We start from the raw sequence: 72,089 nt of genomic DNA, 5'->3' as shown, positions 1-72,089 counted from the left end.
CGAGTGAGAACATGTGGTGTTTGGTTTTTTGTCCTTGCAATAGTTTACTGAGAATGATGATTTCCAATTTCATCCATGTTCCTACAAAAGACGTGAACTCATCATTTTTTATGGCTGCGTAGTATTCCATGGTATATATGTGCCACATTTTCTTAACCCAGTCTATCATTGTTGGACATTTGGGTTGGTTCCAAGTCTTTGCTATTGTGAATAGAGCCACAATAAACATATGTGTGCATGTGTCTTTATAGCAGCATGATTTATAGTCCTTTGTGTATATACCCAGTAATGGGATGGCTGGGTCAAATGGTATTTCTAGTTCTAGATCCCTGAGGAATTGCCACACTGTCTTCCACAATGGTTGAACTAGTTTACAGTCCCACCAACAGTGTAAAAGTGTTCCTATTTCTCCACATCCTCTCCAGCATCTATTGTTTCCAGACTTTTTAATGATTGCCATTCTAACTGGTGTGAGATGGTGGCTCATTGTGGTTTTGATTTGCATTTCTCTGATGGCCAGTGATAGTGAGCATTTTTTCATGTGTTGTTTGGCTGCATAAATGTCTTCTTTTGAGAAGTGTCTGTTCATGTCCTTCGCCCACTTTTGGATGGGGTTGTTTGTTTTTTTCTTGTCAATTTGAGTTCATTGTAGATTCTGGATATTAGCCCTTTGTCAGATGAGTAGGTTGCGAAAATTTCCTTCCATTTTGTAGGTTGCCTGTTCACTCTGATAGTAGTTTCTTTTGCTGTGCAGAAGCTCTTTAGTTTTAATTAGATCCCATTTGTCAATTCTGGCTCTTGTTGCCATTGCTTTTGGTGTTTTAGACATGAAGTCCTTGCCCATGCCTATGTCCTGAATGGTAATGCCTAGGTTTTCTTCTAGGGTTTTTATGGTTTTAGGTCTAACGTTTAAGTCTTTAATCCATCTTGAATTAATTTTTGTATAAGGTGTAAGGAAGGGATCCAGTTTCAGCTTTCTACATATGGCTAGCCAGTTTTCATCTGGCAATGTTTATCACCAGCACCTAGATATCTAATGTGACAAGGTATATAATTCTATTGTTCTTGTCCTGGATACTTTGTGGAAAATAGAACCGGAAATTTTAACCTAAATACTAGATCTGTACTCCTAACTTTTTCAAACTTAATGCCATATGAAAGAAAATAGCTTCCAACAGAGTAAGCTCAGAGAACCAGAATCTAGTGTTAGCACTTTATAATTCACTATTTGTTCTTCTCCTGTCAAGAGGAATTCAACCAATCACTAAACGAGTTTTATGAAATAGTTCACCAAGTATAACCTGAGAAAAAGTTCCTACACTTCACTTGTCAAATGCCTCATTCCTAGAGTGACTTTGGGATCTTTAAGAGAAATTTATTTATAGCTCACAGATGCTCAATATTGCTTAGAATATGGACATACATATGCTAGACTTGTTATATATAAAGATCTTATAATTAAATGTCATATGTGGCAATTTCAATGTTGGCTCCCCACCATGGGTGTTAAATATAGCTCTATTTGAAAACCAGGTTTCTCAACTTCAAGAATCAATTTAAAAAATCAAGTGGTCAGGAAACCACTTCAAGGTATCACAGCCTATATAGATGCTACTTTATCTTAATATTATATTATTTATAACAATCACTAATCTAATGTGCAACTAAATCATCACCAAGGCAGCAACTTCTCAAAGGGAAAATAAAATTCTACTTTCTGAAGAGCTGTGCAATATCTGAAAATAGAATTTGAAAGATGAAGAAAATAAAAGAGTAAAAGGTTATTTATAAGAAAGACCAACAAGGCAGTATAGTAAAGTGCAGTTTATTTGAAAAGTATTAGGAGCTCATCTAGACACTAATCAAAAGCCAGGTAAGCAAATGCCTTGCTTCAAGGCAGAAAAGCTGATTTAGAATTAAAGATTCATGGCAAGTAAAGGTAATGGTAAAAAATGATGAACTGTAACATTAAAAAAGGAGGGAGGAAAAACATTTTCTTTTTAAAAGTTACCATATTTTCAAAAAGAAAGTAAATGGGGAAATATAAATGTGAGATATGTTTAGAAGGTGCAAATCAAAATCTTAGATTATATAGACAGGTATTCCTAAAACACAAAGAAATTTATAATTTTAGGGATAGATCGACTATATTTTTAAAATGTTTTATTTTTTGTTGTTATGGATACATACTAGTTTTACATATTTATGGGGTACATGTGATATTTTGGTGCAAGCATACAATGTATAATGATCAAACCAGGGTAATTAGATTTTCCTTAACCTCAAACATTTATCATTTCTTTGTGTTAGGAACATTCCAATTCCACTCTTTTACTTATTTTGAAATATACTGTAAATTATTGTGAACCATAGTAGCCATATTGTGCTACTGAACACTAGCTCTTCCTTCTAACTGTATTTTTGTACCCATTAACCAACTTCTTTTCATCTCTCCCTCCCCACTACCCTTTCAAGCCTCTGTAATCATCATTCTACTCTCTATCTTCATTAGTCCAATATTTTTTAGCTCCCACATGTAGGTGAGAACATGTGATATTTGCCTTTCTGTGCCAGGCTTATTTCACTCAACATAATCTCCAGTTCCAACCATGCTGTTGCAAGTGACAGGATTTTTACTTTTTTTATGGCTAAACTATCCCATCGTGCATATGCATGACATTTTCTTTATCCCTTCATTCACTGATGGACACCTGGGTTGATTCCATATTTTGGCTATAGTGAATATTGCTTTAATAAACATGGGAGTGCAGATATCTCTTCAATAAATTGATTTTTTTAATGTATATCAGCAGTGGGATTGCTGGATCATATGGAAGTTCTAGTTTTAGTTTTTTTGAGGAACTTCCATACTGTTTTTTATAGTGTCTGCACTAATTTACATTCCTGCCAACAGTGTACAAGGGTTCCCTTTTCTCTATATCCTTGCAAGCCTCCTTTATTTCCTGACTTTTTGATAAAAGCCATTTTAAAGGGTGTGAGATGATATCACAATGTAGTCTCAATTTGCAGTTTCCTGATGATTCGTGATATTGAATTTTTTAATATGCTTGGTCATTTTTATATCTTCTTTGGAGAAATGTCTATTCAGATCTTTTGTTCATTTTTAATTCGCATTATTTTTTATTGTTATTGAGTTGTTTGAGCTCTTTATATATGCTGGTTATTAATTCCTTGTCATCACATGGGTAGTTTGCAAATATTTTCTCCCATTCTGTGAGTTGTCTCTTTATTGTGTTGTTTCCTTTGCTGTGCAGAAGCTTTTTTTGCTTGAAGTGATCCCATTTGTCCTTTTTTACTTTGGTTGCCTAGATCTTACTCGAGAAATCTTTAGCAGTCTTAAGAAATCTTTGCCCAGACCAATATCCTGGGGTGTTTCCCCAATGTTTTCTTATAGTAGTTTCATATTTTCAAGTCTTAGATTTAAGTCTTTAATCCATTTTAATATGACTTTTTATATGGTGAGAGATAGGGGTCTAATTTCATTCTTCTGTATATGGATCTCCAGTTTTCTCAGCACCATTTATTGAAGAGACCATCCTTTCCCCAATATATGTCCTTGGCACCTTTGATAAAAATGAGTTGACTGCAAATATGTGGATTTATTTCTGGGTTTTCTGTTCTGTCTCATTGGTCTATGTGTCTGTTTTTATGCCAGTACCATGCTGTCTTAGTTACTATTGTTCTATAGTATAGTTTGAAGTCAGATAATATGATTCCTTTGGTTTTGTTCTTTTTGCTCAAGATAGCTTTGGTTATTTTGGGTCTTTTGTGGTTCCATGTAAATGTTAGCATTATTGTTTTCTATTTCTGTGAAAAATATCATTGGTATTTTGATAGGAGTTCTATTGAATCAGTAGATTGCTTTGGATAGTATGGGAATTTTAACAATATAGATTCATCTAATCCATGAACACTGAATAACTTTCCATTTTTTGTGTGTCCTCTTTCTTTTAAATTCTTTCATCAGTGTTTCCTGGTGTTCATTATAGAGATCTTTCATTTTTTCAATTAAGTTTATTTCTAAGTATTTTATTTGTAGCTGTTGTAAGTGGGATTATATTCTTGGTTTCTTTTTCAGACTGTTGGCTGTTTTAATATATAAATGCTACTGATTTTTGTATGTTTATTTTGTATCCTAAAACTTTTATTTTGTATCCTAAAACTTTACAGAATTTGTCAGTTCTAATAGTTTTTGGTGGAGTCTTTAGGTTTTCCCACATTTAAGATCATATCATTTGCAAACAAGGAAAATTTGATTTCTTCTTTCCAATTTTGGTGTCCTTTATTTCCTTCTCTTGTTTAGTTGCTCTGGCTAGAACTTATAGAACTATGTTGAATAAAGATGGTGAAAGTGAGCAGCATCCTTGTCTTATTTCAAATCTTAGAGAAAAGGCTTTCCATTTTTTTCTGTTCAATGTACTAGGTGCGGGTTGGTCATATATGGTTATATTGACTTTAGATACAGTCTGTTCCAATCTCTTTATTTTATAGATAAAGGCAACAAATCTTCGAGAGAGTAACTCACTCCCTGAAGCCCTAGAACTAAAATATAATAAAACCAAGTCTAGAACCCAGATGAATCTATAATATTGTGTTATTCCTGTCATACTTTTCCACATAGAATATTTGTAATTATCCTTTTTGAGAAATATTGGGCATTTTACCTTCTTTGATAACTAGGTAAACCCTTCATTTTGGCATGACTAAGTAGAATATTTTTGTTTTTTGGCTTCTAATATTGTTTGGAACTAGGTTGATTAGATGTCTTTCATTTTCAAAAGGCTGTAAGCTTATTAAGTTCCATTTGATGTTATTTATCTTTGATTTTGCCAGAGTCCAATATCATATCTTACACATAGTAAGTGGGCAAGATGTTTGAGGTATATTATGCATTTGTTCACTTAGTGATTGGTTGAATTTCCTCTTAGCAGGAGAAAAACAAACACTGAATTATGAAGTGCTACCACTAGATTCTGGTTCCCTGAGTTTACTCTCTCTGAAACTATTTGCTTCATGTGGCATTTACTTTTGAAAATTGGAGTAGAGATCTAGGATTAGATAACGATGTCTAAATTGCTACATCTGTAATTATTTAAACTAATTTATGTATCAGATTCAGTTCATAAACCATTCCAGATCTGCTCAATCTGTTTTCTTCCTCAGCGCTAGCAGCTTCTTCACTGGAGACATGGGGCCACTGTCCTTATTGTCTTATCTCCTCTCACTGCTGGCACTCAGCCCTTTCCAAGTGAAAGACGGGCATCGGCAGGAAGTCTAACCACGCTGGACTCACTGGCTTATTATTTTTTAACCACTTCTGAGCCCTGATGAATTGCCCCAACATGGGGAATAAAAATGGGATTCTGCAATATGTGTCCAAAGATACCAGATAATACCAACTGCAAATGTCTTTGAAGGATAAGACTACTGCCTCTCAGAGTAAAATATGAAGATCAGAGGGAACTGACAGATATGCTTTCCTTCCTTCTCTGTGAGGGACTGTTCCAAAAAACAAGTTTCATATAAACTGATGGGAAGAAGCCATATATGCTTGAGGACGCAACTGCATTTTCTTGTGATACTCTGGCCAGCTTAGGAATTCAGCACCTTGTATTTGCTTTCTGTTCTCTACCTCAGCATGTATGTTTTTCACAGACTCTGTTTCCCAGGGAACATAGTCTGAAAGAATTTCAATATGTAGTAGTTATTGGTTCTTATCAGTTGAGCTTCATGAATTTTTTTTTTTTTTTTTTTTTGAGATGGAGTCTTGCTCTGTCACCCAGGCTGGAGTGGAGCTTCCTTAAATTTATAAAGAGATTAGTGACAAGTCATAATTCAGAGACCCTTTTGTATTTCCTTATAAGATATAAACTGAATTTTATATTTAAAGTTTGCTTAAAATAAAGGTAAACATACTCTTAACAAGTTTTTTTTTGTGTTCAATTTGGGCCTCAGTTTCTTTTTATAGGTAAGCATTTTTTATAATTCATAATTGAATTATGAAGTTTATCTCAGATGTCTCTAGATAATTAAAATGAGTAATTCATGACATCACTATTTTAATCCTCTTGAAAATTTTAAAACGTTGCTTGAAGCATGAATGACAAGGCCTATTGAAATAGGTTATCTCTTGTGAATCATACTGTTTTTGTTTTCAACACATAACCCCTCAGTTTATAACTTATTCATATGAGGATCTTGCAAAACAGCTAATAGCTCTGCTAAGGGAGATGAGAGTGGGGTTATCTTATTACATCTTGTACAATCTCTAACACCTTCCATTTGTTTGATGCTTTTCACATTATGTAAAATACCCTTTTACTTCAGCTTCAGTGCTTACCTTCTAACCAGAATACTTCTAGTTCACTCCCCTGCAGAAATTCTTGAGCAGCCACTGGCAAAAAGCTTAACCTCTAAGTCCCATTTATCTAATTTGAACAATGAGAAGTGTATTTTATTTACAAGGGGGCTATGAGAGTTAGAGATAAAGATGTTTTGTACATTGTACAGCATAGAGATGTTTATACTATTATTTTACAGGGTTCTTGATTCCTCTAAGTTTTTTATTTTACCCTTCCACTGTCATCTCATTTACTCTCAAGGCTTCAATTACCTATTATATGCTAGAGAGTTCCAAATATATCTCTAAGACATCTCCACTTAACAATCCACAGAAATCTCAAAGAGTTTATCAAAGCTAAATTAAGTATACTTTTATCTATCCTGCCCTTTCTGTCCTTTATCTTTCTACATTTTGCTCAAGTCAAAAACATGGGTTTCAACCTTGTCTCATCTCTCCCTTGCCAGCTACGTATAATCAATCAACAAGTTCTGTAACTGCACATCATAAATAGTTCTCAAATCTGTCCCATTTATCTTCATCCCTGTGGCATCTATTATATTTCATGCCATGGTGCATCAACCCAAATATTGTAACATGCTTCCAAATTTTCCCCACAGGAATTAAACTGATCCTCTTAAACACAGGTATGTATCACCTCCTTGCAGAAAACTATGTTGCAATTAATGGAAAAATCTTACATAGTGCTTAACATATGCTAGGTGCTGTTCTAAGCTCCTTAAATATCATAATTCATTTAGCCCTCATGATAACTTATGGAAATTTCCTCCCCATCTTCTTCCTTCTTCCTCCTCCTCTTCTTCCCACTGAGCAAACTAAAGCACATGTGCTAAATAATTTGTCCAAGGACACAGAGCAAGAAAAGTGAACAAAATTAGGATTCCACATCAAACTTGGAATCTATACTTGCACTGTCCAAAACAGTAATCACTTAACACATGTGGCTATTGAGGATGTGTGTGTGTGTGTATAAATTTTGTCATTAGCCACTTGCGCACACACACACACATACACACACACACACACACACACATATATATAATGGCTTATGGCAATAATTTTTTTATATTAGGCCATATATTTAGCTACATGTCATACTATTTAATCTATTCTTACTAAGTATGTCAAAATGAGTTTTTACTCTTTCACTGTATATATTGCTGTCTATTACTAAAGTTCAGCACTTTCAAAAAGGTTATATTACGAACTCCTGTCAAAGATAATTTCATGATTTGTGTTCAGTATCTCAGACAAATCTCATAATAATCCTGATAAAATGGCACTTTCATTTCCATAGGTGAGGAACCTGAGGGAAGAAAACACAACTTCCCAAAGTTAACAGAACAAATGTTGAAGTAAAGATTCAAAACTATGATTTCAAAGTTTGTACTTCCTTTTGCTCTACGTGCTATACATCGTTCTTAACTTTATTTGAGAAAACTTTGGTTTCTATTCTATATTTTAATATATTAAAAAACTCGAGCCAGGTGTGGTGGCTCACACCTGTAATCCCAGCACTTTGGGAGGCCGAGGCGGGTGGATCATTTGAGATCAGGAGTTTGAGACTAGTTTGGCCAACATGGTGAAACCCCGGCTCTACTAAAAATACAAAAATTTGCCTAATGGTAGTGAGGGTGTGCCTGTAATCCCAGCTACTTAGAAGGCTGAGGCAGCAGAACCGCTTGAGCCTGGGAGGCAGAGGTTGTGGTGAGCAGAGATCGTGTCAATGCACTCCAGCTTGAGCAACAGAGTGAGACCCTGTTTCAAAAAAATAAATAAATAAATAAATAACTCTGTATTACGCTTTTAACAAGTAGTTATTTATAATTCTGCTTTCTAGTACAATAAATTTAAAGCTGGGTGCTTGCATTACTCTAAGTTACTTCATTACTATTATAACTTTAGAGCTTTTTGATTTTTTAACAAATAATAAATACTTTGTAGTTATTGGCAATAAAATATACTATTCAAAAAAGAGTAAAAAAAAGTATCATTCTCCATTGGTCTATAAAAGAAAATATTATTTATATCTGTGCTATGATTTCCACTAGTCAATATGAGAGCCACCATCAACATGTAGCTCTTGATCATTTGAAATGTGGCTAGTTCAAACTGGTGTTCTCTGTAAGTCCAAAATACATCCACATTGTAAAGTCTTAGTATGATAAAAGTATATTAACTATATGATAAATTGTGTTTATACTGATAACATGTTAAAATGATAATAATTTGAATACATGAGTTAAGTAAAATATATTATAAAAAATATTTTCAGTTGTTTGTTTTTACCATTTTTAATGTGGCTACTAGAAAACTTTAAATCACAAACGTGGGTGACATTTTTGGCTTGCATTCGCCTTCTATGGATAGTGCTAACTAAAGTCAGAAAGCTAAACTGATACATCAATATTTATCAGCAGCCATTTTTAGAGGATAAAGGGAAACTGGAAATCATTTTAGTCTAATTCCTCATTTAATACCTTAATTAAAAGCCAATTCCCCCCAAATTAGCTTTACCTAGGATGCCATTGATAATTAACAGAAGAATCATTTTAATGAAACTCAAAGCAATCTCTTTGGTGGAAAATATCTGTCTTCTGGTTATTTGTCATCTCTCAGACTACTGCATCTGTATTGTGTTTATATACCTGTAAGACTAGAAGCCAATAAACTATATTTCTCAGATTCCATTGCCAAATGATTTCTTATTATCTAATAATCAATGGGAAGGACTTGAGGGTGAAGAGAGTTTGAGGAAAAGGAAAACACTCTACTTCTTCTCTTTGCTATAGTACTGTCACACAGTAATGGTAAGGATGTATGACCATCAGTGATTATGGCCCTTGGCCCTTTGGCTGTTCTAACACTTACAGTGGCAGTGGCTGCAGCTGTACCACAGCTGGTTTGGGTTTCTGGATCCTAACCTAGAGATGTTAGTAGACTTCTGACAGCTGGATGTAACCATATGCAAGGCTTTTGGAAACCCAGTATCTGCTGAATATTACCATCAAATAAGTAATCATAACTTTAACATTATGGGATGGGGATGGCCATTTCTGACTTAAATTGCAAAATTATAAAGTAAAATATCAGCCTCAAGGATTTAACCTTTCAGCTCAAGGCATAGAAAATAGTTTCTAATCTCTATAAGTCTAATCTTTATAGACACAGGGTTAATATGGTTGGAAAATCAGACACCAAAGTTAATTTTGTAAGTTTGGGAATTGAAACATTTATGCAGTATAGATTCTTGCTAGGTTGTCTTTGATGAAAATTAATACTTTGCCTGGGAAATAGTAGAACTCTTAGAGTATAAATGTAAATATTTGTGGGGATTCTGGTGAATCTGAGCATCTTGGAAAGCTAAATATCCATATGACTTTTTTTGCCAGCAAAAACAATCTTCTCTTTTCTGATAATAGTTTTTCTTGACTGAAAATGCTGTGTATTTGTCATCTTTTGGTACACAATAAATAATCCCCAAATTAGTAATCAAAACTACTATGATTTCTTATTTTTCATAGCTCATTGGGATGGGATTCTAGGGAGTTCTGCTGGTCTTGACAGTGATCACTTAGGCAACTACAAGCATTTGATGATTGACTGGAAGCTAGGGGGCCCAAGTTGGCCTCACTGACATGTCTGGCAGTTGATGGTGAATGCCATTTGGGGAAATGAGGTACTTCCATGTGTCTCTTATCCTAAATGGGGTTAGCATGACGGTTTTAGTATTCCAAGAGAGGGAAAGCATAAGTCACAAGGCTTCTTAAGGCCTAGACTGTGAAATTAAAACAAGGCCAATGCTGCTGCATTATAGTTATTAAAAAGAGACACAATGCCAGTCCAGTTTTAAGGAGGGCATCTGATATTCTTTTGATACTGAAACTAATAGGCAAAAAAAGGACTACTATACTGACTACTGTGATTAATAAACACCATACAGGAAAAACTGGTCGCAAGTGGATATGGGGAATTCATGAGATTCCTTTGGGCAACTCTTCACTATCATGTTCAGAATGGTAGACTAAACAATCCAAAAAAGCAGGACCAGTGTTGGAGGAAGAAAATTATATATAATTACTGAGGAGGCCTTATGACAAGTTACAGAAGTAAGGATTTTGACAGCTCTGCATAATTGTTTTCTTTATTTTTTAATTTATTTTATTATTATACTTTAGGTTTTATGGTACATGTGCGCAATGTGCAGGTTAGTTACATATGTATACATGTGCCATGCTGGTGTGCTGCACCCACTAACTCGTCATCTAGCATTAGGTATATCTCCCAGTGCTATCCCTCCCCCCTCCCCCCACCCCACAACAGTCCCCGAAGTGTGATGTTCCCCTTCCTGTGTCCATGTGTTCTCACTGTTCAATTCCCACCTATGAGTGAGAATATGCGGTGTTTGGTTTTTTGTTCTTGCGATAGTTTACTGAGAATGATGATTTCCAATTTCATCCATGTCCCTACAAAGGACATGAACTCATCATTTTTTATGGCTGCATAGTATTCCATGGTGTATATGTGCTACATTTTCTTAATCCAGTCTATCATTGTTGGACATTTGGGTTGGTTCCAAGTCTTTGCTATTGTCAATAATGCCGCAATAAACATACGTGTGCATGTGTCTTTATAGCAGCATGATTTATAGTCCTTTGGGTATATGCCCAGTAATGGGATGGCTGGGTCAAATGGAATTTCTAGTTCTAGATCCCTGAGGAATCGCCACACTGACTTCCGCAAGGGTTGAACTAGTTTACAGTCCCACCAACAGTGTAAAAGTGTTCCTATTTCTCCACATCCTCTCCAGCATCTGTTGTCTCCTGACTTTTTAATGATTGCCATTCTAACTGGTGTGAGATGGTATCTCATTGTGGTTTTGATTTGCATTTCTCTGATGGCCAGTGATGGTGAGCATTTTTTCATGTGTTGTTTGGCTGCATAAATGTCTTCTTTTGAGAAGTGTCTGTTCATGTCCTTCACCCACTTTTGGATGGGGTTGTTTGTTTTTTTCTTGTCCATTTGTTGGAGTTCATTGTAGATTCTGGATATTAGCCCTTTGTCAGATGAGTAGGTTGCGAAAATTTCCTTCCATTTTGTAGGTTGCCTGTTCACTCTGATAGTAGTTTCTTTTGCTGTGCAGAAGCTCTTTAGTTTTAATTAGATCCCATTTGTCAATTCTGGCTCTTGTTGCCATTGCTTTTGGTGTTTTAGACATGAAGTCCTTGCCCATGCCTATGTCCTGAATGGTAATGCCTAGGTTTTCTTCTAGGGTTTTTATGGTTTTAGGTCTAACGTTTAAGTCTTTAATCCATCTTGAATTGATTTTTGTATAAGGTATAAGGAAGGGATCCAGTTTCAGCTTTCTCCATATGGCTAGCCAGTTTTCCCAGCACCATTTATTAAATAGGGAATCCTTTCCCCATTTCTTGTTTTTGTTAGGTTTGTCAAAGATCAGATAGTTGTAAATATGTGGCATTATTTCTGACAGCTCTGTTCTGTTCCATTGATCTATATCTCTGTTTTGGTACCAGTACCATGCTGTTTTGGTTACTGTAGCCTTGTAGTACAGTTTGAAGTCAGGTAGCGTGATGCTTCCAGCTTTGTTCTTTTGGCTTAGGATTGACTTGGTGATGCGGGCTCTTTTTTGGTTCCATATGAACTTTAAAGTAGTTTTTTCCAATTCTGTGAAGAAAGTCATTGGTAGCTTGATGGGGATGGCATTGAATCTGTAAATTACCTTGGGCAGTATGGCCATTTTCACGATATTGATTCTTCCTACCCATGAGCATGGAATGTTCTTCCATTTGTTTGTATCCTCTTTTATTTCACTAAGCAGTGGTTTGTAGTTCTCCTTGAAGAGGTCCTTCACATCCCTTGTAAGTTGGATTCCTAGGTATTTTATTCTCTTTGAAGCAACTGTGAATGGGAGTTCACTTATGATTTGGCTCTCTGTTTGTCTGTTATTGGTGTATAAGAATGCTTGTGATTTTTGTACATTGATTTTGTATCCTGAGACTTTGCTGAAGTTGCTTATCAGCTTAAGGAGATTTTGGGCTGAGACAATGGGGTTTTCTAGATATACAATCATGTCATCTGCAAACAGGGACAATTTGACTTCCTCTTTTCCTAATTGAATACACTTTATTTCCTTCTCCTGCCTAATTGCCCTGGCCAGAACTTCCAACACTATGTTGAATAGGAGTGGTGAGAGAGGGCATCCCTGTCTTGTGCCACTTTTCAAAGGGAATGCTTCCAGTTTTTTCCCATTCAGTATGATATTGGCTGTGGGTTTGTCATAGATAGCTCTTATTATTTTGAGATACATCCCATCAATACCTAATTGATTGAGAGTTCTTAACATGAAGGGTTGTTGAATTTTGTCAAAGGCCTTTTCTGCATCTATTGAGATAATCATGTGGTTTTTGTCTTTGGTTCTGTTTATATGCTGGATTACATTTATTGATTTGCGTATATTGAACCAGCCTTGCATCCCAGGGATGAAGCCCACTTGATCATGGTGGATAAGCTTTTTGATGTGCTGCTGGATTCTGTTTGCCAGTATTTTATTGAGGATTTTTGCATCAATGTTCATCTAGGATATTGCTCTAAAATTCTCTTTTTTGGTTGTGTCTCTGCCAGGCTTTGGTATCAGGATGATGCTGGCCTCATAAAATGAGTTAGGGAGGATTCCCTCTTTTTCTATTGATTGGAATAGTTTCAGAAAGAATGGTACCAGTTCCTCCTTGTACCTCTGGTAGAATTCGGCTGTGAACCCATCTGGTCCTGGCCTTTTTTTGGTTGGTAAGCTCTTGATTATTGCCACAATTTCAGAGCCTGTTATTGGTCTATTCAGAGATTCAACTTCTTCCTGGTTTAGTCTTGGGAGGGTGTATGTGTTGAGGAATTTATCCATTTCTTCTAGATTTTCTAGTTTATTTGCGTAGAGGTGTTTGTAGTATTCTCTGATGGTAGTTTGTATTTCTGTGGGATCGGTGGTGATATCCCCTTTATCATTTTTTATTGCATCTATTTGATTCTTCTCTCTTTTTTTCTTTATTAATCTTGCTAGTGGTCTATCAATTTTGTTGATCCTTTAAAAAAACCAGCTCCTGGATTCATTAATTTTTTGAAGGGTTTTTTGTGTCTCTATTTCCTTCAGTTCTGCTCTGATTTTAGTTATTTCTTGTCTTCTGCTTGCTTTTGAATGTGTTTGCTCCTGCTTTTCTAGTTCTTTTAATTGTGATGTTAGAGTGTCAATTTTGGATCTTTCCTGCTTTCTCTTATGGGCATTTAGTGCTATAAATTTCCCTCTACACACTGCTTTGAATGCATCCCAGAGATTCTGGTATGTTGTGTCTTGGTTCTCGTTGGTTTCAAAGAACATCTTTATTTCTGCCTTCATTTCGTTATGTACCCAGTAGTCATTCAGGAGCAGGTTGTTCAGTTTCCATGTAGTTGAGCAGTTTTGAGTGAGATTCTTAATCCTGAGTTCTAGCTTGATTGCACTGTGATCTGAGAGATAGTTTGTTATAATTTCTGTTCTTTTACATTTACTGAGGAGAGCTTTACTTCCAACTATGTGGTCAATTTTGGAATAGGTGTGGTGTGGTGCTGAAAACAATGTATATTCTGTTGATTTCGGGTGGACAGTTCTGTAGATGTCTATTAGGTCCGCTTGGTGCAGAGCTGAGTTCAATTCCTGGGTATCCTTGTTGACTTTCTGTCTCGTTGATCTGTCTAATGTTGACAGTGGGGTGTTAAAGTCTCCCATTATTATTGTGTGGGAGTCTAAGTCTCTTTGTATGTCACTCAGGACTTGCTTTATGAATCTGGGTGCTCCTGTATTGGGTGCATATATATTTAGGATAGTTAGCTCTTCTTGTTGAATTAATCCCTTTACCATTATGTAATGGCCTTCTTTGTCTCTTTTGATCTTTGTTGGTTTAAAGTCTGTTTTATCAGAGACTAGGATTGCAACCCCTGCCTTTTTTTGTTTTCCATTTGCTTGGTAGATCTTCCTCCATCCCTTCATTTTGAGCCTATGTGTGTCTCTGCACGTGAGATGGGTTTCCTGAATACAGCACACTGATGGGTCTTGACTCTTTATCCAATTTGCCAGTCTGTGTCTTTTAATTGGAGCATTTAGTCCATTTACATTTAAGGTTAATATTGTCATGTGTGAATTTGATCCTGTCATTATGATGTTAGCTGGTTATTTTGCTCGTTAGTTGATGCAGTCTCTTCCTAGTCTCGATGGTCTTTACATTTTGGCATGATTTTGCAGTGGCTGGTACCGGTTGTGCCTTTCCATGTTTAGTGCTTCCTTCAGGAACTCTTTTAGGGCAGGCCTGGTGGTGACAAAATCTCTCAGCATTTGCTTGTCTGTAAAGGATTTTATTTCTCCTTCACTTATGAAGCTTAATTTAGCGGGATATGAAATTCTGGGTTGAAAATTCTTTTCTTTAAGAATGTTGAATATTGGCCCCCACTCTCTTCTGGCTTGTAGGGTTTCTGCTGAGAGATCCGCTGTTAGTCTGATGGGCTTCCCTTTGAGGGTAACCCGACCTTTCTCTCCGGCTGCCCTTAACATTTTTTCCTTCATTTCAACTTTGGTGAATCTGACAATTACGTGTCTTGGAGTTGCTCTTCTCGAGGAGTATCTTTGTGGCATTCTCTGTATTTCCTGCATCTGAATGTTGGCCTGCCGTGCTAGATTGGGGAAGTTCTCTTGGATAATATCCTGCAGAGTGTTTTCCAACTTGGTTCCATTCTCCCCGTCACTTTCAGGTACACCAATCAGACGTAGATTTGGTCTTTTCACATAGTCCCACATTTCTTGGAGGCTTTGCTCATTTCTTTTTATTCTTTTTTCTCTAAACTTCCCTTCTTGCTTCATTTCATTCATTTCATCTTCCATGGCTGATACCCTTTCTTCCATTTGATTGCATCGGCTCCTGAGGCTTCTGCATTCTTCACGTAGTTCTTGAGCCTTGGTTTTCAGCTCCATCAGCTCCTTTAAGCATTTCTCTGTATTGGTTATTCTAGTTATACATTCTTCTAAATTTTTTTCAAAGTTTTCCACTTCTTTGCCTTTGGTTTGAATATCCTCCTGTAGCTCGGAGTAATTTGATCGTCTGAAGCCTTCTTCTCTCAGCTCGTCAAAGTCATTCTCCATCCAGCTTTGTTCCATTGCTGGTGAGGAACTGCGTTCCTTTGGAGGAGGAGAGGTGCTCTGCTTTTTAGAGTTTCCAGTTTTTCTGCTCTGTTTTTTCCCCATCTTTGTGGTTTTATCTACTTTTGGTCTTTGATGATGGTGATGTACAGATGGGTTTTTGGTGTGGATGTCTTTTCTGTTTGTTAGTTTTCCTTCTAACAGACAGGACCCTCAGCTGCAGTTCTGTTGGAGTACCCGGCCGGCCGTGTGAGGTGTCAGTCTGCCCCTGCTGGGGGGTGCCTCCCAGTTAGGCTGCTCGGGGGTCAGGGGTCAGGGACCCACTTGAGGAGACAGTCTGCCCATTCTCAGATCTCCAGCTGCATGCTGGGAGAACCACTGCTCTCCTCAAAGCTGTCAGACAGGGACATTTAAGTCTGCAGAGGTTACTGCTGTCTTTTTGTTTGTCTGTGCCCTGCCCCCAGAAGTGGAGCCTACAGAGGCAGGCAGGCCTCCTTGAGCTGTGGTGGGCTCCACCCAGTTCAAGCTTCCAGGCTGCTTTGTTTACCTAAGGGAGCCTGGGCAATGGTGGGCGCCCCTCCCCCAGCCTCGCTGCCGCCTTGCTGTTTGATCTCAGACTGCTGTGCTAGCAATCAGGGAGACTCCGTGTGCGTAGGACCCTCTGAGCCAGGTGCGGGCTATAATCTCCTGGTGCACCGTTTCCTAAACCCGTCGGAAAAGCACAGTATTCGGGTGGGAGTGGCCCGATTTTCCAGGTGCCATCTGTCACCCCTGGAAAGGGAACTCCCTGACCCCTTGTGCTTCCCGAGTGAGGCAATGCCTTGTCCCTGCTTCGGCTGGGGCACGGGGCACTCACCCACTGACCTGCGCCCACTGTCTGGCACTCCCTAGTGAGATGAACATGGTACCTGAGATGGAAATGCAGAAATCACCTGTCTTCTGCGTCGCTCACGCTGGGAGCTGTAGACCGGAGCTGTTCCTATTCCATAATTGTTTTCTTTATTGTTATATATGACATAACCATTTTTCTTTTATTTTATGCAAACAGTCAGGGTGACAGTTAATTTTGACTTCTCAACCTAGCCATTATTTGTGTTAATGAATATCTTAGAAAAATGATGACTGAACTATAAGAGATACTGACATTACCAAGATTGGTAATATTACATGTATATATAAATATATATTCAGCAACTGCAGACTACTGCAGAAATATATATCTATATATAGTTTTTTTTTTTCCTGAGGATATCTTGTAACCTGTTAGGTGGAATCATGACCTTTTGATTGTTATTGTATTATGTATAAAGGTTAAAAATGGGAATGGATATATATATATATTGCATTATGTTTACATATATGTGTGTGTGTGTGTGTGTCTGTGTGTATATCTCCAATATATGTTTAAATTGGATAGAAGTATAGATATGAATGCAAGTAGCCGAAGGTATTAACTGTGCTTTTGTACTAGTCCTTTTGCACTCTGAACTGCTATGGCTGTGAGCCTGAAAGTTACATTTCCCAGACTCCCTTAAACACTTGCTTTCTGTTATGATCAGACAATGTAAGTTCCTGAAAGGTAATTTGTTTTTGTTTTTTCTTTTAAATTTTAAAAGAATTTTAAATCTTTTGTTTTTCTCTTTTAAATTTTCATAATGCTAATTAAAAAGAAAATAATTAAAAACGCCTTTCTTGTCAGTATTAGAGTAGCTTTAATTCTTAAAATGAGATCTAGAAGAGAGAAATCAGCGTGTTCATGGTTGTTTCCTCTATAGAAAGCAGTAATATTTATGGCCAAAAAGTGACAGGGAAGTTTAGTCCACATAATTTTGTGTTGTTTGCACACTTGAAGACTGAGAATTTATTCATGTGTTACTTCAGTAAAAAAGTAAAACCCAAAGGACGGCATGAATTGCATTTTAGAAAAAGGTCTCCTAGTCTTCACATAACTGGCTGTAGTTATTACTAGAAATGGGAATAAATGGGGAAAGGGAGTGTTAGTATTTCACTTTTGTCTGCATGTTTTTGTATATATGCCAATTATTTGAATAATTTAAAATTTTAATGCGAAAGAGCAGTAATTTGTGTAAGATTTTGGATGGGACCAAAATGGTGGAGGGGACCCCATAAACTCAAAAACAGGCATTTCATAAAATTTTCTGCTTGATTTTCTTTTTCTTTTCTTTTTTTTTTTTTATTTTTGAGACAAGATTGTGCTCTGTTGCCCAGACATGAAGTGCGATCACAGCTCACTGCAGCTTCACTTCCAAAATGCGATTTTCCTGCCTCAGCCTTCTGAGTAGCTGGGATTACAGGCATGCCACGCCCAGCTAATTGTTTTATTTTTTATTTGTAGAGATGACATCTCGCTATGTTGCTCAGGCTGGTCTTGAACCTCTAGGCTCAAGCAATCCTCCTGCCTTAGCCTCCCAAAGTGTTGGGATTACAAGCATGAGTGACCCTGCCAGCTCTTATGCATGATTTTTAATGGCTATAAATAATTTCATCCTGTGAATGTGCTATAATTTGTTTAACAAATCCCCAAAGGCATATTTAGTCTACTTCCCCAGTTTTTCACTATTATAAACAACATATTGATAAATGCCTTGCCCTTTATCCATAATTACTTAATTTAAGATATATTATTAGAAAAGATGATGCACCCATTTACGAGTTTTGATATTCACTAGCAGAAAGTTTGTAAGGAGACACCCTAATTTTGCACATCTGGTTGACAAAGGTGAACACATTTGAAAACATAGCTGGTTTCTAAATGTGAAAAACTGGGCATCTTGGACACATCAATGGATTGGTATTAATTTGGTAATACCAAGCACAACAATTTTGGTCAGGCTTCTCTGAGACTTCTTCTCAACCAAGCCTTGACCTTGGCCTGTGATAAAGTTTGGATCTGTGTCCCCACCCAAATTGCATGTTGAACTATAATCCCCAGTGTTGGAGGTGGGGCCTAGTGGGTGGTGATTAGATTATGGGGGGTGGTTTCTCATGAATGGTTTAGTATCATCCTGTTGGTACTGTCCTTGTGATAGTGAGATCTGCTTGTTTAAAAGTGTGTGGCACCTCTCTCCTCTCTCTTGCTCTTGCTTTCACCATGCTGCCTCTTGCCTCTGGAAGGTAATTTGAAGGCTGTTAGAACTGAGAAGCTCTTAGTATAGACAGCAGTGGCAATTGCTGGTAGCTGCTGGAAATTGCTGATGTTGCTATAGCTCAGATGAGATTAGGTGAATGAGAATTCCAACAATTCCATCAGTGGCTAAACTTCCTTAGTGTTTGTTTGGTAAGCAAGTACTGGCATAGCTCTGGTATCCATTTTTAGCAGTTTCAGCCCCTGAACAGCTGCCCTACTGCAGACCAGCAGTAGGCACTAGGTACTAGATTCTAGTCCAGCGGCATTTGTAGTTTTCTGGAAAACACACTTATTCTCTGTGTCCTGCTAACAATTCTCCCTTTTGCTACACCAGTCCTTCTAACACTTTTAAATCAATTCCGTTTGATATCGCCTTTGAAAAGTTAGCATATTTCTATTTTCTTTATTTTTATTTTTTGATTTTATCATTATTATACTTTAAGTTTTAGGGTACATGTGCACAATGTGCAGGTTAGTTACATATGTATACATGTGCCATGCTGGTGTGCAGCACCCATTAACTCGTCATGTAGCGTTAGGTATATCTCCTAATGCTATCCCTCCCCCCTCCCCCCACCCCACAACAGTCCCCAGAGTGTGATGTTCCCCTTCCTATGTCCATGTATTCTCATTGTTCAAGTCCCACCTATGAGTGAGAACATGCGGTGTTTGGTTTTTTGTTCTTGCGATAGTTTACTGAGAATGATGATTTCCAATTTCATCCATGTCCCTACAAAGGACATGAACTCATCATTTTTTATGGCTGCATAGTATTCCATGGTGTATATGTACCACATTTTCTTAATCCAGTCTATCATTGTTGGACATTTGGGTTGGTTCCAAGTCTTTGCTATTGTGAATAGAGCCGCAATAAACATACGTGTGCATGTGTCTTTATAGCAGCATGATTTATAGTCCTTTGGGTATATACCCAGTAATGGGATGGTTGGGTCAAATGGTATTTCTAGTTCTAGATCCCTGAGGAATGGCCACACTGACTTCCACAATGGTTTAACTAGTTTACAGTCCCACCAACAGTGTAAAAGTGTTCCTATTTCTCCACATCCTCTCCAGCACCTGTTGTTTCCTGACTTTTTAATGATTGCCATTCTAACTGGTGTGAGATGGTAGCTCATTGTGGTTTTGATTTGCATTTCTCTGATGGCCAGTGATGGTGAGCATTTTTTCATGTGTTTTTTGGCCACACAAATGTCTTCTTCTGAGAAGTGTCTGTTCATGTCCTTCGCCCACTTTTGGATGGGGTTGTTTGTTTTTTTCTTGTAAATTTGTTGGAGTTCATTGTAGATTCTGGATATTAGCCCTTTGCTTGTGAAAATTTTCTCCCATTTTATAGGTTGCCTGTTCACTCTGATGGTAGTTTCTTTTGCTGTGCAGAAGCTCTTTAGTTTAATTAGATCCCATTTGTCAATTTTGGCTTTTGTTGCCATTGCTTTTGGTATTTTAGACATGAAGTCCTTGCCCATGCCTATGTCCTGAATGGTAATGCCTAGGTTTTCTTCTAGGGTTTTTATGGTTTTAGGTCCAACATTTAAATCTTTAATCCATCTTGAATTAATTTTTGTATAAGGTGTAAGGAAGGGATCCAGTTTCAGCTTTCTACATAGGGCTAGCCAGTTTTCCCAGCACCCTTTATTAAATAGGGAATCCTTTCCCCATCACTTGTTTTTCTCAGGTTTGTCAAAGATCAGATAGTTGTAGATATGCGGTGTTACTTCTGAGGGCTCAGTTCTGTTCCATTGATCTATATCTCTGTTTTGGTACCAGTACCATGCTGTTTTGCTTACTGTGGTCTTGTAGTATAGTTTGAAGTCAGGTAGTGTGATGCCTCCAGCTTTGTTCTTTTGGCTTAGGATTGACTTGGCAATGCGGGCTCTTTTTTGGTTCCATATGAACTTTAAAGTAGTTTTTTCCAATTCTGTGAAGAAAGTTATTGGTAGCTTGATGGGGATGGCATTGAATCTATAAATTACCTTGGGCAGTATGGCCATTTTCACGATATTGATTCTTCCTACCCATGAGCATGGAATGTTCTTTCATTTCTTTGTATCCTCTTTTATTTCACTAAGCAGTGATTTGTAGTTCTCCTTGAAGAGGTCCTTCACATCCCTTGTAAGTTGGATTCCTAGGTATTTTATTCTCTTTGAAGCAATTGTGAATGGGAGTTCACTTATGATTTGGCTCTCTGTTTGTCTGTTATTGGTGTATAAGAATGTTTGTGATTTTTGTACATTGATTTTGTATCCTGAGACTTTGCTGAAGTTGCTTATCAGCTTAAGGAGATTTTGGGCTGAGACAGTGGGGTTTTCTAGATACACAATCATGTCATCTGCAAACAGGGACAATTTGACTTCCTCTTTTCCTAATTGAATACCCTTGATTTCCTTCTCCTGCCTAATTGCCCTGGCCAGAACTTCCAACACTATGTTGAATAGGAGTGGTGACAGAGGGCATCCCTGTCTTGTGCCAGTTTTCAAAGCAAATGTTTTCAGTTTTTGCCCATTCAGTATGATATTGGCTGTGGGTTTGTCATACATAGCTCTTAGTATTTTGAGATACGTCCCATCAATAGCTAATTTATTGAGAGTTTTTAGCATGAAGGGTTGTTGAATTTTGTCAAAGGTCTTTTCTGCATCTATTGAGATAATCATGTGGTTTTTGTCTTTGGTTCTGTTTATATGCTGGATTACATTTATTGATTTGTGTATATTGAACCAGCCTTGCATCCCAGGGATGAAGCCCACTTGATCATGGTGAATAAGCTTTTTGATGAGCTGCTGGATTCTGTTTGCCAGTATTTTATTGAGGATTTTTGCATCAGTGTTCATCAGGGATATTGGTCTAAAATTCTCTTTTTTCGTTGTGTCTCTGCCCGGCTTTTGTATCAGGATGATGCTGGCCTCATAAAATGAGTTAGGGAGGGTTCCCTCTTTTTCTATTTTTTGGAATACTTTCAGAAGGAATGGTACCAGTTCCTCCTTGTACCTCTGGTAGAATTCAGCTGTGAATCCATCTGATCCTGGACTCTTTTTGGTTGGTAAGCTATTGATTACTGCCACAATTTCAGAGCCTGTTATTGGTCTATTCAGAGATTCAACTTCTTCCTGGTTTAGTCTTGGGAGGGTGTATGTGTGAAGGAATTTATCCATTTCTTCTACATTTTCTAGTTTATTTGCATAGAGGTGTTTGTAGTATTCACTGGTGGTAGTTTGTATTTCTGTGGGATCGGTGGTGATATCACCTTTATCATTTTTTATTGTGTCTATTTGATTCTGCTCTGTTTTCGTCTTTATTAGTCTTGCCAGCAGTCTCTTTATTAGTCTTGCCAGCGGTCTATCTAATTTTTTGAAGGGTTTTTTGTGTCTCTATTTCCTTCAGTTCTGCTCTGATTTTAGTTATTTCTTGTCTTCTGCTAGCTTTTGAATGTGTTTGCTCTTGCTTTTCTAGTTCTTTTAATTGTGATGTTAGGGTGTCAATTTTGGATCTTTCCTGCTGTCTCTTGTGGGCATTTAGTGCTATAAATTTCCCTCTACACACTGCTTTGAATGTGTCCCAGAGATTCTAGTATGTTGTGTCTTGGTTCTTGTTGGTTTCAAAGAACATCTTTATTTCTGCCTTCATTTCATTATGTACCCAGTAGTCATTCAGGAGCAGGTTGTTCAGTTTCCATGTAGTTGAGCGGCTTTGAGTGAGTGTCATAATCCTGAGTTCTAGTCTGATTGCACTGCGGTCTGAGAGACAGTTTGTTATAATTTCTGTGCTTTTACATTTGCTGAGAGCTTTACTTCCAACTATGTGGTCAGTTTTGGAGTAGGTGTGGTGTGGTGCTGAAAAGAATGTGTATTCTGTTGATTTGGGGTGGAGAGTTCTGTAGATGTCTATTAGGTCCACTTGGTGCAGAGCTGAGTTCAATTCCTGGGTATCCTTGTCAACTTTCTGTCTCATTGATCTGTCTAATGTTGACAGTGGGGTGTTAAAGTCTCCCATTATTATTGTGTGGGAGTCTAAGTCTCTTTGTATGTCACTCAGGACTTGCTTTATGAATCTGGGTGCTCCTGTATTGGGTGCATATATATTTAGGATAGTTAGTTCTTCTTGTTGAATTGATCCCTTTACCATTATGTAATGGCCTTCTTTGTCTTTTGATCTTTGTTGGTTTAAGGTCTGTTTTATCAGAGACTAGGATTGCAACCCCTGCCTTTTTTTGTTTTCCATTTGCTTGGTAGCTCTTCCTCCATCCTTTTATTTTGAGCCTATGTGTGTCTCTGCACGTGAGATGGGTTTCCTGAATACAGCACACTGATGGGTCTTGACTCTTTATCCAATTTGCCAGTCTGTGTCTTTTAATTGGAGCATTTAGTCCATTTACATTTAAGGTTAATATTGTCATGTGTGAATTTGATCCTGTCATTATGATGTTAGCTGGTTATTTTGCTTCTTAGTTGATGCAGTTTCTTCCTAGCCTCGATGGTCTTTACAATTTGGCATGCTTTTGCAGTGGCTGGTACCAGTTGTTCCTTTCCATGTTTAGTGCTTCCTTCAGGAGCTCTTTTAGGGCAGGTCTGGTGGTGACAAAAATCTCTCAGCATTTGCTTGTCTGTAAAGGATTTTATTTCTCCTTCACTTATGAAGCTTAGTTTGGCTGGATATGAAATTCTGGGTTGAAAATTCTTTTCTTTAAGAATGTTGAATATTGGCCCCCACTCTCTTCTGGCTTGTAGAGTTTCTGCCGAGAGATCCGCTGTTAGTCTGATGGGCTGCCCCTTGTGTGTAATCCGACCTTTCTCTCTGGCTGCCCTTAACATTTTTTCCTGTATTTCAACTTTGGTGAATCTGACAATTATGTGTCTTGGAGTTGCTCTTCTCGAGGAGTATCTTTGTGGCATTTTCTGTATTTCCTGAATCTGAATGTTTGCCTGCCTTGCTAGGTTGGGAATGTTCTCCTGGATAATATCCTGCAGAGTGTTTTCCAACTTGGTTCCATTCTCCCCGTCACTTTCAGGTACACCAATCAGACGCAGATTTGGTCTTTTCACATAGTCCTATATTTCTTGGAGGCTTTGTTCATTTCTTTTCTTTTTTCCCTAAACTTCCCTTCTCGCTTCATTTCATTCATTTCATCTTCCATCAATCACTGATACCCTTTCTTCCAGTTGATTAGATCGGCTCCTGAGGCTTCTGTATTCTTCACGTAGTTCTCCAGCCTTGGCTTTCAGCTCCATCAGCCCCTTTAAGCACTTCTCTGTATTGGTTATTCTAGTTATACATTTGTCTAAATTTTTTTCAAAGTTTTTAACTTCTTTGTCTTTGGTTTGAATTTCCTCCTGTAGCTCAGAGTAGTTTGATCATCTGAAGCCTTCTTCTCTCAACTTGTCAAAGTCATTCTCCATCCAGCTTTGTTCCGTTGCTGGTGAGGAACTGCGTTCCTTTGGAGGAGGAGAGGTGCTCTGCTTTTTAGAGTTTCCAGTTTTTCTGCTCTGTTTTTTCCCCATCTTTGTGGTTTTATCTACTTTTGGTCTTTGGTGATGGTGATGTACAGATGGGTTTTTGGTGTGGATGACCTTTCTGTTTGTTAGTTTTCCTTCTAACAGACAGGACCCTCAGCTGCAGGTCTGTTGGAGTTTGCTAGAGGTCCACTCCAGACCCTGTTTGCCTGGGTATCAGCAGCGGTGGCTGCAGAACAGTGGATTTTTGTGAACCGCGAATGCTGCTGTCTGATCGTTCCTCTGGAACTTTTGTCTCAGAGGAGTACCCGGCCATGTGAGGTGTCAGGCTGCCCCTACTCGTGGGTGCCTCCCAGTTAGGCTGCTCGGGGGTCAGGGGTCAGGGACCCACTTGAGGAGGCAGTCTGCCCATTCTCAGATCTCCAGCTGCTTGCTGGGAGAACCAACCATTGCTCTCTTCAAAGCTGTCAGACAGGGACATTTAAGTCTGCAGAGGTTACTGCTGTCTTTTTGTTTGTCTGTGCCCTGCCGCTAGAGGTGGAGCCTACAGAGGCAGGCAGGCCTCCTTGAGCTGTGATGGGCTCCACCCAGTTCGAGCTTCCCTGCTGCTTTGTTTACCTAAACAAGCCTGGGCAATGGTGGGTGCCCCTCCCCCAGCCTCGCTGCCACCTTGCAGTTTGATCTCAGACTGCTGTGCTAGCAATCAGTGAGACTCCGTGGGCGTAGGACCCTCTGAACCAGGTGCAGGATATAATCTCCTGGAGCGCCGTTTTTTAAGCCCATTGGAAAAGCGCAGTATTAGGGTGGGAGTGACCCGATTTTCCAGGTGCTGTCTGTCACCCCTTTCTTTGACTAGGAAAGGGAACTCCCTGATCCCTTGTGCTTCCCAAGTGAGGCGATGCCTCGCCCTGCTTTGGCTCATGCATGGTGCGCTGCACCCACTGTCTGGCACTCCCTAGTGAGATGAACCCAGTACCTCAGTTGGAAATGCAGAAATCACCCCTCTTTTGTGTCACTCATGCTGGGAGCTGTAGACTGGAGCTGTTCCTATTCAGCCATCTTGGCTGCTCTCCCAGCATATTTCTGTTTTCTAGGCTGTATCCTGAAGATACAATTTCTCAACCATAAAGCCATGTTTATTTCTATGAAAGAAAAGAACACTTTTATAATCAGTACACTTGTAGTTGACAAAATCAACACATTTTGTAATTTTAAGAATGCCAAAAAATACCCACAGAAAGTAAATTTATAATTTTTTCTATAGGCACAGGCAATATAAAGTTTTTTCTCACATACATGGGTTTAAAGAGAGTATTAGAATTCTCTATAGCAATGTTATAGACCTCAAAATGGGGTCTGTGAACCAGTGCCAGCCTACAGACTGTTACCAGTCTTTTAGGTGATAGAGAGCTTATTCTAGAATGGAAATAAATACACTGTACCTTTCATAGAAAATGTCTTTCTACAAAAAAAAAACATAATTAATTTACATATTTTTGTGAGCGCCTTACGTCCCATACCGGTTACAATCAGTTCACAAACTCATGTATAAACCACTATATAAAAAGGGATTATAGATTATAAGAATTAGACTAAAAGTAATTCCTCTGAAATATCAAAATGTAGCACATTAGGCAGGTTTTCTTTTAGATGAAATTTCTTTTAGGTCAATATGTATTTTATTTTTGGAAAAAAATATGTTCACAATGATATATGAAATAACAATCACATGAAAGTAAACTAATACCTAAAAGTTATAATGCTGATGTAAAGGGACCAATCAATACACTACGAACAGTCACATTCACTATTCTATAAGGAACAGAAATGACTTGGTAAAGAAGTTAGATTTTAAGGAAAGATTGAGAAAAATGGCATCTCCTTTTAAGGATAATGAAATACTGATTCCAAAGGAAAGGAAGCAAAAATATACAGAGCATTAAAAACAGAGAACAGGGCTATACACTTCCCCTTTCTGTGCTCAACACAGAATGTTGTAAATAAAATAATAAGTAGGAAAAAGAATGAAACACCTAATTTATGTGAGAGAAAAGTGGGAAAAAAAGTAGAAAATTTTAAATATTAGGGTGAGAGCAAATCTTTATAGTGGCCTGTGAAGCAATTAAAAGAAATCAGAATGATGTAAACAGATGATCATTTTTTCATCCATTAGAGTGGAAGTCTTCTTTTCCAACATCCTATTGAACTACCTGATGAAAAATGATAAAGGTTTATATTAGTTTCACATATGCTAATAATAATTTCAATATTATAGTACTCAATTTCAACCAATATTCTTGAGCTTGTATTGGAATAATTTTTTGGAAAAAAGTACAAATATTATACTTCATATAAGTTAAGTTCTTGGAAATTTAATATCAAGGTAGTGAATAAGCCAAATGTATCATCATATTTGATGTCTGTGTTGTCCCTTTGTACTCATGACTTCTTTTTCTCAAAATCTGTACCAGCTGCTGAGTACAGAAGAAGCCTGTGATTTTTAAATAATTGCAGCACATTCTATAGCTCAAACAAATAAAGCTTTGATTTAAGATTGTTTAATCTCAAAGAGATCAGTATAGAAAACAGATTAGAAACATAGATGAAGTGGAATTCAAAAAGAATCTCTATTCAGCTCCAAAGCTAAGCAATAGCATTTCTCAAAAGATGGCTTCATGATGTGAACTGGAATCAAATAAATTACTACATTCCTTTGAATTTCAGTGAGCTTTTAAATCAGAGGGTGAGTGTATCAATAATTGTTCTTTGTGAAAGATTGAATATGAGCCAATGCTAATTTTATATCTCTACCCTCTCAGAAAACTTACTAATGTTTAGAGTAAAAAGAAAATGAAACTTTCCTTATATTTTTAAATCCAGATCTATACTGGCAAAAATGTTTTATTGTTAAACCTATGTTTCACCACCAAGCCATCTTCATTCACAAGGATAACAACTACAATAATCACAGCAACAATTGTCAACATTTACTGGGTGCATACCATGTGCCAGGTACTCTTTTTAACTATTTTGCATATATTAATTTAATCCTCAAAACAACACTGAACAGTTATCTCCATTTTACACAAAAGAGATAGAGCAATGGACATTTATCCTAGAAATTTCTGAGCTATAATCTTTTGGTAAGTTACTGCCAAAAATTCCATTCTTCAGAATTAGAATGTTATGATATGTAACACATAATTCAATATGCCTCTAAAAGCCTTTCACACAATGGGGATGTTAAACAATAAAAAAATCTAAATCATAAAAAGAAGTATATACATTTTGGAAGTAATACCAGAAAATATTTTCTTCATATAATCTGGCCTTCCACAGATAAATAGATTTGTTATGTGCATGAAAATATAAAAAAGGCTTTCAATGACACTGTTAGACTAGAAATAGAAATTTAATATACATTATAAATAGTAATTTAACTTATTCCCAGTGCAAAACCATTAAGTGGTGAAAATTACTTAAAAAACACAAAGAAACATTCAAAGTCCTTGAAAATTGCCACAAGGGAATAGAGCAAACCAAGAAACATTTAGTCATGGAAATTTACTAAATCTCTGTAAGAACAGCTAGTCTGTCAGACTTGAGTTACAGCCTAATCCTTCTGCCCCCACCCCTCCACCTCAGCATGATAGACTTTCCACTAGGCAGGTGTGGACAAGAAGACAGGAATTCTTTTTGTCCAAGCTCCCCATCAATGGCTACTATATCTCACCAGAAAATGCAGATTGCCATCATTTTTCATCTCTTTGAGCTCCATTTTGCAGAGGCTAAATTCCAAATGAGTTTAGCCAAGATATCTCAAGCCCCAATCTTCCACCTGGCACCCATCCTTAGAGCAGAGGCTCTAACTCCAGGCATCACAGACCAAGAACACCAATACTGCAATAGCCATTGACCCAACTCTGTCATAATATGGAGGTTCCACAGAGGAGAGGCAAGCTGGGAATATGAGAGGATTATGCTCAAAACTCTGCTCATAAAACAGGTATGTAACTCCAAGAGGATCTGGTCATTGTCTTGATCATAACTCTGAAGCAATAAATCAGAATTTTTCCTTGGGGAAGGAATACAGGAACAGAATGCACTGCAGCTCACCCCAAAGGAACTGACTTTATTTAGGACAGAGAATGAGGAAGTTCAACCCTAAGTGTATGCTCCAACAAAATGGGATGCAGGGCTGGTTCAACATATGCAATCAATAAATGTAATCCATCACATAAACAGAACCAATCACAAAAACCACATGATTATCTCAATAGATGGAGAAAAGCCCTTTGACAAAATTCAACACCCCTTCATGCTAACAATTCTCAATAAACTAGGTATTGATGGAACATATCTTAAAATAATAAGAGTTATTTATGACAAACCCACAGCCAATATCATACTGAATGGGCAAAAGCTGGAAGCATTCCCTTGGAAAACCGGCACAAGACAAGGATGCCCTCTCTCACCACTCGTATTCAACATAGTATTGGAAGTTCTGGCCAGGGCAATCAGGCAAGAGAAATAAATAAAAGGTATTCAAATAGGAAGAGAGGAAGTCAAATTGTCTCTGCAGATGACATGATTGTGTATTTAGAAAATCACATCATCTCAGCCCAAAATCTCCTTAAGCTGATAAGCAACTTCAGTAGAGTCTCAGGATACAAAATCAACGTGCAGAAATCACAAGCATTCCTATACACTAATAATAGACAGAGAGCCAAATCATGAGTGAACTCCCATTCACAATTGCTACTAAGAGAATAAAATACCTAGGAATACAACTTACAAAGGATGTGAAGGACCTCTACAAGGAGAACTACAAACCACTGCTCAAAGAAATAAGAGAGGAAACAAACAAATGGAAAAATATTCCATGCTCATGGATAGGAAGAATCAATATCTTGAAAATGGCCATACTGCTCAAAGTAATTCATAGATTCAATATAATCCCCATCAAGCTACCAATGACTTTCTTCACAGAATTGGAAAAACTACTTTAAACTTCATATGGAACCAAAAAAGAGCCCGCATAGCCAAGACAATCCTGGGCAAGAACAACAAAGCTGGAGGCATCACGCTACCTGACTTCAAACTATACTACAAGGCTACAGAAACAAAACAGCACGCTACTAGTACCAAAACAGATATATAGACCAGTGGAACCAAGCAGAGGCCTCAGAAATAACACCACACATCTACAACCATCTGATCTTTGACAAACCTGACACAAAAAAGCAATGGGGAAAAGATTCCCTATTTAATAAATGTTGGGTAAACTGGCTAGCCATATGCAGAAAACTGAAACTGGACACCTTCCTTACACCTTATGCAAAAATCAACTCAAGATGGATCAAAGACTTAAACGTAAGACCTAGGACCATAAAAATACTAGAAGAAAACCTGGGCCATACCATTCAGTTTGTAGGCATAGGCAAAGACTTCATTTCTAAAGTACCAATTTTGGCAACAAAAGCCAAAATTGACAAATGGGGTCTAATTATACTAAAGAACTTCTGCACAGCAAAAGAAACTATCAGCAGAGTGAAAAGGCAACCTACAGAATTGGAGAAAATGTTTGCAATCTATCACCTGACAAAGGGCTAATATCCAGAATCTACAAAGAACTTAAACAAATTTATACGAAAAAAAACCATCAAAAATTGGGCAAAGGATATGAACAGACACTTCTCAAAAGTAGACATTTATGCAGCCAACAGACATATGAAAAAATGCTCATCATCACTGGTCATTAGAGAAATGTAAATCGAAACCACAATGAGATACCATCTCATGCCAGTTAGAATGGCCATCATTCAAAAGTCAGGAAACAACAGATGCTGGAGATGATGTGGAGAAATAGGAATGCTTTTACACCGTTGGTAGGAGTGTAAACTAGTTCAACCATTGTGGAAGACAGTGTGGCGATTCCTCAAGGATCTAGAACTAGAAATACCATTTGATCCAGCAATCCCATTACTGGGTATATACCCAAAGGATTATAAATCATTCTACTATAAAGACACATGCACATGTGTGTATACTGCAGCACTATTCACAATAGCAAAGACTTGCAACCTACCCAAACGTCCATCAATAATAGACTGGATAAAGAAAATGTGGCACATATACACAATGAAATACTATGTAGCCATAAAAAAGAATGAGTTCATGACTTTTGCAGGGACATGGATGAAGCTATAAACCATATTTCTCAGCAAACTTTCACAAGAACAGAAAACCAAACACCACATGTTTCTCACTCATAAGTAGAAGTTGATCAGTGAGAACACATAGACATTGGGAGGGGAACATCACCCACCAGGGCCTGTCGGGGGGGTGGGGGGCTAGGGGAGGGATAACATTAGGAGAAATACCTAATGTAGGTTATGGGTTGATGGGTGCAACAAAGCACTGTAGCACATATATACCTATGTAACAAAACTCCACGTTCTGCACATGTACTCTACCCCAGAACTTAAAGTATCATAAAAAAAAGAAGCAATAAAAACAATCTAAATATCTAAAAAAAGAAAAAGAATGAGGAGCAAATATGAATATATGGAAAGAATTTTGTGTAAGAGAACTTAATTTTTTTTATATTTAAGATTTAAATACAGAAAATTGAAAACTAAAAACCACGATTTGGCAGTAATCCACAGCTGCTAGCATTGAGCACCATTGGTGGTGGATACCACACTGCTTAGGCCAGCCACTGTGAGTGCATATTTGCTCCGTTATTCTTTCCTCCACTCAGGCCAGATTCAGCATCCCAACTCCCATGCTTATGCCCTAGGTGTCATATGGTGGGAACAGGGCATAAGTGGCTCCTCTCAGTGGATGTACTTGGAGTCATGTCCTAAACTATGACTCACAGATATAGAAAGCAGGGGTGGATGCTGAGTAGGCAAATATGGGACAAACATCCACGGCAGAGTTAAATGGTTAGATGGTAACATGCCTTACCTGGCTGAAATCATGATTGAGAGATAATGTACAGCACCATCAATTCCTTCAATATTTAACTAATGGGAGAATTTACTGCGAGTTTGAATCCAAACAAAAACTATCTCCAGCCTAGGATCATTTAAAGTCACCATAAAAAAACAGAATATTTGTATTTGAAGATGTATTTGATTATGAAAATGAAGTTCACAAATTAGAGAGAAAGATCAAGAGAGAGGAGCTGAAAGGTTTTACAGCCGTTCTTGTGCTATCAGTGAAAGCAGATAGTATTTTGAATATTATGCTGGATGGGACAGTCTGCTTAACAAGACAGTACTAAGGTTCTAATTAAAAGTACAGGCTGGGGATAAAGATATGTTGGCAAATGTGAGCACTAGGTCAAAACCTGTGAGACAAAGGATAGGAATAACTAAAGTGGAAGAAGAGGAATCTACAGTGAACCGCGAAAGATACTAGTTTCTAAATATCTTTATTGGACTAAATAATGTTACCTGCTACTTACTGACAAATAATTGAAAGTTCATTTTTCTAATACCTCATGTAGTCTTTATGTTTTATTATGTAAAATTTAGTATTAAAGTTTATAGAAAATAAAAATAAGCGGAGCAAGCAGTATTTTGGATCTTAAATTAATTAATTTATTTGACATCCTCATCTATCTCTACCTGTTGTAGACATCCTCATCTACCTGTACCTATTGCCCTGCCCTGGTGCCAATCATAACTAGAAAATATCAAAATGGGCATGGAGGATTCCAAGAAGAGTGGGCTAGTAGCCTGCTTCTTCTGGCCTTGCCTGAGGGAGACAGCAGGATGCTAAGAGGAGGCTGCATCCACATGGGTGTCCTACTCATTACTGAGGGAGGAGGATAGCACTACATTAGCAGAAGGAACGTCCCAGTTAGATTAACCCAAGAAAGACTCCCATGAGTAGTGAGTTATCTAGATTGTGTCCAAAAATTCATGTGTGCCTTGTCAGTGCTGCAAAGAAGATGAAATGATAGCAACTGGGTTTCAGTGATATGTAGATACTTTTTAACCGAAAAAAAGGACCAAGACTACAGTGTTGTGTGCCAGTACAGTGATTCAAAAGGGCAACTGAGTCTGTTCACACCCCGGGTATTGGGTATTATCAATTGGATGACTGAACAACATATGTTACTGCCATAAAAATCACCTATATACTCAGACAAATTTTTGGAAAGGAATGAAGAAGTGAAGGAAAGCTGAAGGGCAAGGATGTAAAAAAGAACATGACTAAGAAGTATCTAAAAAGCCATTTAAATTAGATTATTTATACTCAAGACTCTGATACCAGTAACTGGCAAATTTAAAATATTTTTCTCTTATTTGTCCTAGTAATTAAAATGGAATATTTGAAGGAAACTTTAGTTCCATCATAGGAAATAAAAGAAAGTATATTTTATTTGTACTTACGAGTATAGATGCCATAAATTTGCCATGTCATTACATTTAAATGTCTTGTATTCCTTAGTGCAGATTAAAAGATAAGAAATCCTACGGTAGCTTTAGAAGGAATTAGATAAACCCTGTGGTTATTTCCAGATACCTGGACTGGGGATATCCTCTCTGATTATTGAAACCCCTAGCAGTGCTGAGCTGAATTTTCATACTTGCCAAGTCAAATTGTTTCTTTCTCCCATTCTCAAGAATCTTTTTTTTCAACCTCACAATATCCAGCACCTACAATAGCCTGATAATTCTCAGAGAAAAGATCCATTCATAAGGAGCATCAGAATTCCAGATCTACCGAATTTATTGCATTTACATAAATGCTTGCCTTCCTCTCAAATACTAAAATGGCAACACCTTTATCCTAAAATTATACATATAATCATATTGAATCTCATTCACTTGGAATCTCATTACATCAAATTTCTCTTATTTCCTCTCACAAAAATGACCTTGTCATTAAGTTTTTCATGAATGTTTTAACATACTCAAGTATCTGTCATCTGCAATGTAAAACCGCTTCCAAAAATTTAAATAAACAAAAAAAAACATTTATACTATAATGACTATCTTCTCCCTTCACAGTAAAATTCTTTAAAAAAAATCCTCCAGAAACAAAAAACAGTAAAACTGATTATATTTTCTCTCATTCACCTCATTTACCCCTCAACAATGATAATCAATTTTCTGTTCTCACCACGATAGCTGAAATTGCTTTCATCCAAACCATTGACAGCTTACGTGTTCTTAAATAAAATAGAAACTTTGACCTCTCTACAGCATTTGACATTATTTACACTGACTCTTTGGAAAGCTTCTCTCCCACACCTTTTCTCCCTCTCTTATGACCTTTCAAGTTTTGGATTTCTCTATTCCTTTTGGCTCCTGCCTTGCATTTTATTTTAAGATTTTCATTGATCATCTCCCTCCATAAAGAGATTGTAACTATTTAGTATTAATGATGATGTAGAGGGGGAAATGAGCAGTCACAAGCATTTCTTCTCAGACTTTAAAATTAGTTTAACTGTTTGGAAGGGCTATTTGGCAGTATTATCAAGATATAACATGAGTGAAGGTCATGAGTGAAGTATCTGGATACCTAGCGCATGTAGCAGTTTGAAATGTGTGTGCTACAACCATCAGACAGTATTATTTTTCTTTACTACTTCTAATCACACTGCACTCAATTTCTTTTGCCAGCTGAGTAGCAGCAGTCCCTTTCATTACAACCAGGACATGTCCAGAACTTTCCAGTTAATTACAGTTTAAATTTTATCTCAAATCTACATTTTTATATTACTTGATTGAACTATATTTTATGTACAATAAACTATATATGTCAAGTACATAATTGGGTAAGTTTTGGAATATGTGATACACTTGTGAAATAACTGCAATCAAGACAGTGCACACTTCTTTCACTCCCCCGAATTTTCCATGTTCTTCTTTGCAATCAATCTGATCTTCCCACCACTCCTGTACCCTGCCAATTACTGATCTACATAGGTCAGATTGCATTTTCTAGAAATTCTTGTAAATGCGATCATATATTATGTGCACTTTCTGTATCTGACTTAATTCATTTAGCGTCATTATTTTGTGATTCATCCATGTTGTTACATGTGTTGAGAATTCACTTTTTATTGCCAAATAGTATTTCATTCTATGGAAAACATTTTGATACATTTATTTGTGGATAGATGTTTGGGCTATTTCCAGTTTTGAGCTTTTACAAATAATGTAGCTGTAAACATTTATCTACAAAAATTGATTGATAGAGGCGTATGATTTCATCTCTCTTGGATAAATTCCTAGTAGTGGAATGCTTGGGTTTCATATAAACATATAATAAGCATATGTTTAAATTTTTATAAAATTGCCAAGCTGTTTTTCAAAGTAGCTGGGCTCTTTTACATTCCCACCAGCGATATATGAGAGTTCCAGTTGCTCTACATCTTTACCAACACTTGGCACAGACAGACTTTTTCATTATTCTATTGAACATACTTTGATTTTATGTTCTTACGTTGACAGATGTTTGGGTTATCTCCAATTTTTTTGTTATTGTAAATGAAAGGGCTATAAACACTTGTTTCCAAATCTTTGTCATGACATATACTTTCATTTTGTTTTAATGTTGATAATTTTGGACTATGGCACTGTGGCTAGTATGTTGTGTTCAATCCAGGATCTTTTATATTCCTCTATGTTGATGCTTTTGTTTTAGCTAATAATTCATCTTTTCAAGTCATTCTGTTAGCTCATTCTCATCTTCTGTGGATGCTTGTTCAAATCTCCATCCTATTATTTAAGCCTTTGCTGAAGTGATTTGAGTTTGTCCCCAGTGACGTGGTTTATGGATCAATTTAAGATTGTGCGCATACGCAGAATCATCGGATCTCATCCTCCATTTTTTCTCTCCTGCGAGAATTCCCCTCACTTTCTGACAGCTGGCCATGGTTGTCCAGGATCCTTTTCCTTTTTTCTATATCCAGAAAGAAAGTGAGGTTTTTAGCAAAATTAGCTGCCTGTGATGAGCTGCTCTGTGTCTGTGGTCAGCCTGCAGGGAAAAACTGCAAGAAAATGGGAAATTGACAACTTTTTTGTCGTTTATCTAAGTTTGACTCCACTGAATCACTGAATACTTAGCTAGTTGTTTTTGTTTTGTTTTATCTGGAGTTTGTAGTTGCTCTCAGTGGGAAAGATGATCTGAATGAGGGGTTATATTTTCGCATTGAATGCCAGTATCTCAAATCCAATTATAAGACTATGTCCTACCCTCTCTCAGAACAGGTTAAAGTATGGCTTGAGGTACTCAGATGGTGGAGGGGCATGACCTACTCTTTAAGTCCCCTTTGCATTCTTCTTTTCTGGAAATGGGGCAGGGTAGAGTATTGAAAAAGACAAAATATTGATAGAATATTTGTATCTTATTGGCATTTACTTATCCCTCTTTATTGGTTACTTTCTTTCTTATCCTGGATGGCCCATTGGCATCTTTAAATCAACCACTGTTGACAAGTGTGTTTGTCAGGGCAAACTCTTTTTACCATCCTGGTTTATAAAGAAGGCTGGTGCTGGCAAGGAGTGGGCTTGAGGATCTGAATGTTTGCAGATGGACAGCTGTGAATGGGATGCTGATTTTCCCTTCCTCAGGCATCTTCAAATTCAGAGAATCATTCTGGATTTTTGGACTTTTTTCTCCCTCAACGTGGATTAAATGTTGGACTTTTCTCACTCAACTTGGATTGAATGTTGACATAGAGATCTAACAGCAAGTGAACTAATGCTGATTCAAAGACACCAAGAGAGGGGGCGAAATGGAAGGTGTGAAATCACAGAAACCATGGGTAAGCAAAAGCATATGAGCATACTCCCAATTTATGAAGGAAAAGTTTCAGTATTCTTTGGCAGGCTGACAACTCACAATTACAATGTTCTTTCTTTCTCCGCCTATTTAGTACTCATTCTAAGGAAGGATTGGGCCACCTCTAAATCATTTTAAGAGAAAGACTAGTCCCAGATTTCCATAGTTTTCTCATGCCTAGATACAAATCTGAGGACAACAGAGCTAAGTAAGTCACAATCTATGGAAAAGTCTCACTTGATATCATGCTACATTTCCAGGAATGAAAAACTGCAAATAAATAAGCCATCACTTGATATCCTGCTACATCACCAGGAATAAAAAGCTGGAAATAAATAAGCCATAAATAGAGAAGTGGTTAAACAAATTCCAGTGTTTCAATGCTGTGAAATACTATTCAACAGTTAACAAGTCTGAGGAAGGAACATGTATACTTACACGCAAGTATAACTATGTAACATAATTGGTAAAATAGCAATTTATAGAACAAATTGTGGAGTATGTTCTCATTTTTTGCAAAAATCATATGCACTTACATGCATGCATTTATCCTCCTTCTCCATTTACTTGCCAGAGATATTTGGGCAAGGTATTCAACCTCTCTATATCTGTTATCTCATCTATGAAAGAAATATAAAAATTTTCACAAGACAGAATAATAATAAAACAATTGAAACAACACAAATGTTCTGACTTGTTATAATCAAGAATGAATGAGTATAATTAGTTATTTATCATGAAATAAAAAACGACTACTCAAAAGCATTCTAGCCATTTGTGTTAGAATTGTCAGATGGGTTCTGAGTAAAAGAGATATGTGTACATAATTGCAGCTAATGAGGCATTGTTTTAAAGCCACCTCCACATCACCAGAGAAGTAAGAAAGAACTTTAGAGTCTCAATGGCTGCATGACTTCATTCGTAATGAAGTTATATAATCCTTTCCAGGTTGTATTCAGTTCTAGCTACCTAGTAATCATGTTCTCACCTCACCAGCAGGTGTTCAATGCTCAGAGCTCTATAGTTTCCATTACGGTGATTCAATTATTCTGTTTCTGCTTTTATGTCTACTGATACTTTCAGTGATCACCTACTGTCTCTCCCTTATTGCTCCCCTTTGTGGCTTTTGCTTACCCATGGTTTCTGTGGTTTCACGGCTTCCATTTTTACCCTCTCTTGGTTTCTTTACGTCTGTGTTAGTTCACTTCTGGTTAGATCTCCGTGTCAACATTCAATCCCTGACCCTCAACAGAGACAATTTAGTTCATTCAGTCACTAGGTAGTATAGAATCTAGTTCATTCAGTCACTAGGTAGTATAGAATCTTTGTTCACCTGTCAGAGCAGGTTTGGCTGCCCATACCAATGAGATGTGGCAATGTCACATTGTGAAATACCAGGCAATTTATATATAAGAACTCCTTCCAAACAGAAAATGGAAGTGACAGAGATTATGTGGTTTCTAGGGAGAACCCCGTTACCTGAACTTTTTTTTTTCCTTGCATTACATGGTAAGAAGTGTCTTGTACACCAGAAGGTCATTCTTGTGGCTGATGCGGAAAATTCATTCTGATAGTTCTATAATTTTTATCAGCAAGACAATAAGAATTTTGAAAATACAAATTGTTAATATTTAACTTAGCTTTAAACTGTTGATAAAGTTATGTTCACTTCTTGTTAAATCTCTGACCCCCAACCAAGAGTTATAATTGTTCAGTCAGTATGTCAGTAGTACAGAATCTCTATTTTAATCCAAGGACTCTCCCATAACTCACAAATGTATTCCTACAATTAACTGAATGACAATCTACTAGGCTAAATTTGGATTCAAATAAAAATTCTTGTAGTTTCCACATCAAACAAAATAAATTATTTTTAAGTAAATTTCTTAATTTTTAAAAACAGTTTACTTACAAAATCATCATCAGAGATTGGCTGAAGTTCAAATATTGCTAATGTACCTATTTTTAAGTGTCACTTTCAAATTTTAAAGTTATTATTCCAAAATTATATTTTATGCCACCCTTGGTTTTTTAACATTATATAAATCTCTTAAATAAATGTCTTTTTTTTTTTTTTTACTTTAGTTTAAAAAAACTCTACATTTATTTTACTTGGCCAATTATTTTTACATTTTATTGTTAGAATATGCTCTTAACTATAATGATTTGTAATTCACAGTGCCAATATATCGCAATATATTCCTGCTTATTTATAAGAATTCCAGGAAACAAAGTTTACTGAGAAGCAGTGCAAAGGTAAATTGATGCAAAAGTGTTGCTTTCTTCATTTGGAGATCTCTGTTGATTTAGGGTTGGGTTATTTTCAAATACAAAAAAAAATATTATCATTCAGTAAGACAGAGCCAAAAACTGTGTTATGCAGCCTGGGCATGCGCCATAGCAAAAGCTTTGACTTCTAACAACACCTGGAATAAATGTTTCTTCCCCTCAGAGCCAAGAGGATTGATACATGACTGGAGCCTGAATGGTAGAACTTTTTCAGAAGTGAGGAGTCTGTTGGCCCAGAAGATCTGAGGTAAAATCTGCCTCAAGATACCTTACAGTAAATGGTCAAATCTGAAGCCCTCCAATCAGACCCTGCCAAGCCAACATTCCTAAATCCTTTCTCTTGCCCTCTGATCTCTTAAAATGTGGCCCACACTTCAAATTGGGTAGACATATTTAAGCTCAACAATGGCCTTTCAACTGGCTGTTTTAGCAATACAGCTTTTCTTTTCTGGAAAGCCAGAACCATAGGTATTAATTTCTGTGCGCATTGGGCTATGAGCCTATTTGCTCTGTAACAGGAGCCTGCTATAAAAAGGTAAAAAAAAAAAAGTTCTACTATCCTCAACACAAAGTCATCTAATACAGCTTTAAGCTTGGAACTCTAACATGAATGGAGAAAACAAGACAGTAGAGATCATTGAGGAGGTTTTTATGGGACAGATTGCCTACGTTCTGTTACCCACGCCTTACTCCCATGGCTGTATCTACCTGTTAAAGAGGCTCAAAAGTAATTTTGTTCCGGATCAGAAGAAAAGAGAAATAGCCTACATTTCCGTTTCATTCTCCCAACTATACTTAAATACCACTCATTTCCTTCCCAAGTGAGCCAATGCAGAGAACCAGCAGTCACTGGCCCAGCTCAGTCAATGCTCAGGAACTTCAGATTGTAGACATATCCTCTTTAACAGGTCAAGGCATGGCTCCATGCAGCCCAGCAATTACGAACTAGAAAGAAGTGATCTGATCCCCATATACCAAACCCAATAATACTATTCAATTATTTAAATATTTCCATTTTGGATGAATATTTAGCAATGTGGAGAAATGCTCATGACCTCATAAGCAACAATGAGTAACAACAAATGATATATATAACCTTACCTACAATATGAATTCAATTTTGTTTGTATTAAAGGAGAGAAAAAAATGAAAAATAAGTAACATTTGTATTTGGATAGTAATTTTTGTGTTATTCTTTATGCAATTGGATACTAAATGTGAATTTTCTTCTTTGTTCAGCATTTTCAAAGAGACTCTAGAGTCTAAAATGAACAACCAATCAATTCTACAAACCTTGCATCGTGAGGAGTTGCTGCACCTCTTCTCCAGGATTTGCAAAAGGTGTAGTCCAAATCAAGTTCGGCTAGAACTGGTCTGTCATCGAGATATGGCTCATGAAAGAGACTGGTGTTTAGGAGGCTGGGAAAAGGAAATATTTTGAGACACTTCGTGTGTTCCGCACATGGAGGTGGCTTCCTTTTGCCTCAGGTGAAGGGAACTTCAACAAGAACACTCAGAGAGTTTGATCAGTGATCTTAGAATTTGCAGGACATAGGGACTGCCATTTGACTCACCTGTTAGAAGTCAGGAGGAAAGGTTACGTGGCTGGCACTTCTCATGTCTGGGAAGGAAAAACTGTGAAGTGCTGACCTAGATGAATGTTGCACTTCCGCTGATGAGTACGCAATGGCCAATGTTTTCCAGCGCCCAAATGTGGACCCAGCAACAGAGAGGCTGTCTGTAATCACTTTATAAGAGACACTAACAACAATGACCACTGGGACTAAAGAGAGCACAACGGAAGTAGTTCTGCCAGAAGGGCTGAGGAGACGGCTGAGCAACCACCCTCAGGGGAGACAGACCTACATCAAAGACACCTCAGCAGTCCCTTTCCCATGAAAGAAAGAGCTAGAAATTGTCCATTTGACAAACACACAAACCAGATCCCAGATTGCAATTGATTCAGATAATGAAAAGCTTGTTCTTTTCACTTGCTCTTCTAGCCTAACTTTGTAGGTGTTAGAAGCAGTTGCAGGCTAGGAGAGAAGTCGGAGCAATACAGAAGCCAGTTCTGCCTTTGCTTCAAGATCCACTGTCCACTCAGAGGCAGGCTGGCACATGGGGGATGAGAACATTCCAAGAAAGATGTGAATTTGGAATTTTCATTTATGCAGTAGATGGGGATTTACTTACTGAAAGGAACATGTTTTCGCAACTAATAGTGACCAAAAGAATTTGTACTTACTAAAAATTATCTTAAGAGCATGGGATTACCCTAGCATTTTGTTTCAGAAACTGAAATTAACAGAAAACTATAAAATTACTTTCTGCCTGAAACCTAAGAAGGCAAACTCATGCCAGAAACCAGTTACATTCACAATTATCTGGATTTTGTAATTTCCTACAATGAATAAAACTTATTATAAAGCAGAAAAGCCATCACTGTTTGTGTACGTGTTTGTGCATGTGTGCACATGCATGTGTGTATCTGACGTGTATCAGTGTAACCACCTGATCAATTCTGGCAATTCAGTACAAAATGTCAGACTAGATGTTTGGCATGAGGTAGGTATAAATAACTTCAGCATTGACTGAATTTTTAACATTTCAACCAGTTATCTGAATGTCATGGAGATCAAAATATGGAATGTGGTGACCTAAAATCTTTAGCCAAAAGGTTGAGCTTTGCAGAAGCTTGCATTTTAGGCATTATACATTAATTTGCTAACTAAACAATTTTGCCCTGCTTAGCCTTTTAATATTTCATAGGAATCTCACCGAGTACAGATAAAAAGTTCACAACAATTAGTTTCCAACTAGTATTTTAGCACACTGTAGCACAATGATTATTTTGCAATAATCAGTATCAAGATTAGAATACATAATTTATCCAGACAAAGCTACAAATTAACTATCTCACATTTTTTTTTCTCCCAACAAAGTATACAGTAATCCTGAATTCCCTATTGAACTACTTAAAAGTTCTGCAATTATACCAACAGAGGTGAAGGAAAAAGTATCAACATCTATACATACTTTTGCTGTGTAGTAAGAGCTGTTTTTATTCCCTAACCTTTGTCTCATACTTCACAGCAAATATGTGAAAATATTACCATTAATAAGCTTCTTGGATCTTTCTTTATTTGCTTTAAATTTTTTCTTTTATCTGTCTCTTTCAATACACATTTTTCTGAACACCTGGTGAACGTGTGGTATCTTTTAGGTGATAAGGATACATAAATAAATGCAAAGTTATGAAAAATGCTGGACATCACTAATCATTAGAGAATTGCAAATCAAAACCACAATGAGATACCATCTCATAACAGTTAGAATGACTGCTATTAAAAAGTTAAAAAATAGCAGATGCTGGCAAGGTTGCAGAGAAAAGGGAACCCTTATACATTGCTGGTGGGACTGTAAATTAGTCCAGCTACTCTGAAAAGCAGTGTGACAATTTCTCAAAGAACCTGAAACAGAATTACCATTTGACCCAGCAATCACATTACAGGATGTATACCCAAAAGAATATATATTGCTCTGCCATAAAGATGCATGCATGCATATGTCCATTGTAGCACTATTCACAACAGCAAAGACATGGAATCAACCTAAATACCCATCAATGGTAGACTAGATTTAAAAAAAGGTAGTATATATATATATATATATATATATATATATATATATACACCATAGAATACTGCACCACCAGAAAAAATGAATGAGATCATGTTCTTTGCTGTAACATGGATGGAACTGGAGGCCATTATCTCAAGCAAACTAATGCAGAAACAGAAAATCAAATATCTCATGTTCTCACTTATAAGTGGAAGCCAAACAAGAAAACATGGACACAAAGAGCAGAACAATAGACAACGAGGCCTACTTGAGGGTGGAGGCGGGTAAGAGGGAGAGGGTTAGAAAAATACCTACTGGCTACCATTCTTACTATCTGAATGATGGAATAATCTGTACATCAAACCCTTAGGACATGCAGTTTACCTATATGACAAACCTGCACATACACCTCTGAACCTAAAATAAAAGTTATAATGAAAAAAAAAAAAAGAAATGCAGAGTTGGCTCCTCTCACAAAATATCCATAGTCTTAGAAGGAAAAAAAGGAAAAAAGAAAGACTTGAAAACAGTTATAATTCAAGCTAGTATATGCTAAAATGGGGGTACATATAAGTTTGTATGTATCAAAATAAGAAAAAGCTCTTCATGTTTTCTAGGAAAATTTAGGATGTCTTTATAAGGTAGATTATGTACTGACCCCACATCTTACCCCTTTTGAATAAGTATAATCAAATTGCTCCCAATTGTGGGAAAAGCCAGACTTTTATTTTTTTTTATTTTATCATTAATTTATTTACATAGTCAAACATTTATTTAATTGTCTACTCCACATTTATTCATTCTGAATAATATTCTGAATATTATTTAGTTGTATGCTAAGGGGTTGCCCAGAGTTTACTTTTAACTTGAGGCTAGACTAAGATAATAATCTGGATTTGTATAGTCAGTTTCAATATTAATGGGTTCTTGAAATTTTTCTTGAAAGAATAGTTAACATTGAACAACTGAATTGGAAGCTATGAACATGGTTTTGTTTTAAAAGAGCTTAAAATGTTACAACCTCCTTAATTAAACTTAACTTTAGACACAATTATTGATAATAGTTCTTTAGTATAATACTTCACATACATTTAACAATTCGTTTCTTTTCCTTCACAGATGGAGGAATTCAATCCCAAGCACCTTCTAACTAGGGCTAGCCATTTTGAGAAACACAGTGTTATTATTTTTGTTTAATTTGCATTCAGTTTATGACATCTACTTCTTGTCACTACTGTTAATCATTTTTATTAAGAAAATGCAGCAAAATGCACAAATAATTATACAGATACTGTTTCTTAGATAAACATGTTGACAGATTGGAACTAAACTTTTTGCTGGCAGGCAGTGTTGGTATATGTGAGGAAATCAGTTTGCCCCCTCTAGATGGGTGCTGTGTTTAGACTGGCTTAAAATTATTTTTTCTAGTCAGGAGAAAAATTTCATTATCTTACATTTACTAGTAGTAAGACATAGAAAGTTGAATTTAGAGTAGAATTTATCCCCCAAAACAGAGAAAAAATTATATACATTCAGATGATTTTTACTGCATAAAATAAGGAATAATGAGGTTAACAAAAAGTCCATGTGTTAGAAAATAACTATTTTCATCACTCCATGATAACATCATATGATCTTAGAATATTTCTTGTTAATGTAAAAGCAGATAATAAAAAAATTAAGCAGAAAATTTCTGTAACTTTAGAATCCACTTAACAGACATTAATTCATTGAATGCTATATAGAGATTGCACTGAACAGCAAGAACATTTCTCTGTCCTCATTCTCAAAGAAATTTCAGAGTATTGAGAGACACATTTAAGTGCTAGGATTATGCATTCTTTGCCATAAGAACAAATGGAGAAACTTCTCACAGTGGCTGAGATGAAAAGGGGCAGAGGTTTTCACAGAGGCCTATCTAATGATATTTATTTAACTAAATTTACTGCCCACAAGCAGTATATGAGAGTGACAATTTCCCCACACCATTGTATATTATTGAGAAATAATTTTCTGTTTTGGGAAACTTCCCAAGACATTAAATATTTATTGAGCTTTTGTCGGAGAAAATAAAAATAAATGTAATAAATAATAATATAAATTGTAATAAAGGAATATGGGTCACAGTATTTGCTCTCAATTTCAAAGTCTATTAAGAAATTAGAGATAATTACCCCAAAAGTTAAATAATTATACAAAAGGAAGCTAATGCAATATAAATAATGAGAAGGACTGTGGCAGCTTTTAGGTGAAAAAAATTTACAGAAAATGAAGACCCTATGAACAAACAGATGACAAAACTTCAGAAAGAAAAGCTCTGTCTGCAAAAATATGATGGGTGTGGTTGTAATATATGGGACATACATTGATAAGGTCACGGGAAAGATGGAGGAAAGCCAGTAAGACACCATGGTATTAAGTGTATATGAAGAATATTAAGATACCTAAAGGAAACGTGCCTCTTTAGAACACTGCATTCATTTTCAAATTCAATCCATAAATATAGATAGAGCATGTTACTATGTGCCAGGCACTTGGGACAGAGAGAGCATAGAGCAAATGATTGCAGCCCTTGATATTTAGAACCTAAATATTTTCCTACAAAGAAATTCGACACAAAATATATATGCAACAGAATTATTCAGTGCCCTTTCACAGGTTCAAATTAAAATAATCTACATATGTGTGTCTACACATGTACATATATGTATATATTTACATTATATGTGCTTTGAATATATGTAAATTGTGTATCGATAAGTAGATAAATGAATACAATGAGGCTAATATTAAATAATGTATTTAATAACCAATCATTAATTAATTATGCTATACCAAGTACTGTACCAGTTACTTTACATATGATACTTTATTTGTAGTTTCTACAACTTTAAGAAATAACATTGTTAGAGTGATTTTATTAACAAGGCTATCATTATACTCCTGCTATCAAGAAGAATGAAAAAAATCACTTGAATAATATTGTCTACTTTTCTATATATTGAAATGAATGTTTTGTTGATAACTAAAATCTTAATTTTTTTCACAGAAAATGCTTCCAGAATATGCTCAGAACAATTTAAATTTCATAAAGATGTAGATGAGTTCTTACAATACTGAAGTTTGTCATACCACCATATTTCATGTGCATCTGAGTTGGAATTTAGAAATTATAACATCAAATTATATTCTTTAATTAATTGGGATATAAAATAATTTTAGAAGTTAAAATACTTAAAAATCAACAAATTCAAGTAATATAACCTATTTGGATTCTTTTTATTAAAATTTGGTCCAGTTTCAAATGATTTGTAACAGGTATTCCTAACAGACATTCTGTGATTTAGTTAAGTATTTTCTGAACTTTGATAGTTTACAGTTTGGTGTTAGGCATGGGTCACTGCCCTCACTATTACTATTAGGCAGAAGTGTGAAATTTGATTATTTAACAGCAGCACCAGAAGGAACAGTTATGAGAAGATTCCTGAAGTCATGTCTCCTTTATTTTCACTCCTGAAAATATGAATGTGTTTTTTAAAATTGATATTAAAACCACTGAAATTACTTTTCTGCCTTTCTTTTCACTCTTCCCTCTTCTCTCCTTTTCAGAGACAATAATAATTCTTGTTCATTTCATCATGCCCATCATTCTTACCGCCTAGCTCTTTTTCCTTCATTATCCAATTATCTTCAAGTTGTATTACAATCACTTCCAAACATGTCTACCTCTCCATATTTTCAAACAAACAGAAACAAAACAGTATCAATGACTATACATTTTCTCCTATCTAAATTTTGTCCTATCTGTCATCATGACAGTTTCAAATCCCTCCTATGCTACCCTTTTGTATTCTCTCCTTGATCCTTTCCTGAAAAGATCCTTTCCTGGAAAGATAATTCTCACATGTACTGTCATTTTTATTCTAAGCCTTTATTCAGTAAACAATTCTAAAGAAGATGAATTGTCTGAAAAAATTGTTTTCAATTATTTAAAATCTAATGCCTTTCTCTTCAGAAGCACTTTAGATATTCTATTCCTGAAGACAGGAGTCATTTTACATGATTGATTTTTCTATCAAGAGCATTCAATGCTGTGAAATTTAGTATAAAAATAAAATTAGCTACCTCTCTGCTATTCATTAATCAGAATCAAATTCATTCTTTGAGGAAGATACAAGTTTTTTTTTTATTATTATTTGGGCTGGCTGAATACCTGACTGCTTTAAAAACATTTTGAATAAATGAAACCAGTAACTTCAATGGGAAGTGATAGCCATATAAACCTTATTCTGTCATAGTTAGCATTTAGCTTTGTTCTGCAATGCTATGAACCAGCACTGTCTCTCCAGCTCCCTTTTTTCCTATCCCTCTCTCTCTCTCTTCCCCTCCCCTCTTATTACTTCCTTAATTCCCATTAACATTTTTTTTTCTGATAGCAAAAGCAAAGGATCTCAATTTAGAAGTAAGGTATTTTCTATTCAAGTCAAGAGAAAATTTTGTAAATATCTGAATGGCACATTGGCAACACTTTTAGAATTCATGGTGAGCATTTTATTGAATTTAACAATCTTAGAGTGTCAAGGTGTTGCCTTTTAAAAGTCTCTGACTAGGAAAGTTTGAGATTCAGTGAGAATATTCACAGCAACTTAAGTGCATAAATTTTCTAACTGGAAAGAATTTTAGAGAACTGCTATAATAATCACATTAGAGATGAGATACTGGAGGGGCAGGAGTGAGGGGTAACTCCCTCCTTGTTATCTCACTCACCAGTGTCAACATCTACTGGCAGACAAGATCTGGTTTTGTGTCCATACACAGAAGGGAAAGGTTTACACAGCCTCTGTCTGTCACAGATACTCCTGTTCTTCAGGTCACAGTTCTTCCATGCACAGATGCTGCTCAGTGAAGAGGTTCCAGAAATGCACTCTGAGCACCTTGATTTTCAAATTGTCCTACATTCTGGGTTAAGTATACACAAAAGAGGGTGCTGTACTGGCAACTCTTTGCCTTCTATAAAATCTCCAGTATAAAGCAGCTAAAGGAAATTAGCTTATTTATGGAAACTATGAAGATTTTAAAATAGTGATTCATCAACTGTTCTTATAATCAACCAGATAATAAATTTTACAAAATCTTTACTTAAAAATAAATGCCAAATTAACTGCAGTTGGATAGATGTGCACATAACCTCACTGAAATGAAGTCAGATATCAGTATATTAAACAAAGTTTTTGGATTTGAATCCTGCTCTGTCACTTAAGATCTGGGTGAACTTGGGCAAGCAAAACTCCCTGTAACTCAATCTTCTTAGCTTTAAAATAAGGATAATAAATGTACCTTTATCTTTGTGGCGTTGTGAAGATAAAACAAGTCAATACATATTGAACTCCTTGAATAGATCCTGAAACTTATTAAGGCTTCAAAGATGGAGTTCTTAATGATTGAATGTCATATTAAAAATATCCTTATTGTACATGCCTTGTCACGTATGGTCTCACAGTCATTCCAGTCAGTGCTCTGCTTACACCATTTTTCTTGCAGTCCCAGGATAGAGATAAGTATATAAGAAATTTGAGCATCTGTAAATTTTGCTATCTTCAAGCAGTCCTGGAGCCAATCTTCTCAAGGATCCCAAAGGATGATTGTATGCTAATATATCTAAATTCTTATATAAACATGTACAATATTTTTTCTTTTGGGAGATGAAACCCTTAAGAAATGAGGGATCCACGTATTCTAGGAATGCCCACAGAGAGGCCTAACACTTGATATAAGAAAGCTTGTTTTAACCATGTAAATATTTCCCGTGGCATAAAAGTTGCTAGTTACTTCTACAGTCACCTAAAGTTAAATCTGCTGCCTTATTTCATGTTTCCCATAGGCATGCCCTTGGCAAACACCACAAGTATAGTAATTCCAGAAGAAATTATCTCTAAGGAAGAATTATAATACTGTGTGTTAAGACTCAAATACTTTAATTTCTCTAGCTAAAATCATGTTTGATATTTGGTTATGAGAATGTGCTATGTGCTACAATGAATTGATCAGAACAGAAGAAAGGAGAAACAAGCTAAGAGAGCAAGAATAAGAGAAGTCATTAAGAAAATTAATTATTCTCTAGAGCACACTCTCAAAAACCTAGACATTTAGACATGGCCTCCAATTGTCCCAAAGAATCCAAACTGCAATGTGTGAGTGCGTGTGCATGCACACCCTGTGTGTGTATTCTACTTAGAGAACTAGTTTCTTACCTCTCATTCATCATTATCACCACCAAAGACGGAGAGGGAGAGGGAGATTAGGTAAGATTTGTTGCTAGACTTATTCTGAAAGTAGCTTGGTGATAACTTCACAGGTACTAGTACCAACAAAATATTAGTAATACAAATTTGCATGTTTAATATTGCTCTTTATTTTTTGTATCTTTTGGAATGACTGCCTGAGATTGCAACTGTTTTTCTTGCAGGACATAGAATTCACTTTTCTTTTCCTTATAAAGAGTGGATCAACAAAATTAAGTAAATATCAACAAATTGCTTCTTAAAAAGTTTGTTATTTTACTTTCCAACTAGTATAAGACTTTACCTGTCTCATTCAATCTTTAAATATTAATATCGTTGTTAATTATTTCTAATTTGACAGTTAAGATATTTCATTTTTGTGTTGTGTTTATTTTACTACTACCTTGGGCACATTTTTATAATTTTATTAATCCTATATATTTCCTCCTTTGTGAATTGTCTCTTTATGGTCTTTGTCTATTAATAGTGGGTTTTGACTTTTTATTTTTGTTTTTTTTGGAGACAGGGTCTCGCTCTGTTGCCCAGGCTGGAGTGCTGTGGTGTAATCTCGGCTCACTGCAATCTCCACTTTCCAGGTTCAAGTGATTCTCATGCGTCAGCCTCCCAGTTAGTTGACACTACAGGTGCCTGCCACCACACCTGGCTAATTTTTGTATTTTTATTAGAGACAGGGTTTCACCATGTTTGCCAGGCTGGTCTTGAACTCTTGACCTCAAGTGATCCTCCCACCTCGGCCTTCCAAAGTGCTGGGATTACAGCCTGAGCCACAGTGCCTGGCCTGACATTTTCTTTTGAATGTTCATTTGCTATAGATACTATCTATCTTATTTCCTTATTTTTTAATAGTTAATGTTTTTCTTCAGCTGTAGTTTTAACTTTTTGATATTTAGATAAAATTGTAATGTGTTGAGGTAAAATCTATTAACTTTTTTATACTTTATTATTATTATTATTTTTGATACAGGGTTTCACTTTTGTCACCCAGACTGGAGTGCAGTGGCGGGATCTTGGTGCACTGCAACCTCTGCCTCCCCAGGCTCAGGTGATTCTTCCACCTCAGCCTCCTGAGTAGCTGGGACTACAGCCATGCACCACCATGCCCAGCTAATTTCTTGTATTTTTAATAGAGACAGGGTTTCACTATGTTGTCCAGGCTGTCTCAAACTCCTAAGATCAAGTGATCTGCCTGCCTTGCCCTCCTAAAGTGCTGGGATTACAGGCGTGAGCTACCGCGCTTAACCTTATTTTATTACTTTTATGCGCAGAAAGTGATTTTCATCCAGAGATGAGGCAAATTTTCACCTGCATTTTCATCTAGCTAGTTTATTTTCACATTTAAGCACTTCAGAGCAATTAAGTTTCTTGAATGTAGGAGAAATAGACATATTAATTTATTGCTGAATACCATAATTTCTCAATATATTTTATTGCACAAATCAAAATTTCACCATTCTATCATAATATTTATTAAATATCAAATGTGAAATCACAGAAGAAAAGTCATGTGCACCCAGCAGTCAAGTCAGATATCACCAGGAGAAGGCTATCATGTTGCCTCCCAAGACTCTTCCTAGAAAGGCGATTCCATGATAAATTTACTGTAATACAGGGACTGGCTTTCTGACTGCCATAGTCTGAATCATGATTTGTCAATACATTAGAAATAGACTTTTCTAGTTTACACTCCCACCAACAGTGTCGCTTCTCCACAACCTCGCCAGCATCTTTTTTTTTTTTTGACTTTTAATAATAGGCATTCTGATGGTGTTAGATGGTATCTCATTGTGGTTTTGATTTGTATTTCTCTAATAATCAGTGATATTGCTCTTTTTTTCTCATATGATTGTTGGCTACATGAATGTCTTCTTCAGCCATTGTGGAAGACAGTGTGGTGATTCCTCAATGACCAAAAGACAGAAATACTATTTGACCCAGTAATCCTATTACAGGAATATACCCAAAAGAATATAAATCATTCTATTATAAAGACACATGCATGCACATATTTATTGCAGCACTACTCACAATAGCAAAGACATGGAATCAACCTACATGCCCATCAATTATAGACTGGAAAAGAAATCGCGGTACATACATATCATGGAATACTACGCAGCCATAAAAAAATGAATGAGATCATGTCCTTTCAGGAATATGGATGGAGCTGGAGGCCACTATCCTTAGCAAACTAATGCAGGAACAGAAAGCCAAATACCACATGTTCTCACTTATAAGTGAGAACTCTTACTTTTAATGACAAAAACTGCAATTGCTTTTGCACCAACCTAATAAATGATGAGAGCTCATGGACATATAGAGGGAAACAGCAAACACGGTAACCTATTGGAAAGTGGAAGGTAGCAGGAGGGAAAGGATCAGAATAATAACTAATGGGCACTAGGCTTAATACCTGAGTGATGAAATAATCTGTATAACAAACCCCCATGATATCTATGTAAAAAACCTGCACTTGTACCCACCCTTCAACTTAAGTTTTTAAAAAAGAAAGAGTCCAGAAATAAACAACTCACAAGTTTCCAAAACAAAATAAAGAAAATAATATATGTATATTGCATAAATATACAAACATTAAATACTGTACACAATAAAATAAGAAAATTCTAACACACCCTTCTCTCTTGCCAATCTCGGTGTATATTCTAGAGGTAGCCAGTTTTTGGTACTTTCTCTCGCTCTGATTTTTTATTCCTGTCACACACACACAAACCCACAAATATATGTGTATGCACATACAGACACGCACAGGCACATAGCCACACAAACACATCTACCTTGGAAATTTAAAAATCAATATTATACTTTTAAAAATATATAGTTAAAAAAGAAAACAGAGTAAGTGCAAATACACAAAACATATAAAAGTATATTTGCTACAATTTTTCAGCAGATAATATATCTCATCTACCCCTAATTCACCAAGATTTTTGTTTTGCCTGTCTTTTTCTTCTTAAATTAATAAGAGTTGTTGCATTTGGTAAAATATTTTTTATGTTCATGAGGTGAATTACATTGATAAATTTATGTGATGGTGAATGACATTATATTCATGGTATTTGTGCTACTTTATCCTGATATATAGATTCTAGTACTCTGCTTCATTTTGTCTGAAAATATTTTGTATTCAAATTTTTAATTGAAAAAATGTTTGCAAATTTCTTGTATTTTTTCCAATTTTGGTATAAAAATAAGTTAGATATCTTTCCCACTTTATGTGAAATATTTTGTGTAAAATAGAAACTAACTGCCTCTTGGATTGGTAAACATACCAATAAAAAGTGTCCTTTATAAAACTGTTTTACTACAGATTCAATTTATTTAATGGCTATATTTTATTTGTTTGCTATAAATTCATGAGTTAAAATTATTAATTAATATATTCCTGTAAAACTATCAGTTACATTTAAGTCTTTGAATGTACTGGCATGCAATTCATCCTGGTTATTGTTTTACATATATTACAGTTTCTACTACATTACAATTTTGTTTCCTTTTTTATTCCTAATTTTATTTATGTTTTCTTTTTTTAATTCCCTGTGATTTTTATTACTAGACATTTGTGCAATATTTTATTTTATTTTTTTGGAAAGAACAAGCACCAAAAATTAACCTCTGTTTTTGGATCAATTTAAGCAATATTTCGTTTTATCAACATTAATTGCTTTATTAAATTTACTTTTGTTTTAGTGTACACTACTTTTTTTAAATTGCTGTTAATTTTCAAAATGTATTTTTTGATAGTATTTGTTGCTATATATTTACCTATAATTTCTATCAGTTTGACAAGATTTCTCCTAAATACTAATTTAATTGGTATTATTGTTGCTGAACTTTATAAATTTTGATATATATTTTTCTGAAATTGCATATTTTCAGTTCTTCTGGGATCGTTTTACTTAGATAAATGTCTCTTTAAGTAAAGAGCAAATATTAAGAACTTTATTAGTAATAAAGTACAGTCAAAAGAATAAGGCTGAAGACAAGTAAAAATTGAGTGATAAATGAATTGGTAAGTAATGGTGCAATCTTAGTGAGGCAAACTGATACATTTTCTAGATACTTTTAAAAAGTTAGTGTATACAAAATCACAGAGTTCAATTTAAACTTTAAAAATATAAATACTTCAAGAACAAAAAAGAAAGAATGCAGTCTTAGATGCTCCTGACGTACCTACTATGCGCCAACCATGTTCAATTATTCTTTAAATTTTCTGCAAGGAATATGGAATTATCATAAATTATCAGGCCATCATCTTACCATTCTCCTAATTTCTATCCAAATTGTTAAATCAGAAAGCAGATCACTGAAAACAAATTCAAAAAGAAAACAAATCTAGTAAGGGAAGTATCATAATTGCACAAGAACACTATAGGTAGAAAATATAAAACTCAAATGAAAGAAAAAAATTGCTTTAAGTAAGAATCTCATTCATTTCCCAAACATTTATTTACAGACACTGTAAATATAGGACTAATGTGGTACTTAATAACATTCACCAAACAAAAGAATTTAAGCATATATTATAAAGAATAATGACCAGATATTCTACATTCAGAAACAAAAAAGACTAGTTTCATCTGAAGCAGAAAATCTTTTTTACGTTGTATAATAATGATCTTCGCTTAGGATATTTTAAGGCATTAGAATAAGTTACAAAGAGAATTCATAATGGAAAATTGGAAAAAATATAAATTATAGTTTAATATGAGTCATCACTGTTTGCAAATATCTATTCAGCATAGAATTCAAAACGCAATGCTTATAGAAACATAATCTTGTATAAGAATTCTAAATACTCAATATAATCCCTTTTGTAAGTATGAATAAAATATAAATACTATATGACTTAAAGCTTATGGAATCCTTTCTCTTTATGTTATTGAAAGTCAAGAATCTCTCTGTAGAATAGTTTTAGGTGGCAGAAGTGGTTTTCCTACCATTATATTCCTATTATGTGTGCATCTGTTTCACAGTATTTTTTATAAAAATATTCGCTGTGATGGCCACAGAGAACCAGCATAGTTAATTGACAAGCATTATGGGTATCTGTGGCTAAGCTAGTAAGCAAAATAAATCCAGACATGAATAAACCTATTTATTCTTCAATAAATGAAATAACTCAAAAGTGAAATCTTTAACATTATAATTCACATGCTGCTCAGATGTCTTTCTAATTTGTGTTTTTGCCTTGGTACTGGGCTTTATAGTAACATTGTGATTGAATGTGTTTGCATTACACACGGGGTTATACTAGTTAAGCCAAGTGGAGTCAGCCATTCATACATTGTCATTGCATCAATCTTACAATCAAGCAACAAACAATCTGTCTCCCACTGTTCCAAGAACCATGCTAGATGTCTTATTAGTCTTAACATTCCATTTCTCTATCTCAGAACTGCATGTGCTCTCCAATTGTGTTATAGTCTCCTATACCTTGTCTTGATTTGTTGTCAGTTGCTTTGCTAGATAATTGAGGAGCTGCATAAAGTATTTGGACATCAAATCTGGAAGAGCATGGAAGCCATAGTTTTGTTAAAATGTAAACATGATTAGATTTTTAGCGAATGTGTTTGGAACTACTAATTAGTTACTTTAATGTTTTAATATCAAATAAAATGAGGTTGGAGCTTTGAGTCGAGAAGATTCTATTTGCCTGATCTAAATCAAATACTTTCTTTGGTTTTCGTTTAATAATTCCATTACAACTAACCTCAAATGTCTTGTAGTTACTTTTCTGTAATCATTCTCTATGTGGTCTTAATTTTTTATATCAATAATACTATAATTGGTGGTAAGCTAATGTGATAATTTCCCTAAATATACGGCAGATAATACAAAGACTGTTAGGAAAATGACTATTCCTTTGAAGTATGAGATAATCTTGTTGGCTTATTCATAATTAAATTGCCAGTCAAAAAATAAATTAGTCATGGGCAAGTCTTATTAGTATTAAATAGGAACATAGAGAAAAATATACATGATACTTCAAGTACTTTCTACATTAAAAAATAAAAGGTAAATTATCGTTGTTGACTTAGGTCTCCTCATTCAACTTCCAGCTTAGTGCCTAAAAACAATTTGGGATTGCATTGTATAATCACATATAGAAAGGTCATTGCAAAGTCTTTATTCCTTTACAATATTTACTTGAATTCTGCCCTATGAAAGAGTTATCATCAACTTGGATTTTAAAGACATGGAAAACACTTTGGAAAGAGTAAGCACAGTATAGGTACTTACTGGGCTAAAGAGGATCATTTAGATATGCTGATGTAATGGAATGCAAACTCAACAGCATTTACTGCTTGCAGCACTTTTCCTTTCATACATGTCATCACCAGCTTGAAATTTTATATAAAAACAAGATTGTTCCATCAAGATCAATTGTTTCTGCATTAAGAAAATAGAAACATTTTAAAAGGAGAATAGAGCAACATAAAAATACTATAATAAAGATTAAAAGACAGAGGAAAAGCAAGATTTGAAATCAGCTTGTCTTACAAAACAATAACAATGCATACTTATAAAGCTAGAATGATGGTAATTATTTTGAGGGAAAGAATAACCTCTGTTTCTGGAGGTGAAAACCATTACGGATTTACACATTAGTTTAGTTTGACCTCTAAGAATCTGTTTTTACATGGCTGACTTTGTAAATTTACTCAGGTTCATGTATTCCTCATTTACCGTATGTTCACAATTATACTTAAAGTTTAAGTATAAATAGAGCTCCAGGGTCAATTCAGGGTGAGATGAAAATCGAGCTAATGAAAATGATTACTTCAGCAGTTTAGTTTGTATACTGTTTATTCTTTTCTGAATCAGGAGGTACTGTGGCAGGGTTCTAGTCAGCAAAATTTGGACTCTGCAATGGTAAAACTTTCCCTTGTATCTTACCACACATTCCAAAGTTTGATTCAAATGGGGCTCAGCTTATTTTCTTAGAAGGCAATTTCTACATGTAAGAAAGCCATATGAATTCAAACATCAGTCTTTGGTTATGTTCACCTTGCCATTAGAAAAATCTATTTAGAGTCTATGTTTCTGCTACAGTGGCATAGCATAATATATTGTCTACTACTCATAAATTAATCATAATTCATGAGATCACATAATCATAGAAAATGAAAGTAGAAGAGCTAAAATAATTTATTTCAACAATCTTAAAATTTTATTTGAACTCTGATCCTTATATAAGCCCAAGGATATGATTATTCATTATGGTAAATGTAACAATCACCACTTCACTTCTATAATTCTTGTTCTACAATATTCAGTAGCCATTAAACATGACTATGTGACAATATCAAAATATTTTTGCATTGATTATTTAGTCAAACCATTCTGTTGTGTAAAGGAAGAAACTGAAAACCAGAAGAACTCATTTTCCTAGTGTCACACATGTAATCCTGATGTTAAAATATGATAAGAAACTGTGTTTCTTGATTTCTAGATGAAAATTTATTTCCCTGTTGTCTCTCAACAGTGTTTTGAGTTCTTAGTATGTTTGTAGATTTGACATTTGAATTTTTCCCCGGGTAACACAAATAAGTAATTCTTTAAAAACAATAAAGTGAATTATTGGTCTTGGAGCTAATTAGGTCTATGCCAGATAGCCAGATAGTTGATCACAAAAAAAATCTGTAAGGCTAATATTGCTCCAAAATATAATGCTTGATTGAAGGCCCATTAGGTTTTGTGCCTGTGATTTCACTTCATAGTTAAAACTGTTATTTGATAATAATTGATACACTACAAAAACATATCTGTGTATAATTTTCCCAAATTTTATATTTTCTCATATAATTCATATGCAAACATATTCTTAGAAATTTTAAAACAAAATAGTAAATAAATGTATACGATGTTCCTCTGTGCCAGAAAATTTAAAAATATATATTAGCCATATATCCAAAAGCTGCCCCAGTGACAACATAATTCCCTTTTCTTTTCAAATTAGAAGCACAACAGCACCAATAACATAGTGAAGAAGTACAGCCCCAGCAAGCCAGAGGCTGTAACTTTACTAACGGCTCTGTGATACTCCAGAAATAATTCCCCATGTCTTTTTGGATTTTTTTCTGTATTTTCATACAATTGTGATTTGTTGCTGAAATAAGGGAGCAATAGGGCAAACAATACTGCTCTGTTACCCCATCAGACACATATTGCCATACTGTTTACCCAAGACTAGAAAAAAATATGAAAACAGCCGAATATACATTGTTTAGAGGTTCTAACTTATAAATATATTGAGTGTATATATAGTATATATACACACATATATACTATATATACACATATATATACTATTTATACGTTTATATATGTATATATAGTATATATGTACATATATACTATATATAGTATATATAGTATATATAATATATATATACACACATATATATATAAAAACATATAAAAAGAGATATTGCAGACAAGAAGTGCAATGAAGCCTGAAAATTTCCTAGGCTCGGGGTTAAAAAGGTGAATGCCAATTAAATCAATAGATTTTGGCGTTATTTTATTTGGAAGAGATCAATGCCTCTTCAAAACAGATATGTTCTATGTGGAAATAGTGTTAACTCTGTTTAGATAAATACTAGTATTTGTAGCACCTGGATATAAAAAATATATTTTTACTATCCAACAAAGTTTTGGGGCTCACAGCTCATGGCTTCCCATGGCATGTACTGCTTTCTTATACTATACATTTTCAACATCCTCACCCCAAAATAATCATCACTTGAAATTTTCTGAAAGTAGAAAGAAAGGCTTTTATACTACTATAGTCCAAATGAATATCTATGATTTTTATAGGATCTATCTATAGTCACAGATCGATTCTTTGCTCCAAAATTCAAAAATCTCTGAACAGTGATGCCTAGAGACAAGTCTTTTTGGCATGATAATTTTTAAGAATAATATAGTATCTGTTGAAAGTAGTAAGGCAAGACTTTATTATATATACTGTCTGGAAAGGGTAAGGGGATAGCGAGAGTTTGGTTAATATATATAAAATTACAGCTAGATTGGAGGAATAAGTTCTAGCATTTGATAGCACTGTAGAGTGACTATAGTTAACAATAAGAGTGTATATTTTCAAATAGCTAGAAAAGAGGAGTTTGACTTTTTTCAACATAAAAAAATAATAAATGTTTGAGGTAATGGATATACTAATTACCTTGATTTGATCATTACACATTGTACACATATACTGAAATATCACACTGTAACCCATTAATATGTATAATTATGTGGCAATAAAGCATCTTTAAGATGTTCAACACTTTATGAATCAAATGAGATAGAGCCGTTTCACATATTGGCAAGGAAAAACACAGCCAAGCACAAATCCATAATTGAAGGTAAGCAAAGTGGTTTGAGGCAAGTCTATAAAGCATTGCATGGTAATGTACCGATTCTCTAGGCTGGATATTTGTTCTTTTTTTCAATGCCACCTTTAATATCCACTTTTTTGTTTTTCTTTTCATCCTTCCCCATTCACTAGAACAAATTGCCTTCATGCACGGGTTATAAAAGTTCTTTATCTCTGTATCTTTCCAGGTTCACACAATGCCTGCTATAAGGTCATAAATCTTCCCTCAATGAATAAAATCATTTGGATAAAACTGGATCTGGTGGATATAAATGGATAAGAATAATGAGATCATTCAACAAATGGCCTTGATAGAAGACCATTTCAAATGGAGATAAATAACTTTTCCAATATTCCAATATTCCAGTTCTCCAATAAAGATGTTTTCTGAATACCTGCAATAATACATTATAATGAAAAAAAATTTTGGTCTTAATTCTACTTAAATACAAAATAGAAGAACATTATGTAAGGCCTGAATGAAGAAAGTAAAAATTTATTAATATAAAAACCTTGAGTCAATGAAGAAGCAAATCATGTTTGTGAATGATACGGCCTGAAGGTCTAAACATTTCAGTTATTCTAATATTTATGTAATTCATTTAACTACAATAATAATCTTTTTTTTTTTTTTTTTTTTTTTTGAGACGGAGTCTCACTGTGTCACCCAGGCTGGAGTGCAGTGATGCAATCTCGGCTCACTGCCAGCTCGGCCTCCTGGATTCATGACATTCTTCTGCCTCAGCCTCCCGAGTAGCTGGGACTACAGGCACCCGCCACCACGCCCGGCTAATTTTTTGTATTTTTAATAGAGACGGGGTTTCACCGTGTTAGTGAGGATGGTCTCAATCTCCTGACCTCGTGATCTGCCCGCCTCAGCCTCCAGAAGTGCTGGGATTACAGGTGTGAGACACCGCACCTGGCCTTACAATAATAATTTTAAAATGTCCCTTTTGAAAATTTAAAAACACAAGTACTTCTGAAATTATTGTTGAATAAGAAAGAGGCAAAAATAACTAAATAGTTTTGAATAGAAGAGTAAAAATTAAAATTTTCTGTAGATATTAAAATATATTCAACTACTGTCATAGTTAAAGGAGAGTGGAACTGATGAGAATTAGCAAGGCAGAATAAAACAAAAAGAGTAAACAGAAACACTGTTATCCTTATCTTGATGTTAACGTGAGCTATAGTCCTAAGAATTTAGGAATATGAATGTTGCTCTCAGAGACTGAATTGTGAAATCAACACATTAATGCATTATGCATTAAAAATCACTGTAAAGAAATCACACAATTGCGTACATTTTAAAGCATCAGTAGCCTAATTTGAAAAAATCATTTTTAAAACTAACTCACGAAGTCATACTCTCCCCAGCAATCTTCATTTGTTATTCTAAACTATGTGCCAGTCTGCCTTATAGAAACAGTATGCACTGATCCCAGACGACACTGAGTGTGTGGTCATCAGGGCAGTATTGATTCTCATTGTAAATGAATCCATTGGCTCAGATACCTCATTGCTAAGAGAAAAATCTATTTTTTTTAACTTTTATTTTAAGTTCAGGGATACAAGGGCAGGCTAGTTACACAGGTAAACATGTGTCATGGGGGTTTGTTGTATAGATTATTTCATCACCCAGGTGTTATTAGTTATTTTCCCTGATCCTCTTCCACTTCCCAGTTGCCAGCTTCCACCTTTCAATAGGCCCTAGTGTGTGTGGTTCCCCTCTGTGTGTCCATGTGTTCTCGTCATTTAGCTCCCCCTTATAATTGAGAACATGTGGTATTTGGCTTTCTGTTCCTGCATTAGTTTGCTAAGGATTATGGCCTCCAGCTCTATTCATGTACCTAAATGGACATAATATCATTTTTTATGGCTGCATAGTATTTCACGACATATATGTACCACATTTATTTATCCAGTCTATAATTGATGGGCATTTAGTTGATTGTATGTCTTTGCTATTGTGACTAGTGTTGCAATGAACACACACATGCATCTCTATCACAGAATGATTTATATTCCTTACAACCTACATACATTATTTTTATTTTAAAAATAAAGTCTTAATGTTATAATATGACAAGAATACACTGAATTCAATTTTTATTTATTTTATCTTTTATATCTAGTTGCTTATAAGACTTTTAATGTCTTTATGCACATCTACATTTGTAAAACTAAAATACCCAAGGTCAAATTATTAAAATGCAGGGGAGATATTTAAAAAATTATTTAAATATTTAAGGAAAAGGTCATGCACTGTATTGTCTACAGTCTGGTAAGTAATTTTTATTCTATGAGTTGTGTGGGTTTTTTTGGTACACTACATGAAACATTATAACTTATGATCATTGATATCCTAAGACTTTGAAATGAGTGTTTTAATTAACTATGGATAATATCTTTATGTAGAGCTTTGACAATCTAAAAATGGTGTGAAAATGTTGAAGTAAAAAAATAGCAAAAATATGTTAAGGCCTTAGTATTTAATTTAGATTGATAGAATATACTTATAATTAAGTATCATTTTATTGTTAAAAATAATTGTGCTAAAATTTATAAAATTAAATATATTTCTATATAATATATGGACCATATAATCAAAGTTTAGTAAAAATTCAGAATTAAAATTTTAAAAGAGCTGATTAATAAATCAATTTTTAGATTACCTAATACCATGACTGATACACAGTGTTTATTAAATGTTAATTTAAAAATAAAAATAATGACTAGTATTTACTAAATGCCCATTCTATGCCTAGAACTATGATAATTATAATACATGTATTATCTTATTGTCCCAAGACAAACTTAGGAATTAACAACATGGACCAATAATCCCTGCCTAGGCTACCATCTAGTAGTGATCAATTTAACTTTTAATCAGAATTGTCACACTGGCACTCCAAGAAAGCTTTGCGAATTCTGTTATAGAGACAAAGTTATATTGCTCAATGCTTATTTAGAAAATAGCATGAAATCTTAAATTTTAATGGCATTTTAAACTATTTCTGCACATTTTAATATATTCTCTTTTGAGAAGTTGTGTTAATGAATCTGACTACTATGAAAATATATCGTCCAGGTGCGGTGGCTCACGCTTGTAATCCCAGCAGTTTTGTAGGCCGAGGCAGGCAGATCACAAGGTCAGGAGTTCGAGACCAGCCTGGCCAATATGGTGAAACCTCATCTCTACTAAAAATACAAAAATTAGCCGGGCGTGGTGGCAGATGTCTGTACTCCCAGCTACTCAGGAGGCTAGGCAGGAGAATTGCTTGAACCCGGGAGGTGGAGGTTGCAGTGAGCCATCCAGTCTGGGAGACAGAGGGAGATTCTGTCTCAAAAAAAAAAATGAAAAAAAATACATATATATCAAATTTTGTAGACAATGAGGAAAGTAATTTGCAAATGTTGCTTGCTATTTTTGAAAGAAAATATTATTTTTATTAAATTATTATGTAATTATCACCTAGAATTAAACACTGTTCAACTCAATGGTCATTATATTACAGAAGATTGAAATAATTTTCTTTTATAGATAGATAGGTGAGAGTAAGAAGAAGAGAAAAATTTGAAATACCTATTCGGATAAATAAGCAAAGAAAGAAGTTAAAACTGCCTGTTTACACAGAAAACTCTCAGTGTTCTCAAACCATGACTCATGAGCGCAAACCTGTTGGTATTTGGAAGTTTGGGCAACACACATATAACTTGTTTATAAATGGTTTCTATAGCACAACCCACATACCATCCAAAACCTCCATGCACTTGGAATTGAGGAAGAGATCTCATGAGACTTCACACTCAATTACAGAGTACTCTGAAGGGTGCATTTATGCTGGTTTTCTCAATTAATTATAGCAAGTGTCACCATTGACAGCTTACAGCAGTTAATTGAATTTGACAGGTTTACTTGAGAGCCCTTTTCACTGAATGCAGTAGGGAGTTGGGAAAGGAAAAGGGCTACCCAAAACAGAAACAGAAGACCCTGAAACAACAAAATAGTAATGAAATCAGCATTAGGTAGTTTGGGAATCTTTATTTCCAAAAAGAGAGAATGATCAGACAATCGGTGAGATGCCATTTCATTATTTTTATATTCTATTAGACTGTCCTATTTGCTTCTATTTTATAAATTTCTGTACTGAGATGTATAATTTTAGAGACTTTGATGTTATTTTAATAACTGCACAAAATTAAAATATTGCTCTTCCATCCTTCCTATTGGACACATTCAAAAGCCATAGGCACACAATTTTAAGTTCAAAATTAATTTCATTTTTTTTATTCACCTCACTTTAAAATTGTCTCCTCCTTCTGTATTTCTGATGCTTGTCAAAACATTAAAAAAAGAACAGTTGATCTAATTACAAATCTCATCTCTGACATTGTTTTCTTTCACAAGCCTTTCACTAACAGCATTCAGTAATTCCCATTGCTTCTATTGCTAAGTAGCTCTAGAATCCATTCTAAACTCATTGCCATTTCTCTAATTCAGACCCTCATTATATTCGTTTATTTAATAATAATATATTTTTCTAAAATCCTCTCATTCTATATTCCTGTTTTCATTTTCATATCCTCTGTGTGTTCCTGCCTTGAGTCCAATCTTTATAACATTCTTAATGTGAATTATTTTCTAAAACGCAAATTTGATTGTTATTTCTATCTCTAGGAAAGTGATAGACCAATTATTATATTAAGTTTAATTCATTAAATTTGAAATTTAAATAGATACATATAGGTACATATAAGCTACTGTATTGAACAGTACAGTTCAAGGAGGATCCTCTAAAAATGCAAAATAAAATATAAACATTAAACTTGAATCTTGAAGCATTCCACTTACCCAAGGTAAAGCAGAAAAAGAGAAACAGAGGAATTCAAAGTATACAGAGATATATACTAAACAAATAACAGAATGGTAGAAACAAATTCAACAATATCAACAACTATGTTTAATGTAAATGGGCTAAACATGCTACTAAATGTTAGACATTTTGAGACCGGATTTTTAAAAAAGAGCTCAACAGTTATATGGTGACTATAATCCATGTACTTTAAAGATAAAGTCTTAGGTGGAAAGTAAAATGATGAATAAAAGATATATAATGTAAACAATAATCACATGAAAGCTGGACTGTTTCAACAAAAACAAGTGAATTTTCAAGACAGGAAGATAATTAGCGATAAAGAAAACAATTTGATAAAGAGTAATTTTAAAAAAAAGAAGACACAATAACCATAAATGTGCATACTTCCAATAGCAAAGCTTCAAAATACATCAAGAGAACACCAAAAGAACTGATAAGATACATAGACAATCTGTAGTCATACCTAGATATTTTAATACCCATATTTTAGTAATTAATAGGATAGAAAATAAAATTAATAAGTTTATAGAAGTTTTGAATAACACCATCACCCACCTTGGCCTAATAAATATTTTAAAAAATTTTAAATAAATATTTTTAAAGTGACACATAATTGTGCATATTGATGGGGTACAATGTGATATTTTGATACATGTATACAATAAGTAATGGTGAAATTAGGGTAATTAGCATACCTATCACCTCAAAACTTTCTTTGTGTTGGGAACATCCAAAGTCCTCTCTTCTAGCTATTCGAAAAAATGAAATAATTATTGTGTACTATATTCACTCTACAGTGCTATAGAACACTTGAACTAGTCCTCCAACTTAGCTATAATTTTGTATCCATAACCAACCTTCCTAAACACTCTTCTCAGCCACTAGTAACCACTATTCTGCTCTCTACTTCTATGAGATCAACTTTTAAGTTTCTACGTAGGACTTAGAACATGTGGTATTGATCTTTCCACACTTAACTTATTTCACTTAACATAATGTCCTGCAGGCCCATCCATGTTGCTGCAAATGACAAGACTTCATTCTTTTTATGGCTGAATGGTATATATGCCACATTTTTTAATCCATTCATGTGTTGATGAACATTAGGTTGACTGCATATCTTGGCTAAAGTGGATAGTGCTGTAATAAACATGGGAGTGCAGATATCTTTTTGACAAACAAATTTCTTTTCCTTTGTATATATACCCAATAATAGGATTGCAGGATCATATGGCAATTCTATTTTTATCTTTCTGAGGAACATCCATACGAATTTGTATTCCCATCTATCATGTATAAGAGTTCCTTTTTCTCTGCATCCTCATCACCATTTTTTATACTAATGGCCATTCTAACCAGAGTGAGATGATATCTCATTGTGGTTTTGATTTGTTTTCTTTCAATAATTAGTGATGTTAAACATGTTTTCATGTAGTTGGCCATTTGTATGTTTTCCTCTGAGAAATGTCTATTCAGATCATTGGAACATTTTTGATCAATTTTTCCTTTTTACTTTTTTGCTGTTGAGTTGTTTGAGTTACCTATAGGGGATATTAACCAATTATCAGATGAATAGTTTGCAAATATTTTCTCCCATCCTTCAGGTTGTCTCTTAGCTCTATTGATTGTTCTTTTGTTCTGTAGAACATTTTTAATGTGATATAATCCCACTATTTTTGCTTTTGTTACCTGTGGTTTTTAGGTCTTAACCATAAAATCCTTGCTAAGATCAATATTTTAAAGCAGTTCACTTATGTTTTATTCTAGTAGTTCCATAGTTTCCAAGTCTTTCATCTAGGTATTTATTTTGAATTGGTTTTGTGTATGGTAAGAAATGGAGGAATAGATTTGTTCTTCTGCATATGGATATCCAGGTTTCTCAACACCATTTATTCAAGAGACTGTCCTTTCCCCAATGTTTTTGGCACCTTTATTGAAAAGCAGCTGGCTATAATATGTGGAACTGTTTCTGGGTTCTCTTTTCTGTTCCATTGGTCTACACATCTGTTTTCATGCCAATACCATGCTGTTTTGACTACTATAGCTTTGTAGCATAATTTGAAGTCAGGTAATGTGATGCCTCTAACCATGTTTTTTTTTTTTTTTTTTTTTTTGCTCAATGTTGCTTTGGCTACTTATAGTATTTTCTGGTTCCATATACACTTTAGGATTTTTTTTTTTCTTTTTCAGTGAAGAATGTCTTTGGTATTTTTACAGGGATTGCATTGGATCTGTAGATCATCTTAGGTAGTATGGTCGTTTTAACAAAATTTATGCTTTCAATCTATAAACATAGGATGTCTTTCTATTTGTGTGTGTCTGTGCTCTTCAACTTTTAAAATCAATATTTTACAGTTTTCATTGTAGAGATCTCTCATCTCCTTGGAAAATTTCTTCCTACATTTTTAAATTTATTTTGTTGCTATTATAAATGGCATTGCTTTCCTGATACTTTTGTCCACTAGTTCATTGTTGGTATACAGAAATGGTACTGATTTTTATATACTGATTTCGCATCCTGCAAATTTACTGAATTCATTTGTCAGACCCAAGAGATTTTTGATGGCTCCTTTAGATTTTTCTATTATATGATCATGTCATCTGCAAACAGAGACAATTTACTTTCTTTTTTCCAATTTCAATATGTTCTATTTGCTCTGGTTGGGACTTTCAGTATTATGTTGACTAAGAGTGGTAAAAGTGGGCATCCTTGTTTTGTTCTAGTTCTTAGAGCAAAAGCTTTCAACTTTTCCCCATTCATTATGATGTTGGCTGTGAACTTGTCATATATGGCCTTTATTGAATTTAGGTATGTTTCTTCTAAAGCTAATTTGTTGAGTGTTTTTATCATGAAGAAATGTTGAATTTTATCAAATGCTTTTTCTGCATCTATTGAAATGATTACATGATTTTTATTCCTTATTCTGTTGATATGACATATCACATTATTGATTTGTGTATACTGGATCATTCTTGCATCCCTAGGAAAGTCCAACTTGATCACAGTGTACAATCTTTTTTATGTGCTTATGGATTTGGTTTGTTGGTATTTCCTTGAGGATATTTGCACCTATATTCATCAGAAATACTGACCTCTAGGTTTTTTCTCATTGTTATTGTTGTTGCTATTGGAGTGTCCTTTCCTGGTTTTGGTATCAGGATAAAGCTTGTCACATGGGATGAGTTAGAAAGAATTCTCCATCATTCAATATTTTGAAATAATTTCAAAAATGTTATTAATTTTTCTCTAAATGTTAGGTAGAATTTGCCAATAATGTCATCTTGTCCCAGGCTTTTCTTTGTCAGAATCCTCTTTTCTTTTTTACTGATTCAATCTTATCAGTCATTATCGATCGGTCTGTTCAAGTTGTCTATTTCTTCCAGGTTCAATCTTGGTACGATGTATGTGTCCAAAAATTTATAAATTCCATCTAGGTTTTCCATTTTTATTTAGCATATAGTTGTTCATAATCGTCTGTAATGATCCCTTGTAGTTCTGTGGTATCTGCTGTAATGTCTCATATTTCATTTTAGATTTTATTTATTTGGTTTTGCTTTTGTTATTCTTTCCTTAGGTAGTCTAACAGCTTGTTGATTTTATTTATCTTTTCAAAAAACAAATTTATTTAATTGATTGCATTATTTTTGTCTTTATCTTACTTATTTCTGCTCCGACTTTTATTATTTCTTTCCTTTTACTAATTTGGAGTTGGGTCTGTTTTCACTTTTCTAGTGTCTTCAGTTGCATCATCAGGTTGTTCAAAACCTCTCTAAGTTTTTGATGTAGGTCTTTATTGGTATAAACTTCACTCTTAGTACTACTTTTGTTGTATTCCATAGGTTTTAGCATGTTGTATTTCTGTTTTTGTTTCAATAAATTTATTTACTTCCTTCTTAATTTCTTCCTTGACACATTGTTGTTTAGGAGATGTTGTTTAATTTTTATGTATTTGTGTAGTATTCAAAGTTTTTGTTATTGATTTCCAGGTTTATTTTATTATGGTCAGAAAAATACTTGATATAATTTTAATTTTTCTTAAATTTATTAATAAATACTTTTTTTGGGGGGCTAGTATGTGGTTTATCCTGAGAGATGTTCCAGGCACCAATGAGAAGAATATGTATTCTGCTGTTGCTGGATGGAATGTTCTGTACATGTTTTTTAGGTCCTTTTTTTTATACTGCAGATTAAATCTTATGTTTGTTGGTTTTCTGCCTAGATGATCTGTCGAATCCTGAGAGAAATCTTCTGTGAGAAGATTCTTCTAATGGGCACACCCGTGTATGCAAATTAATGCTATTCTTTACTATTTTTAGAATTCCCTGTCTTTGACTTTTCACAGTTTGACTATTATGTGCCTCAGAAAGGATCATTTTAGTTTGAAACTATTTGGAATCTTTGAGCTTCCTGAATTTAGATGTCCATATGTCTTCCAAGACCTGTGAAGTTTTCAGATATTATTTCATTAAATAGGTTTTCCAAGCCTTTTCCCATCTCTTGTCTTGAAACTCTAATTAAAACATTTTTTCACTTAATGGTATCCCATAGTCCAATAGACTTCCTTTATTCTATTGTATTCTTTTTTATATATGACTGGATGATTTTATTTTTATTTTATTTTTTGTTATTATTATACTTTAAGTTTTAGGGTACATGTGCACAATGTGCAGGTTAGTTACATATGTATACATGTGCCATGCTGGTGTGCTGCACCCATTAACTCGTCATTTAGCATTAGGTATATCTCCTAATGCTATCTCTCCCCCCTCCCCCCACCCCACAACAGTCCCTAGAGTGTGATGTTCCCCTTCCTGTGTCCATGTGTTCTCATTGTTCAATTCCCATCTATGAGTGAGAACATGCGGTGTTTGGTTTTCTGTCCTTGCGATAGTTTACTGAGAATGATGATTTCCAATTTCATCCATGTCCCTACAAACGACTTGAACCCATCATTTTTTCTGGCTGCATAGTATTCCATGGTGCATATGTGCCACATTTTCTTAATCTAGTCTATCATTGTTGGACATTTGGGTTGGTTCCAAGTCTTTGCTATTGTGAATAGTGCCGCAATAAACATACGTGTGCATGTCTCTTTATACTGGATTATTTTAAAGAATTTTATTCATTGAGTTCTTCAGCTTCAAGATTTCGTTTGGTTCTTTTTAAATATCTATCTCATCGTTGAATTGTTTATTCAGATGATAAGTTGTTTCCCAGAATTTGTTAAACTGTCCATCTGCATACTCTTATATTTTTCTGAGTTTTCTTAATACTATTATTGTGAATTCCTTTTCAGGCAATTCATAAACTTTCATTTCTTCCCAAAGAAGAACTGGTATAATTGTCAGTTAATAGAGAATTATTGTGCTTCTTTAGTGGTGTCATGCTTCCTTGCATTTTTATGTTTCTTGTATCCGTATATTTGGCAGAATAGTCATATCTTCCAATTTTGTAGAGTAGTTTTTGTGGGAAAAGACTTTTACCTTCAGATGTGTCCTAGATTGTTGGTCGGGTAGGGTAAAACCAATGGTTGACTTCATTTTGGGTCAGTGCCATAGTGCAGTTTTGTGCTGTTTCTTCAGCTATAGTTACTGTCAGTGATACATGTGCATGCTTCAGTAGCTTAGGCTGCAGAGGTTTGTGTGGCTGGTCCATCTATTTTGGTTATACTCTTCTGGAGGTGGAGTGGCAGTCCAGCCCATACTTCAGGGAAGCATGAGGCTGGTCAGCCTGTTGCTTGGCTAAGATACTACCCCGGTGGTAAGTGGGCACCAGGCTTTTACATGGTCAGTGGAATCATGAGTTGGTTACTTGGTAGCTTGTCTTGGGTGCTCTAATAGACATATAGAGTACTTCATCAAACATGAAGAATACACATTTTTTTCAAGTGCATATGAAAATGTTAATGAAGATAGAGCCATAAAATGTTTCTGAACAATTTCAAAACATTGAAATATTATAGTATATATTTTCTTGCCACAGTAATATTAAATTAAAAATAAATTACTACATCTATGGACACAAAATTTACTAAGCATAAAATAAAATTAATAACAATTTGTACAAAATAAAAGGAACTCATTAAAAGATACAGTTAAAAAATGAAGTCACAAATTCATAGAAATTTATTTGTGAGACACATCTGATAAAAGGTGAATCAAGAATTAAACAGTTATTATAAATTTATGAAAATAAAAAATAAAAACAGGCAAAACCTTTGAACGAGTATTCCATAAAGATGATATACAAATCATCATAAATAAACACACTTTATGGTCATTAGATATGAAATCTTCTCCATATAATTACACCATTACTGGTTAGGAAAATATAATTTAAAATCTCACTGAGATACCAGAACATCTAAAATGACTAACATAAAAAAAGATAGCACTAAATGTTGGCAAGGATGTAGAAGAACATCTCTTACATTACTAATAGCATTGCACATCATACAATCAATTTGAAAAAGAGTTTTCAATTTCTAATAAAATAAGACCCAGCAATATGACTGCTCAGTATTTATCCAAAGAAACTAAAATGTATATATTCACAAAAAAGTGTATAAAATGTTTGTATACCTTTTTTGAAACAGAATAAAACTGGAATCAGTGCAATTATTTACCAACCAGAGATAGATAAACTAACATTTTAGTCATACAATTAAATACCAATAATAGATATAAATTAATAAATAAAAATGCATTACTGATACATGCAACATTTACACCACGGAAAGACTCAAAAATATTTTGTTGAATAAAGAAAGCTAGACACTAAAAATAGACATGAACCCATTTATATAAAGTTTGAGTGGAGGCTAACCTAATCTGTTGTGATACAATTTAAAAGAGTGGTTTCTGTGGTTGTTGGAAAGGAGACACAAGAGAACTTTCTGAGGTAATGGAAATATTTTATGCCTTGATTTTGATGGTGTTTGAGTACATATATATATTAAAACTCAATATTGTATGCATTTAGTTCTATGCAGATTTTACCTCGATGCAAAAATATTGAATTTTTAACACCCTGATGTTAAAGAAAAAATTGTAATTAGCCCATAAAAATTTTCACATTTACTTGGAATAAAAGAAATAAATGCAAAATCCAAAGAAATATATTATTTTTACATACTTAATAGATTAATTTACATTAAATTAGTGGAATATTAAATTTATATACTCCTTATGAAAAACATGTACCTTGATTCAGTAATTCAACCTTTACAAATAATAAATTATTCAGGAAAATTTTGATATCATGTATATCAATGTGGCATTTTTTATAATAGTAAATTGTAAGCAACTGACATTTCCCAAAATAGAATAACTGCATTGATTAAATAGGTGGCAAACCATTTGTCTAGTCTTTGAAGACTAGGTTTTTTTAAAGTATATTTTATTATTATGAAAAAATATTCCTAGTACAATGTAAAAGAGAAAAAAGTTCATAGTTTAAAAATATATTCAGTAATGTTGCTACTTTAAAAAATACACATTCAGATATGTTACAAATAAAAAGCAACTGTAGCAACACATTCGTCATGTCTCTTGGGTAATAGAATTACAGTGAATTTTGTATAATTTTCTATATACTTTTGTGTTTTGCGATTTTTTCAATATATTATCTTTATAAATGCTTAATGTATAGACTATCTTAAATTTTTACATTTTAAAATGGCTTTAGTTTACTATCTCTTGCTGAGATTCTCTTTAGAGCAAATACTCTTTAGAAATTTGTCACTGACCATTTTTTAGGCAACCTGTTGTGATAATACATTGCATTAGTTTCCTGGCAGTTAGAAAGATACATACATATATGTGTGTGTGTGTGTGTATATATATACATATGATCTCTTTCTTAATCATCTCTATCTATCTGTATATATATCTCATCACACACACACACATATATACACATACGAATATATATGTGTGTATATATGTGTATATATGTGTGTATATATGTATATATACACATACGTATATGTGTGTGTATATATGTGTGTATATATGTATATGTGTATATATGTATATACGTATATAGGTATATTTGTGTGTATATACGTATATATACGTGTGTATATATGTATATATGTGTGTATATACGTATATATGTGTGTATATGCGTGTATATACATATATATACGTGTATATGGGTATGGTATATATGTGTGTATACGTACATATATACGTATATATTTTTAGGATCTCTTTATATATATATATATATATATAAAAAACCTGATTTTAAATGGGCAAATGACCTAAATAGACATCTTTTCAATGAAGTCATTAAAATGGCCAACAAGTATATGAAAAAGGGCTAACATCACTATCGGGAAATGCAAATCTAAACCACAATGAGATGTTGCCTCTATCTATCTATCATCTATTAGATATCTATTATCTCGCTATTATTGAAAAGACAAGAAAACAAATGTTAAGGACGTGGAAAAAAGGGACCCCTCACACACCATTGCTGGAAATGTAAATTGGTAAAGTCATTGTGTAAAACATTATAGAGGTACCTAAAAATTAAAAATAGAACGACCATATCTAGCAATTCCAATTCTGAATACATATTCAAAGGACAGGAAATCAGTATCTCAAAGACATACTTGCACCCCTAGTTTGTTGTAGCATTATTCACAATAGCCAAGACTGGGAACAACGTAAGTGTCTGCCAATGAATAATGGAAAAAGAAAATGTGGTGTATATATACAGTGGAATATTATTAAACTATAAAAAGAAGGAAATCCTGCCATTTGCAACAATCTGGATCATTATACTAAGTAAAATGAGCCAGCCACAAAAAGATACTGTATGACCTCACTTATATGTGAAAACTAAAAAAATTAAACTTATAGAATCAGAGTAGAATGGTATTTGTCAGAGGCTGGGAGTTAGGGAAAATGGGGAGATACTGGTCAAAAGGGTACAAAAATTCAGTTATAAGATGAATAAAATATAATATTCTAATATATAGCATGATGACTTTAGCTAATAATAATGTATTCTTTATTTGAAATTTCTGCAATAGTAAATCTTTGGGAAAGATCCTTGCTATACACACTCAGACAGACACACACACACAAAGATAATTGTGTGATTATATATGTTAATTAATTTAATTGTGGTAATCACTTCAGTGTATACATGTATCAACTCATGTCGTATAACTTGAATATATACAATTTTCATTTGTCAGTTATACCTCAATAAAACTGAAAAATAGTCAAATGTCTATGTTTATATATAAAGCAATAGGCATTCAACGAAAAATTTTTCTAATAGTTACTTATAATTTAAGTTTTCTTATTATGAAGTTGGCCTCCTTTTGACATCTGAATATTCTGTGTACAGATATAAAATATTTTATTTTTAATGCAGATTTTAGTATTGTATTCAAGAGCAATTATTTATGACAAATAACCTCCAGTCATTATTTAGAATTTTTCTTCTACTCACAGTAACATTTCTAGGTAGAGCACAGAAAATAGTTGACCTTGAGTTGATCTTTCCATTAATGAATTAGTTACTTAGCATTTATTCTATTTGAACTGACAGCAAGAACCTTTTTTCTGGAATTATAAGAAAACTATTTTTTAAAAAACTTTC

General features: G+C 34.8%; 1 long non-coding RNA gene across 1 annotated transcript; it reads right to left on the bottom strand.

Moving 5' to 3' along the window:
• Positions 1–25,806: 25,806 nt before the first annotated feature.
• Positions 25,807–54,601, bottom strand: LOC129012775 (uncharacterized). Its single transcript, XR_008493714.2, has 3 exons — positions 54,449–54,601; positions 37,458–37,554; positions 25,807–26,377 (listed from the first exon to the last, which is right to left on the bottom strand). It is a non-coding gene; the product is annotated as an uncharacterized LOC129012775 (long non-coding RNA).
• Positions 54,602–72,089: the final 17,488 nt, after the last annotated feature.

This window comes from Pongo pygmaeus, chromosome 15, assembly GCF_028885625.2.
Source record: "Pongo pygmaeus isolate AG05252 chromosome 15, NHGRI_mPonPyg2-v2.0_pri, whole genome shotgun sequence".
Lineage (NCBI taxonomy): Eukaryota > Metazoa > Chordata > Mammalia > Primates > Hominidae > Pongo > Pongo pygmaeus.
This window is presented reverse-complemented; position numbering and strand designations above follow the sequence as displayed.